The following is a 63,922-nucleotide window of genomic DNA, read 5'->3' as shown; positions in this document are numbered from 1 at the left end:
TGTTCGACGTGGAGGCTCATGGGGTGGTAGGTTAGAACAATAGGAACCTTATCCCTGTTAAGAGGGCAGGAAGATAGGGTGAGCGCTGATGTCCAGGACATGACGGAGATATGGGCGAGGGCAGCATCAATGGTGGAGGATGGGAAACCCTGTTCTTTGAAGAAAGAGGACTTCTCTGATGTCCTGGAAAGGAAAGCTTCATCCTGGGAACAGATGCGGCAGAGACAAAGGAACTGAGTGAAAGGAAAAGCATTTTTACAGGCGACGGGTTAGGAAGAGGTATAGTCAAGATAACCATAGGAATTGCTATGGTAGAAAAGATGTTAGACAGTTGTCAGAGATGGAGGCAGAGAGATCAAGAAAGGGACTGGAGTTGTCTGATGTGTTGCACAATGTGTGTTTTTTTTCTCCCTCTTTCTTTGCGCAGTGCTCTTTGCTTTTTTTTAAATTGAATTATTCGGGTTTTTTGCTTCATGGCTGGCTATAAGCAGGCAAATTTCAAGGTGTATAATTTATACATTCTTTGAAAAGAAATGCGCTTTAAATATGAAGTTGACCAAGTGAATTTAAGGGCAGTGTGGAAGCTGGAAACAAATTTGATGAAATTGATGAGCTCAGCATGGGTGCATGAAGCAGCAACAATGCAGTCATCATGGTAGCAAAGGAAGAGTTGGGAAGCTCTTGGAACATGGACAGGTATAGCTGGGCCCAGATGTACATAGCCAACGAAAAGGCAGACATAGCTGGGGCCAATGTGATCAATGAAAAGCAGGCATAGCCAAATGCATTAAGTAGCTGTAAGTAGCTTTTTTCCAAACTCAAGGGTAGGAGACAGAGTTTCTATTTCTTGTGATATTTATGCTGTCAATACTTTGCAAAGTCTCGGAGGTCTAATTGCACAGAGGAGTAAAATACTAAATTATGCACAAGCTCATGCAGTTTGTTCAGATTCTAATTGGGGAGAGGGACTGCTTAATGAATGCTGAAACTCTGAACCACAGTGTTGGCATGTTCTGAAATTAATGAATTACTGATCATATTTTAATGAAAATTGTATTGCTTCTATAGCAATGTCTGAAACTGAAGATGTGGCTGAAACACTGAATTACATCAATTTAGCCGGAGTGCAAGATGTGAAGAATATAACAAACCTAATTACTAAAAAAAAATCACTTTAAAGTACAGTTCATGTCATCCAGCATGCACCTAAACACATAAAATGTTTGAATGCTACATGTCCAAACTGTGCACAGGACAGAATCCTGGAGAAAGTTGCTGCTTAGTGATTGATTTCTGTCAGTTTTTCTTTTAAAAAGGGATACTGTTTGAATTAGTGCAAGATAAAATCCTGATTCTTTAACATCTTGAGAAGACTGTAGAACATTTTATCTGTATCAGTGATGGGATCAATGTCTCTCCTTCTTCTCTACTTTGCTTTCCTGTATGTTCTATATAAACTCTTTGTTTTCTTTTGTTCTAGTTGTGTTCTTCCTTGTATAATTTTGTGCTTTATCTTGTGAATGTTGTGCATCTGATGCTATGTGTCTTTAATGCTGCTGCAAGTAAGTTTTTTTTGCGCCTGTGCACATGACAGTAAGCTCATAGAACATAGAAATCTACAGCACATTACAGGCCCTTAGGCCCACAATGTTGTGCTGACCACGTAACCTACTCTAGAAACTGCCTAGAATTTCCCTAGCGCACAGCCCTCTATTTTTCTAAACTCCATGTACCTATCTAAGAGGCTCCTAAAATACCCTATTGTATCTGTTTCCACCACCGCAGCCGGCACTGCATTCCACGCACCCACCACTCTCTGTGTGAAAAACTTAACCCTGTCATCCCCTTAGTACCAATTTCCAAGCACCTTAAAACTATGCCCCCTTGTGTTAGCCATTTCAGCCCTGGGAAAAAGCCTCTGGCTATCCACATGATCAATGCCCCTCATCGTTTATACACCTCTATCAGGTCACCTCTCATCCTCCGTCGCTCCAGGAAGAAAAGGCCAAGAACACTCAACCTATTCCCATAAGGTATACCCTCTAATCTAGACAACATCCTTGTAGATCTCCTCTGCACTCTCTCTATAGTATCAACATCCTTCCTGTAATGAGATGACCAGAACTGAACGCAGTACTCCAAGTGGGGTCTGATCAAGGTCTTATATAGCTGTAACATTACATCTTGGCTCTTGAACTCAATCCCATGGATGATGAAGGCCAAAACACCATACGTCTTCTTAACAATACTGTCAACCTGCACAGCAGCTTTGAGTGTCCTTTCAATATGGATCTCAAGATCTCTCAGATCCCCTACACTACCAAGAGTCTTATCATTAATATTAAATACTGTATGCAAATTTGACCTACCAAAATGAACCACTTCACACTCATCTGGGTTGAAGTCCATCTGCCACTTCTCAGTTCTGCATCCTATTGATGTGCCATTGTAATCTCTGACAACCTTCCAGACTATCTACCTTTGTGTCATCAAAAAACTTAAGTTTGGCACAGCCAAGAAGGGCCAAAAAGCCTGTTTCTGTGCGGTAATGTTCTATGGTTCTATGGTACTAACCCACCCTTCTACCTCATCCAAGGCATATATAAAAATCACAAAGAAGAGGGGTCCCAGAATGGATCCCTGTGGAACACAACTGGTTACCAACCTGTGTAGAATATGCACCATCTACAACCATCTTTTGCCTTCTGTGGACAAGCCATGTCTGGATCCACAAAGCAAGGTCTCCTTGGATACCATGCCTCTTTACTATATGAAGGAGCCTTGCAGGGGGTACCTTATCAAATGCCTTACTGAAATCCATCAACACTATATCCACTGCTCTACCTTCATCAATGTGTTTTGTTACATCCTCAAAGATAATTCAATCAAAGATAATTCGCAACCTGCCCTTGATCTCAACTTGATTTCACTTCTATCTGTTCTGCAAAATGATTTAGAAAAGAATAAATAAATGCCCAAGATAATGATTATTTCTTTCTGAGATTAGATATTACATTCAGCACAACTTCACACATCTCATGGTACGCATTGCTGTGGAACAGCCATTCAGTATTTGACACTCTTTTCAACACTGCACAATTGTAACTTCTATCAGTGCAGCATTTTGTAGCATCAGTTAGTCTTAGAGAAGTTGGAGGATTCCAGAGGAAATTACCAAGAGAGGCAGGGATTTTGACACAAGAATGGAAATCTTTGATTTGAAGCAGTGGCAAACCAAAAAAAACATGAAATACCAAGTATGGTCCATTTGTTTCCTTACAATATTCAGTTGCCTTCCCCAACACATGAGATACTGAGTTTATTTTTATTGGTGTTTCAAGTTGATAATATGGAATCCTTGTTTTATACGAAACTACATGGCAAGCAAGGGCATCAGGAAATGGCTTGGACTGTTAATTTCACAAGAAAAGATTTACAACAGTACCCAGTTGACTTACATAGAGTCACACAGCATGGAAACGACACTTCAATCCAACTAGTCCATGCAGCCAAGTTTGCCGTCTGGGATAGTCCAGTTTTAGTGTGCTTGGTCCATATGTCAAACCTGCACAAGCAGGCACCACCTAGCTAACAGGAGTCACCTGCCACTTGTTTTCAACTCATCACCTGCAGCCTATTTAAACCCAGATCTCATTAACAATCCCTGTTCACTTATTGAACTAACCTCAACCAGCTGCTCCTAGCATTCAGTTACCTTGTCATGTTGAGTGTCAATTCTCTCTTGTTTTGTGGCCCCTCATGGCTTGTTATTTTGCAGTTTATTATTAAAGTTATTGCTCTCTGCTAAATTGTTTCCACTGCTTTGCGTTTGGGTTAAGCCTCCTCTACATTTCCTGACAGTAGAAATGAATTCTCAATTGACTCAGCAGAGTATACTCACTTAAAAGAAGTCATCTGTTGACATTAATTGAATTGAATTGACATCACTTACATCCTTCATATGCTGTACATGAGGAGTAAAAATCTTTACGTTACATTTCTGTCTAAATGTGCAATGTGCAATTTATAGTAATTTGTAATAAATAGCATGTACAACAGGACAGTCAATATAACATCGAAATACAATTGTATCCGCATGAATTAATGAGTCTGATGGCCTGGTGGAAGAAGCTGTCCCAGAGCCTGTTATGCTGTGGTACCATTTCCTGGATGGTAACAACTGGAAGAGTTTGTGGTTGTGTTGACTCAAGCCCCCAATGATCCTTCGGGCCCTTTTTACATACCTGTCTTTGTAAATGTCCTGAATAGTGGTAAATTCACATCTACAGTGTGCTGGGCTGTTTGCACCACTCTCTGCAGAGTCTTGCGATTGAGGGAAGTACATCTCCCATAACAGGCAGTGGTGCAGCCAGTCAGGATGCTCTCAATTGTGCCCCTGTCAAAAGTTCTTAGGATTTGGGGGTCCATACCAAACTTCTTCGACCGTCTGAGGTGAAAGAGGTGCTATTGTGCTTTTTTCACTACACAGCTGGTGTGAACAGACCATGTGAGATCCTTGGTGATGTGGATGCTGAGGAACTTAAAGCTGTTCACCCCCTCAACCCCAGATCCATTGATGTCTATAGGGGTTAGCCTATCTACATTCCTCCTGTAGTCCACAATTAGCTCCTTTGTTTTTGCGACATTGAGGGAGAGGTTATTCTCTTGACACCACTATGTCAGGGTCATGACTTCTCCTCTGTAGGCCACCTCATTATTATTTGAGATAGGCTAATCAGTGTAGTGTCATCAGCAAATTTAATTATCGGATTGGAGCTGTGGGTAGGGACACAGTCAAGGGTATACAGAGAGTAAAGGAGGGGGCTTAGGACAGCTGTGAGGGGAACCTGTGTTGAGGGTCAGGGGGGCGGAAGTGAGGGAGCCCACTCTTACCACCTGCTGGTGATATGACAGGAAGTCCAGGATCCAGCTACACAAGGCAGGGTGAAGGCTGAGGTCTCTGAGCTTCTTGTCGAGCCTGATGGGAATTATGGTGTTGAATGCTGAACTGTAGTCTAAGAACAGCATTCTCACATAGGCATCCTTCTTCTCCAGATGTGTAAGAATGGTGTGTAGAGCTGTGGCTATTGCATCATCTGTCGATTGGTTGTGTTGGTAGGCAAATTGTCGGGGGTCCAGTGTGGGTGATACAATGCTGCAGGTGTAATCCTTGACCAGCCTCTCAAAGCATTTGCTCATTATTGAGGTGAGTGCGACAGGTTGCCAGTCGTTCAGAGTTGTTACCTTGGTCTATTTAGGTACAGGAACAATGGTAGATGTTTTGAAGCAGAAGGGTACTCTACACTGGGAGAGGGAGAGATTAAAAATGTCTGCAAACACACCTGCCAGTTTCCCATGCCCACTCTTGAGTACCCGCCTTGGGATGCTTTGCAACTGAGCACATGATCTAGAAGCAGTGGAAAACCATCTGCTCACCACTCTCTTCCAACTCTCCATTTTGATGCAAACCTGATGCTGCAACTTCCTGTCCTAGTGGGCCTTACACTTCGAGCTCCAGCTACCTCTGTATTCTACGGACTGAGCCCAGGATGCCTTTATCATTACTCACTTGACTGGGTGAGCTCTGAGCTGGGCCACTGCCAAATGGGACAATAAAACCACCGAGTGCAATAAATAGGAGAAACACCAGGTTTTTGACCATCCAGAAAGTTGAAGGAGGGCAGCGGATTCGATACTTTGCCTGCGTCAAGCTTTGTTCTCAGTGCTGGATTACACCGTGGAATCCAAGACCCTCACGGTGGAGTGTGGCTGGAATGCAGAAGTGCTGCAGGTCCAATACTATCACAGATTCCTGGAGCACTTGAAAGATGAGCAGACTATCCAAGAGGTGCGCACTGACCTTGAAAGCTTCATTCCTTTGGCCCTCCAAATTGATAAAGAGTTTTCTGGAACAACCCTCCAGATCATTAGCTAGAATCCCAATTCCGTTCCCAGTACCATTTCAGGCTGCAGGACCCTCATCATTAATGCCCCCCAGAACCTAGTTAGTTAGGGAGAGCTTCTTAACCCCCTCTCCTCTACCAAGAGTGAGAACATCAGTGGAAAAAAAAACGTGTGTGTGCTTACTCTGGAGCCCCTGATCACCCATGCATCAAATGTCCACTAGGTCTAGCACCACCTGGTAGATATGAGGGTCCTTCTCTCTGGTAAGCATGCCTCCCCCCGGCCCCTCGTTCCAGCTCCATACCCTGTCGTTCTCTCTCCACACTCTGATGGCTCTACGCACAGGAGGCTCTGGTGGATTCTGGCGTTCTGGACTGGTCTCTGTGTGTGCTGCTTGTGCTTCCTACTGAGCCTATCTCAACCCTTTTGCATTGTGGCCATTGACAGATGTCCCTTGGGGTCTGGAAAGGTCAGGGTGTACATGAGCAACAGAGAACACTGCAAGTCCATCCATTCCTTATTGACTCACCCAACTTTCCTCTCATCCTGGCTCTCCACTCATAACTCTCACTTCACCTGGTCATCTGGGTCTCTGCTGAGTTGGGGACCCACCTGATTCAACCTCAGTTCTCTTCACCCCAGAAATATGTGGCAACAGAGGAAATCCTCAACTTCAACTAACTTCTCACAGGAACACCACGACTTAGTACCCTGACCTCTCATAGACCCCACAATTGCATGATCAACCTCCTCCCAGGCACCACCCCTCCCTGAGGTCATCTGTTCTCCCTCTCTCCTCCTGAGACCCAAACCATGAATGACTATATCACTGAAGGGCTGAGCATGGCTTCATTCAACCATCCCAGTCCTCAGTTAGTGCAGGATTCTTTTTTTAGTGGAAAAGAAAGATTGAGATCTACATCCCTGTATTGACCATGGACTCAACAAAATCACCATTAAGAAGTGTTACCATCTGCCCTTGATGGATAGCACATTCAAAAACACTCTGCAGGGCCCAGATCTTCACCATCCTTGATCTATGGAGTGCATATAACCTGACCCACATCTGCCAGGGAGAAGAGTAGAAGATGGTGTTCCTAACACCCATTGGCCACTATGAATACTTGGTAATGCCCTTCAGATGTTCCACCAGTCCAGACATTCCTCCAAGACATGCTGCACAGATATATGGTTATAAATCTTGATGACAACCTTATCTTCTCCAAGGACCCTCAAGTCTTTGTCTGTCACATCTGTATCTCCTTGCAAACCGACTGTACTCCAAGTTAGAGAAATGCCAGTCCTTTCTGGGTTACACCCTTTCAACCTCAGACATGGCCATGTTTCCAGAGAAAGTGTGTGCCATCTTTGCATTGTGTTGACCACGCTCCCGCAAGCAGCTACAGTCGAGCTTCTCCAATTTCTACCACCATTTAATCAAAACTACAGCCAGATTGTTGCTCCTCTCACCTACCTCACAGATACCTTGGTTTATTGCAGCAGGTCACGTTTTTGAGGACCCCAAGAGAAATTTCATCACCACTCCCATTCTCCATCATCTGAACCCTTCTGGACCTTCCATGGCAGAGGTGGACCACCTCTGCCACCTCTGGATCTGGTTTTCCAATGAATAGTCTGCCTCCATGGCTTCCCTCAAGATATTATGTCGGACAAGGGCCACAAGTCATCACCTGCATCTGACAAGCCTTCTGCTCCCTCCTGTGCACATCAGTGAATTTGTCCTCTGTCTATCATTCGCAGACAAATGGTCAGTCAGAAAGAGCCAATCAGCAAGTACAGGCATTTCTCCATTGCTTTGCTGCCTCTAAACCTTCCACATGGAGGAAGTATCTGCTCTGGATCAAGCTATTCCACAGTCTGCACTCTTTTTCTGCCATAGGTATGTCGTTATTTGAAGTGTTATATGGCTACCAACCTCGGTTGTTCCCTGCAGAGCAGCCGATAATGGAGGTCCCGTCTGCTTGGGCCCTAGATTGCTGCAGGCAGAATAATAGAAGATGGCACAGAGAGCTATCCTAGCTGCCAACTGTGCCCACTGCCACCAGGCCAACCTCCATTGGTGCCCAGCCAGACTTCCGGACATGGGGACTGTGTTGGGCTGTCCACCCAAGATCTGCCTCTGCACACTGACTCCTGCAACTCTTACTCTGGTTCATTGCTCCCTTGAAGATTACCTATTGCATCAAACCAGTCACTTACTGTCTTCAGCTGCCAGCATTCCTCATGGCTTGTTATTTTTCAGTTTATCTTTGAAGTTATCACTCATTGTTAGATCATCTCCACTGCTCTGCGTTTGGGTTAAGCCTCCTCTAAACTTCCTGACACAATATCCCTCTAAATCTTTCCTATTGAGGTATCTTTGAAATGTTATTAATAGAAATGCTTCTGCTGGAACTCATTCTTAATGCTGACCAGTAGCCCACACCCTCATCTTGACATCCTTGACCATATCTCCATAATATTAGTCCCACCAGACCGATATGCTGCTGAAGATAGAGAAACCAGCCAAGATGAGTGTCACTATTTGACTGAATGAGATGATCTTTATGCTTCAGGACTATCTCAAATGGACCAACTGACTGATGTTCAAGGTGGCCGCTACAAATGAAATAGACACAGACCTAGAGGAATATGCCCCATCTGTCATCAGTTAGTGCGTAGATGATGTTGGTACCTCAAGAGCAGTCATCTTATGGGCTAACCAGAAGCCCTGTCTGGACACAGAGCTGTGCTCCATACTAAAAGCCTGGAACATTGACTTCAAGTCTGGTGACAGAACAGATCTCAGAGCAGCCAAGAGAAACCTAATCTTAGAGATCAAGAGGGCGAAGACTGCAATGCGTAAAACACAGGAACACCTGTCTGATGACGATCTCCGGCGTATGTGGCTGGGTATCAAGGGCATTGCTATGTAAGGGAAAACAGTGTTGAGTGTACCAGTGACACCTCCTTCCTGATGCTCCAAACAACTTTTATGCACACTTCGAAGCATGCAACACAACACCAGCCACAATAGCTACTGGTGTCTCCACGGACATCTTCAATACTTCATTCATCCAGGCTGCTGTCACTACATACTTCAAATTGCCCTCTGTCATCCCTGTACCAAAGAACTCTACACCTTCACAACTACATGATTATTGCCCATGGGCACTGACAACAATCATCATGAAGTGCTTTAAATGGCTGATAGAAGCACTTAGCAGAAACTCTATTTTTGCCACATTGGACACTTACAGACAGAAACACTCTATGACAGATGCCTTAGCACTTGTCATTCACCTAGCCCTGACACATCTAGAAAACAAGGACATTTATGTCAGAATGCTCTTTCTGGATTTCAGTTCAGCATTCAACACTAATGTCCCACAGACCTTATTGAACAAATACCTGCTGCTTGGTCTAAATGCACCACTGTGCAACAGTGTGTTGGACTTTCTGATGAACAGACCTCAGATAGGATTCACCCACACCTCCCTCTCCCATCATCCCCAACATGGGTGCATCCCAGAGTTGTGTGCCGAGTCTATTGCTGTATACTCTGCTCACACATGGCCGCCCAGCCAAACAACCAAGCAATCACATCGTCAAATTTGCTGATGGCACTACAGCGGTGGAGCTCATCACCAGCAATGATGAGATGGCCGACAGAGAGGAGGTGGAAGAGCTTGAGGTCTGGTCCCAGGCAAATAAAGTCTTCTTCAATGCCAACAACACAAAGGAGATGGTTATTGACTTCAGCAGAACTCACACCCCTCTTTACATCAGTGGCACAGCAGTAGAAACTGCATGCAGTTTCAAACTCCTGAGAATTCACGTCACACACAACTTTGCATGGTCCCAGAACAAATCCTACACAGTTAAGAAAACTCACTGACACCTCTACTTTCTGAGGAGGCTGAACAGAGATTTGTAACTCTGCAGCACAAATTTCATTTCGAACATAGAACATTATAGCACAGTACAGGCCCTTCGACCCATGATATTGTGCTGACATTTTAACTATTCTAGGATCAATCTAATCCTTGCCCCTGATATAGCCCTCCACGTTTCTAATATCTGTGTGCTTACCTAATTTCACTAATGTATCTGCCTCTACATGCATAATCAAGGACCCTCACCATCCAGGCTATGCTCTCTTCCCACTGCTGCCATCAGGAAGGAGGTACAGGAGCCTCAGGACTCACACCACCAGGTTCAGGAACAGTTTTATGCCTCCACCGTCAGGTTCTGGAACCAGAGGGAGTAACTTCACTCACCCATTCACTGAACTGATTCCACACAGTATGGGCTCACTTTCAATGATTCTAGAGTTCATGTTCTTGTTACTTATTTGTTATTTTTTGCATTTGCATAATTTGTTGTCTTTTGCTCATTGGTTGCTTGTCTGTCTTCATTGTGTGCAGTTTTTAATTTATTATATTGTGTCTTTGTACTTACCATGAATGCCCACAAAAAATAAATTTCAGGGTTGTATATGGTGACAAATACCATTTTCTCTAAGCTGTGAGGGTGTGTGTTTATGTAACTAAAATGCTCCTGCATACACGCCTTTGTTGCCACATAGCTGGAATTTTCTTTGAGAGAATATTAATATAATTTGGAAATCATGCTAAGGTAATTGTGAAATGTCCTGAAATTAATTATATGTTAATGAACATAATCCATAAATTTTCTGATTAGTAAATGTACGACAACCTTTACTTTGAAACATTTTACAGCTTCAATGTATTTACATAGTAGGTTATAAACCTGTTACAAAATGTAACAATAAAAACAGAATTAAAGTCATTGTTAATAAACTGCTGGCCGGCTGAATGCCAACGCCATCTAGTCAAAACACTTTGTTTTTGCCATTGTGCTTGTCGGTTATCTTGTTTGATTTTATTTACTTGTGTTGTGAGCTGTGATTTGTGTTTGTTTAATCTGCATATTACAAACAAAACATTTAAAGTACCTTGCAGATTTCAGGCTGTGTAAAAATTTCCTGCTCAGAGCAAAGGCTAGTCTGAAAAATTAGAGGGAATTTTGGATGTTCTGTTGTTTCTGTGTTTTCGAAGCTGCAGGAGCAACTGCATTTGTGTCTTTCTGCATTACAAAATAGCAGAGTGGTGGATGGCAGACTTGTGGTGGGAGATGCTGTGATATATTCCTGGAGATGGCATTTGAATTTGCACACTCGACCAATGGGTCAGATTGCTGAATTTGTATGGGAACTCCTTACTATATCGTGCAAGGGATGCCACTGGTATTGAACATTCTGACAGGAAAAAAGACTGGAGGAAATTATCTGGGTTCTCATGTTTTGCATTCTGTTTTGGGGAAACTTGAGGAGGTTGAGGAGGGAGCAGAATATTTCAGCCACCTCAACCCAGTGTATAGTAACAGCTTTAAGGGATTTGAGTCTTAGCAGCCCCTGTGGAATAAATGCTTTAAGGGCTGGTATTTCCTTACATACCATTTGTTTAATTAAAAGTGATTTCCCTACCCGAGAGGGTATTGGTGTAGGTGGTATGTTGAGTGCAGGTACATGGCACAAGGTGGACAGCAAGGGTGAGCAGGAACAGTACATTGAGATGGCTGTGTCTATGCCTGATGGTGTTGTGAAGGTGGGCACTTGTTGGATGCTGAATGGCACCTACTGGATATGCAGTTCCTAGGCCTACCTGTGGGTCCTGTAGGGTAGTGTGGTGCCATATGCATGCTATCCCAGTGCCCTGGATGACCACCTTGTCCATGCTGGTCGGTACATTTGGAAATTATATTAAAAAAAACCCTTCTATTATCCTTGTTCCTTCAGAGTATGAAAAGTAACTTGAGTCTGCAGAAACTTTCCCTGAGCTTTTCCATGAGGAATGTCTGCCAGCGCAGAGTGAAGACCTTTTACATCTCCCTTTCCAGTCTCCATGTGGCTTATTGACAGTCCCAACAGAGTTCACAGGGATGGATTAATAACTCACCTGAAGAGTGGAGTTTATAACAGGACGGCACCACTGACATTGTCTACCAGTGGACTGAACTCGAGATTTGCCATTTTGCAGCGCATGGAGTAGTCATATTCTTAGCAGCTCCCTTTTTTTAATATACCTTATATCCCTGACAGATCCCTTTTAGCTTTGACGATTTATTATTTCTACTGAAGGATTTACAATCTGACTACAATGGCTGACAGAAGTCGTACTGGTATTGAACTGAGAAGTGGCAAGGCTTTTCCTGAAACGGAACAAATGGAACAAACCAAGAAGGCGGAGGAACCTGTTACTTCAGCAGAAATATTTTCTTCAATACAAGACATGAAATCGGAATTTGGGTCTCTTAACACCAAAATTGATAAGCTGACTGGCTCAAACGGGAAGCTTGAAAAAGCTATCTCTACGGTTCACGATTCTCTGAAAAATCTGGACTTTCAACTTCATACACTTCAGCAGATTACAACCTGAATTGAGAATGAACATGATCAATTCAAGCAAACTATTAAAGATCAAGGAATGAAGATATCTTTGATGAAAAAGGAAATCAATGAAATTACCTCGGAACTATCTAAAACGAAGAAAAAAATGGTTGATTTAGATAGTAGAGGGCGTCGGAGGAATTTGCGTATTCTGGGACTGCCTGAAAATACTGAAGCTGGCGATCTGTTAAAATTTATCTCAGATATGTTGTACTCATTTTTAAGTGAGACCCTGGAAGCTAGCCCTTTAATTGACAGAGTCCATAGAATTCCTTTTTCTCAGCGTTCATCTGAATTACATCCTTGACCAATTGTACTTTCTCTGCATTATTATACAACCAAGGAAGCCATACTTTGAGAAGCCAGAAAAAAATGAAAGTTAATCTTTAAATCAACAGAAATTTGTATAGAAGAAGATTATCCTCCTGAAATCTTTGCCGAAAGAAGGAAATACCGAGAAGTCATGAGTGAAATGTATAAATTAGATTTATACCCCTCCCTTCACAACCCAGCAAGGCTGATAATCTATCCTGAAAAGTCTCAGTAATTGAGAATCTATTCTCTCCAAGAGGGATGGGAGTACTGTGGTGAACTACATATATCTGTCTGGACACGCTGACTGCTCCTGTGGCCTCTCCCACTGACTGTGGCTCCTCCCACAGACCCCGGTATAAAGGCGATTGAGGTCTGAGCCCTGCCCTCAGTCTCCAGGATGTAGCATGGTGGTCAACTACTGCTTGTTCTTTCTTCCAGTCAATAAAAGCCGATATCTCGCCTCACATCTCAGAGAGTTATTGATGGTGCATCAAGTACATTAAAAATCTTAAAGTTAAGCCTGCTGAATAAAATCTTAAAGTTAACCCGATTACTCAATAGGTAATTCTGAAGTATTTTGTTGTATGAGATATTTATGGATCTTCTGACAAGTTTATTCTATACTTTTTTTAGTCTCTGGAATGGGACATGGCTGACTAAACTTTTTTTTACCTATTAATATTTAGTATATACAGAACTGTTTTGTAGGGAACTTTTATAGTATTATACTCTAATGGTCCGTACAGGATTAATCTTTTATTTGTGCATTAACCTTTTTATTTCTTTTATTTGTTTCAATACTAACATAGTTTTAAGTTTGTTATATATATATATATATTCATTTATTCATTTTTTTCAAAGAAAGAGCTCTGTCTGTAATATTATTTGCTCAGATTTATTCTTTTTTGAATATGTGATTAAGATACTTTAGCTGATTTTAAGATGGCCATTGCCGATTATGTTTTTATTACTGTTAGACATAACATGGTAGTAGTTGAACTTTGTTTGTGCTTTTTATTATGGTTATTTTACATGGGATTTTTGCTTTAAGTTGATATGCATAGCTGCAAAATGGAGAATAGGGTCAAGGGTTATTAGTTTAGCATGTGGCCAGCCTATTGGTCATTGGATTTCTTATCTTTTGGGAGGGGGAGGGGACTATTAGAGTAGGTTTTTTTCTTAATTGGGCAGTTCTTTTAATGGATTTTTTTCTCGTAAATGCGTCACTCTTTCTGGTTGTATCCGTGCCTTTTGGTTTAATCTGTGCTTGCGTAACATTTCTTTTACATAATATTAAATTCAATTCTAAACATGGATGTTAATAAAATTAATATAATATCTTGGAATTGCAACAATGTCAATCACCCCATTAGCATAAAAAGATTTTTAAGAAATTAAAAATACTTATTGTATTTCTCATACTATCAGAACATAACCTTGACCAGTTTTTTCCATCAATTTTAACATTCAAATCAGATTCCCATTTTTGTCTTGATTTATGAATTCCTGATTTAATTGTCTGATTTTGAATCAAATTATACATACAAGATGTAAATTTTTTAATATTTCCTTTCTAAATTAATATTTCTATTTCACTAGGTTTTGGTATCAACATTGTTTGACCCAGCTTTTCTCGTAAATAGGCTTTTAATTGAAAATAACAGAAAAGAGTGTTATTTGATATTTTATATTTATGTTTTAATTGATCAAACGACATCAATATACCTCTTTCAAAACAGTCACCTATATATTTAATCCCTTTTTGGAATCAATTCTGTAAAAGTTTATTATCCATTGTAAAAGGAATAAGCCTATTTTGAATTAAAGTTATTTTTGCTAATAAAGATTTCTTTATCTCATTGTCCATATCTCATTCCATAAATCAATCAAGTGTCTTAATATAGGAGATTCTTTTTTTTCCTGTATCCATTTGGATTCCCCTTTATACATAAAATCTTCTGGTATGTTTTCTCCTATCTTATCTAATTCTATTCTAATCCATGCCGGTTTTTCTTCATCAAAAAAAGACGCAATAAATCTAAGTTGATTTGCTTTATAATAATTCTTAAAATTTGGAAGTTGCAACCCTCCTAAATCAAATTTACATGTCAATAAATGTTCGACTTAGATTAATACAATATAATTTTTTACATCAATTATATATTACACCACAGAAAATAAATAGATTAAATTCAAATATGTCTGACCAATGTTTTCGATGTAATCAAGAAATTGGTACTTTTTTACATTCTACTGGGTCTTGTTTTAAAATTCAACCATTTTGGATAAATTTAAGACTTTTATTGGAACAAGTTACTGGAGTACAACTCCCACATAGACCACTATTATTTTTATTAGGAGACATTGGAAGGGATAATACCGAAACTTAAATTGAATAAGTATCAGAAAAAATTTATAAAAATTGCATTAGCAGTAGCCAAAAAAGTTATCGCAGTTACTTGGAAATCTGATTTATATTTAACTATGGATCGTTGGAATAATGAAATACATAGTTGTATTCCACTTGAAAAAATTACGTATAATCTAAGAAATGAATATGATATATTTTAAAAAATTTAGTTCCATTACTTACAAAAGATAGGATTAAATACATAGGTCCTTTGAAGATAAAATTATAAAGTAATTGGGGAAAGTAAAAATAAATAACAAAATTATTTTGAACTCCATGGAACATGTGGGGATCCTCCAATATCCAGGCAATCTTTCTCTTCTTTCCTTTTTTTTTCTTTCTTTAGACAAAGGTTAAGGGGGGGGGAGGGTTAATATTACTTTTCTTACTATTTTATCATCACATTTATTCTTTGTAATTTCTAAAATTTAATAAATAAAAAATAAAAAAAATTAAAAACACAATGCAGATACTATATTTGCGCAAGAAAATCATATACGGAAACAGGATGAGGACAGATTTTTCCAATTTTGGAAAGGACCTTTGTACCACTCGCTGTCAGATAGTAAAATAAAAGGCGTTTCTCTATTTCTTAGTCCTAAAATCCCTTTTGTACACTTTAATACTATTACTGATTCGATTGAAAGATAATTAATTGTTACTGGTTTATTATGCGAGCAAAAAGTAGCTCTGGTGTTTGTGTATACACACCTAATGTAGATAATTCTGATATTTTTTTAAGAGACTTTTTTTCTGAGCTACCGAATTTGAATGAATATAAGTTGATCATGGGTGGTGACTTCAATTGTTTAAATCCGGCGATTGACAGGTCATCAACCAATCCATCGCTTCCTAATAAAGCGGCGGCCTGTATTAATCCTTTTTTATTAGAATATGGCCTAGTCGATATCTGGAGATATAAACACCCCAATGATAAAGATTTCTCTCTTTTCTCACATGTTCATCATAAGTATTCTCGAATTGATTACTTTTTGTTAGATACATGTTTGTTATATTCCGTTGTTGAGTGTGTGTTTGACATCATTGCGCTCTCAGATCACGCGCCTTTAAAGTTAACCCTGAAGCTTTCGGTTAGCTGTTTGAAAATGTCACAGTGGAGACTGAATCCCGTATTGTTACATGTTCCAGCTTTTGTTAGTTTTATTAAGGAACAAATTTTTATATTTTTTGAATTTAATACAACTGAAGGAATGTCAAACCTGGTTATAAGAGACACATTGAAATATTTTCTTAGGGGACTGATAATCTCATATTCAGCAGCTTTGAGAAAGAAAACTAAAGTGGAATTGTCAGTGCTAATTAATAAAATTAAAGAGATAGATAAAGCATATTCAGTTAAACCTTCTGAGGATCTGTATAAGTAAAGGGTCGAACTTCAATCACAGTATGATTTTCTTCTGACCTTTCCCATTGAACAGCAAATTTTTAAATCCAGAAGTTTATTTTATATACATGGGGAAAAATCTGCTAAGCTTTTGGCGGGTCAGTTAAAAGCTGGGATGGTCAGAAGACAGATTTTAAAAATTCGTAGACCAGATAGAATTGAAACTTTAGATCCTTATGAAATTAATAAGATATTTATGGATTTCTATTCTAATCTTTATAAATCTGAATTCATTGATAAGACTATTACTATGAATAGATTTTTGCAATGGTTAAATATACCTCAAATTTTGACTCAAGATGTTGATATATTAGATGCACTATTAAACAAGAGGAGATAGCCAAGGCTATATCCTCTATGCATTTAGGGAAAGCTCTGGGACCCGCTGGTTATATGGTAGAATTTTACAAGACTTTTCATGAAATGCTTATACCACATCTTCATCAAACATTTACAATTCTATATCCTCTGGGAACCTCTCAAAAACTTTTTATGAGGCATTAATTTCATTGATTCTTAAAAAAGGAAAAGACTCACTGGAGTGTGTATCCTATAGACCTATTTCTTTATTGAATGTAGATTTTAAAATTTTCTCCAAGATTCTAGCTAATAGACTTGAGAATATTTTGCCTAATGTTATCTCAAATGATCAAACAGGATTTATTAAAAATAGGTACTCACATTTTAATGTTTGAAGATTGTTAAATATCATTTATTCCCCCTCAGTCAAAGAGTCTGAATGTATTGTATCTCTGGATGCAGAGAAAGCCTTTGATAGGGTGGAGTGGCCTTATTTATTTCAGGTTTTGAAGAGGTTTAATTTTGGCTCGGGATTTATTTCCCGGATTAAATTGATTTACCATACCTTGGTGGCTGCGGTTATAACTAATAGTCAAAAGTCTCCTTATTTTAGATTATATAGAGGAACCCGCCAGGGATGTCCTCTTAGTCCTTTATTATTTAATTTGGTTGTAGAACCACTTGTTATCACCCTTAGGGATTCTAATTCTGTGCAGGGTATTAACAGAGGGGATAAATTACATAAGATTTTGTTATATACAGATGATTTATTAGTTTACATTTCAAACCCATTACATACACAACCAAGAGATTATGAGAGGAATACATTTGCAAGACAAAGGGAAAATATGAAATCATTGGGGACTAAATAGTGAAGAATTGTACAAATGTCAGTTGAAGGATGGGATGGCAATAGGACAATTAAAAGATAGAAGAATGCCAAAGATTTTCAGGAAATATTGAATGATTAATTTTGCTTCAATACTTAGAAGTAAGATAAAACAAGGTAACATGGTAAATGGTAGGGCATTGAGGAATGCCGTAGAACAGAGTGATCTAGGAATAATGGTACATAGTTCCCTGAATCTTGTGTGGATAGGGTGGTGAAGAAAGCTTTTGGTATGCTGGCCTTTATAAATTAGAGCATTCAGTATAGGAGTTGGGATGTAATGTTAAAATTGTACAAGGCATTGGTGAGGCCAAATTTGGAGTATTGTGTACAGTTCTGGTCACCGAATTATAGGAAAGATATCAACAAAATAGAGAGAGTACAGAGGAGATTTACTAGAATGTTACCTGGGTTTCAGCACCCAAGTTACAGAGAAAGGTTGAACAAGTTAAGTCTTTAATCTTTGGAGCGTAGAAGGTTGAGGGGGGAAATTGATAGAGGTACTTAAAATTATGGGGGGATAGATAGAGTTGACGTAGATAGGCTTTTTCCATTGAGAGTAGGGGAGATTCAAACAAGAGGACATGAGTTGAGAGTTAAGGGGCAAAAGTTTAGGGGTAACACAAGGGGGAACTTCTTTACTCAGAGAGTGGTAGCTGTGTGGAATGAGCTTCCAGTAGAAGTGGTAGAGGTAGGTTCGATTTTGTCATTTAAAAAAAATTGGATGGGTATATGGACAGGAAAGGAATGGAGGGTTATGGACTGAGTGCAGGTAGAAGGGCCGAGATGGCCTGTTTCCATGCTGTAATTGTTATATGGTTATATAGTTATAAAAAAGAGCACTCCACTAAATCGCTCTTAGCAGCAACAGAAATGCCCCAGTATCTTGGTGTGAGCGGACAGGTGTTGGTGAAGGGCAATGAATATTGTAGACAATAAGGAAAGGAGCAGATGGTGCTGCATAGGTTGACTCTGTGGTTAAGAAAGCATATGGTGCATTGGTCTTCATCAATCGTGGGATTGAGTTAAGGAGCTGAGAGGTAATGTTGCAGCTATATAGTACCTGGTCAGACCCCACTTGGAGTACTGTGCTCAATTTTGGTTGCCTCACTATAGGGAAGGATGTGAAAACCATAGAAAGGTTGAAGAGGAGATTTAGAAGGATGTTGCCTGGATTGGGGTACATGCCTTATGAGAATAGGTTGAGTGAACTGGGCCTTTTCTGCTTGGAACGATGGAGGGTGAGAAGTGACCTGATAGCGGTGTACAAGATAATGAGAGGTATTGATCATGTGGATAGTCAGAGGCTGTTTCCCAGGGTTGAAATGGCTAGCACAAGAGGGCACACTTTTAAGGTGCTTGGAAGTAGGTACAGAGGAGATGCCAGGGGTAAGATTTTTTACACAGAGAGTGGTGAGCATGTGGAATGGGCTGCTGGCAACCATGGTGGAGGCGGAAACGATAGGGTCTTTTAAGAGACTCCTGGATAGGTGCATGGAGCTCAGAAAAATAGAGGGCTATGGGTAAGCCTAGGTAATTTCTAAGGTAAGGACATATTCGGCACAGCTTTGTGGGCCGAAGGGCCTGTATTGTGCTTTAGGTTTTCTATGTTTCAATTACAATGAGTGACAAGTGCTGCAGCAGGGCGGCATTGATACAAGTCATGACGGTACAGCTGTGTGAAGCACAACACTGATTGGCTGCACTGCTGCAACGTTATAATGGGAGCCAAAGGTAGCAACTAAATTTCAGGGAAAAAATGAGGAACGACTGTTTCATTCACTTATTGTTTAATTATTTTTTTAAATTGCTTTACTTAGATTACATAAGCACACAGGCAAGCAAGACAAGGAGGAAGCAGAGACACTGATTCCATTGTTGATGTGGACAGGATATTATATATTTTTGAAATGTTACAAAATCATGGTGTTATCTTTCACTCGTTCAATCTGTGTATCTTTAAAGTGAAGACTGACTGGAGTCAATTGTTATTGGAGCGAACCAGCACTGTTTTCCAGGGTTCTGCCCTGTGTCCCGAACGGACACGTGGAACTGAGAAGTTTGATGTTTTCAGTCACTGATCAGAACTGTAATTTCAAATATCAATCTTTAATTTTTAATCATTGGGGCTGGAATAATTTTCACAACTTGCACTTGAGGTTGAAGTAATTCAGTGTCTCACTGAGCCATGAGCAGAGATTTCTAACTGAGAAGCAGGAATTTCACTTGTTAAAGCAGCATTGTATTTCAGAGTTTCAGCATTCTTTAAACGGTCCTTCTCTTCGAGGTGAATGGGATCGATTAAACTGCAATAGAGACAAAACAGATGAGTTAACCCTCCTATAGCATTTTGGTCTTGTATTACACCAGGTCTGTGTAACGAGTCCCACAGTTCTGTATTACACCTGATCAAAACAATGAACTGGTCAGTAAGAACCAACACGCCAACAATTCCTTTCATCACACAGATGCTGCTCAATCCCCTGCATTTCCACAGCAAACTGTTTGTCTCTTGTTTCTGCCTAAGTTGCCGAATTGTCTCTTGTATCTGTTGTGGGCTGATATCCCATGCTGGTAACACATGCACCTTGTTGTGGAATACAACGTCATTTATTACACCGAAACCATGCAGCAAAATCCCTCGTAATAGCTCTGTATTGCAATGAAATCATTTATTATTCCTTGTAACATTAGTGAGAAATCTGTGTATTAACAAGGGAACAGAAACTGAATGAGACTTTCTAAATGCTGCTTCCTGACTGCATGGGCATTGATTTGAAGACCTTCACAGAACAACAAGGATGTCCACCGATGTTAAACAGTGAGTTGGTATCTGCCCTAGGGGCTCTCTGGAGTTGAGCATCACAGGAACATTGGATGGACACCACAACGGAACATGTTTGAAAGTTGCAATGAGAAGGGATGTGTAAGCCGAGTGGCCATAGACGCATCAGCGTAATAGTACGCTGCAGAGCAACAATGCTATTGTAGTGATCAATCTAGTCAATTGCCCACAGCTGCTCTTGGAGTTATTCCTCTTTGATCCAAGGTGGATGACCTCAGACTTTGCCTTCCATCTGAATGAGCTTTGCCCACGAACGACCTCTATCAGTATTCTGTTCCTAGCTATTCCACCCTCCAATAACCGTTTCCTTTTCCCCATAACTTGCTGCGTTCCTCACACATTTACCCTTCAGTAAATATTTGAATGACATGTTCAGCTCTGGGTTGGGGGAGCTGCGAAAGTCCAGTACTTACCAGAAGTTCAGCAGATCACTCAGCCAGAACAGCAAGTTTGTTTAATTTATCTTTGATCATGTTTTCTGAAATAAGAGATAATATTATCTATTTGACAAATTCAATTTAAACTTTTTTTTTAAGTTGCAGTTTCTTTAATCGATGTACCGGACACTTGCATTTCTGGAGATACCTCCAGTTTGTCTGGTATACGTTATACACCGCAATAGTATATGAGCAAATACTACAACTTCCTCTCGTAATCTCGAATCAAAAAATGACCCACAGATAATCTGAGTTGTCACAAGGTTCTGACATTGCTACCGTCAGTCACGGACTGCGAGCTTTATGCCTGTGTGTAAAGGGGAAAGAGAATTGTTGTTGAACAAGACTTCAGTTCCTTTAACAGTAACGCGCAAAAGGCACTGAAAACTTTCAGAAGTGAAAATATCCCAGTTCCCATAAATGTCTCCTCTCCACGTTTCTGTGAAGCTTCCACTGGGCTCATTGCTCAGACAACATGCACACAGAACCCTATCACCCACCAGCTAATGAATGCCACTCCCTAAACTCCAGGTACCCTCCATTAGATTGGATCCATTCCCCAGTATCAAGTGCATTCCAGAAATGTCCAATTCTGCCATGATGCTGATCTCCATTGCCCCAAATGTCCATCCTTAATCTTCACATCACTGTTGATTTCCATGCATTCAAATTTCTTTTTTTAACATTTCCATAAAATGTATTTCAGACATTGTACATATATATCATATATGTCACAAATCTCCACATAGTATTTATCTGAGGTATATACTTATAGAAAAGAGTGGAAAGAAAAAAACAAGCAAAAGGAAAAAAACTATGTACAAGTAGAGAGTGATCTTTTTTTAACAACATTTTCATTAATTTGTGAGAATAAAATCAGGGCTATGAGGCATTATTTAGTTAAACCATTTTTCCCAGTATGAATCAAATTTTTCCAGTTTATGATTAACAGGTGCTGTTATCTTCTCCATTTTGTAAATGTCCATTGTAATTTCCATCCATGCATTTAAAGTTGGGCTCTCCTGTGATAACCATTTCCTAGTAACAGTCTTTTTACCAGCCACCAACAGTATATTCATTAAATATTTATCTCTTTTCAAACATTCTTGAGGTGTATATCCAAAATATATGGTTTTACTCTCCAAGGGTATTTCACATTTAAAGATGTCTTGTAGGGCATTGTGTATCCCGCTCCAATAGTCTTTGATAACAGGGCAGTCCCAAAAAATATGATGATGATTTGCATTTTGATTTCCACAATTTCACCAGCAAACAGGGAGGTTACTACCATAATGGGATTTCTGAGAGGGTGTAATAAAATATTTATCAAGTTTTTCCATCCAAGCTACCTCCATTTCTGTGAACTGGTACACTTCCATTGATACCTCCATATTATTGTCCATTCTTCCTCAGATATAATTATCCCTCCTTCCTTCTCACATTTAGTTTGAATGTATGAAGTCAATAGTGTTTGAAGATTTGACAACCCTTTATACATGCTTGAAATGATTCTACTACTGTTATCTGAATTATATGCTTTTCTAAATAGTTCTATCAAGCATGTACTTGCCTTGGTTACATTTTTAAGTGTCTTATTAACATATTGTCGCATCTGTAAATAGTGATAAAAATCTTGTTTTTCTGATAAGTGATTCTCTTTAAGCATTTCAAAATTGAACAGTGTTGCTTCTTTCATTATGTTGCAAAGAACTGTTATTCCTTTAGCTGTTCTGTCCTTAAATCTAGCATCCAATTTATTTGGTGTAAAATCCGAGTCATATGCACACCATTTAAGAACTGCAATATCTTCCTCTAGATTATATTCTTTTATAGTAGTTTTCCATATGTTAAGAGTCAATTTCACCCATAGGTTATCAATAGTATTTATGTACCTTTGCAGCTTGTTATCAGCCAAAATTGCTTGTATGGGGATGGGAAGTACCCGCTCCTCAATGTTTTTCCATTGAGCGTCATATGATGGGTTACACCAACATATCACAGCTCTCAACTGTGCTGCAAAATAATAATCTCTAAGAGAAGGTAGGCCCCATCCCCCTTTTCCTTTGCTAATTACAAAGTTTTGAGACAAATGCTAGGCCTTTTTCCCTGCCAAATATACCTTGATAACATCTTGTTCCATTCATTGAATTGATTATGATTAATCTCAATTGGTAGGGTCTGAAAGGGATATAAGAGTCTGGGAAGTATATTCATTTTAATAGACTCAATCCTTGAACTGAGACTGAAAAAAGGAATCAGGTTCCTTCTTGTCATATCTTCCTTAATTTTTTTATAAAACGGCTGATAATTGCATTCTGATAATTTTGCCAGATCTTTTGGCATAATGATGCCCAAATATTTGAAAGACTCTGTGTGCCATGCCCAGGGATATCTACTTTTAATTTCTCTTGGTGGGCTATAATAATATGAAAATAATTGGGTTTTATCTATGTTGATCTTGTATCCTGCTAATTGACCATATTGTTCAAGGATTGCATCAATTTAGGTAAAGAGTATGTTGGTTGCCCTAGATAGATCAACATGTCATCCGTATAACAAGCCAATTTATGCATGCTCTGTCCTTTTAATAGTAATTCCCCTGATATCTTCATTTTGTCTGATGTATTGAGCTAATGGTTTGAGATATAATGTGAAGAATAGTGGTGATCATGCACAGCCCTGTTGCGTGCCCCTTTCTAGGGTAAGACTATTTGATAAATATCCATTGATTTGATTTTAATCCCAGCAGTAGGGTTGTCATATAGTGTCTGTATAGTTTTAATAATTGTGTCTTGGAAACCAAATCTATGTAAAACTCTGTAAAGAAAATTCCAATTAACCGAATCAAATGCCTTTTCAGTGTCCATGATTATCACTATTGCTTTGATTTTATTTTTTGTATGTGATCCATAATGTGAAGTGTCCTTTGTATATTGTCTTGTGTTTGGCGTTGTCGTATAAAACCTGTCTGATTGTTGTGTATCAGTATGGGTAGAAACTCCTCTAATCATTTGGCCACGATGGAGATAAATAATCTATAATCTACATTAAGAACAGATATTGGTCTAAATAACCCGCATTTCATTTTATCCTTGCCTTCTTTCAGTATAGCTGAGATTATCGCTTCCTTCCAACTGGGTGGCATTTGTGCCTTTTTTAGAGCCCAGTTCAGTGTGGGGAGTAAAACAGGATTTAACTAATTTATATGTTCTTTGTAACACTCTGCAGTACACTCATCTGATCCTGGTGACTTGCTTAATTTAAGCCTACTAATTGCAGCTTTTAATTCAACTTCAGTTATGTCAGCAGTCATCATTATATTTTGTTCTTCGATTAAAGTGGGTAACTCTAGAGAATTCAAGAAGGTGTCAATGTGGGTTATGCTTCCCCTGGGAAATTTGGAATATAGAGTTTTGTAAAACACTTCAAAAGGTTCTTGAATTTCACTTAGCTTATTATTTTATCATTTTCATTTTTGGGTCCCTAATTCTATGAACTGTATTTTCTGCTTCATTCATTCAAATTTCAAAGGAAATACTTACTGATTCCTGTTCCGATTCTCTTGAAAAAATCTTTCACCTTTCCACGTCTCTGCAGCTTTTCATCTGTTGGCCAATGAAACGAGAAAGAATGTGAGGTGACCCACGTTAGTGTTCAGAGTTCTGTACTTGCTACACTGTCACTATGTGTCACTGAGCACTGGGGTTTGCAGAGTAACGGAGCAAAGTTAGAGCCACAGTGACATCAGAAAATAAATAATCCCACATTTCATTCTTTCTTTGGCAGAGCCTTTAAATAAAATACCACAATGTGCCCAAGAATACCAGTGTGTTCCACTCTTAACTAGCCCTCTTCCCCCAGTGCAGGGATCAGTTCAGGGGCATTTTGGGATGGAGAAGAAATGCTGACATTGCTCTCTGTGTCACCTGGCATCAATAAACAAAACTGATGCACATGAAGTTTCCGTATTCTGCCCACACCAAAGATCACATCTGGACCAGGAGGAGACTGCTCAGCCCCTCACCCATTCAGTGGGGTCCAGGCAGCCCGTGCATCTCATTCCCCACAGATCGAACTAACAAGATGCAACTGAGGTCACTCTCAGGATCAAACTAGTCCAGCTTCCTTCCTTCCTTCATCCTCACAGTCTCTCAAGTTATTTAAAGTTCAGCATCTTACTGCAGATTCCAACACTGCTCCCGGAATGCCACTGTGATGCTGTGGAGTCCCCGCAAATGTTCTGGGCAGAAGCAACACTCAGGCAGTGGGTTCCATCCGGTCTATCAGTGGATTCTCGCTATTACTTTTACATTTTATTCTCCTTTGCCTCTTGGTCCCAATACTTTCTAGAAACTCAAGTTTGAATTGACAGCAATTAACCTTTCAAGCTGAACATGCATGTGACGTGGTAGGAAAATGGAGTGTCTGGAGGAAGCCCAGGCCATCAGTGAAATGATACAAAACCCACACAGAGACCACTGGAGGTCAGGATCGAACTCGATTCATGAAGCCATGAGGCTTCAGCTTCACTAGCTGTGCTAAGCCACAGTTTCAGAGGGACCAACCTCTTCCTGAAGATATTGTCCCATTGCAGACTCTTACCCAGATTTCCATTCAGTGGTTCACGAACCTGGTACTGGGAACCAACCAGCTCCCGCAGTGCCTCTTCTGTAATAGACAGAGAGCAATGTGTTGTGTTCAGTTGAGCTGATCACTGTGATTGTTTCTACATTCAATACAGACAGCTGGGAATCTTGGCTGTTTCCTCATTAGATTACCCTGAACCTGCTGCACGGACTGAAGCCATTTGGACAACAGTTGAGAGTTCGACACATCTCCCTCCCCTGCCTCCCTCCCGCCTCATCTCCCCCCTCAGAACATTGTTCTACTCCTTTGTCTCTCCAGCATCAGGTTAAAAACATCAATGTTACCCGCTGTTGTAGATGCTGCTCCCAGAGTAGAGCCGGGGAAATGGTGGGAGGGGAACCTCACCTGTCACTGTCAGCACAGGGAGAGGCAGAAGGGGATGTGAATACTTACGCAGTTCTCACATGTCGAGCTCCCTCAGGGCAGAGTCGGACTCGTACTCCTCACGCTGGGCCTCCTCTGGAATATATACAACAGGCTGTAAGGTATCCTGACCACTCAGAGTTGACTATTTCTGAAATGGCTGCCTGTCCCTCTGTTAATGTTCCCCACTGAGCTGAATCCAGAATGGACAATGAACGCATGGTATAACAGCAAGGTGAGTAATGAACAGTTGGGAAGGTGGTGAAAAGACACAGAGTCTCTGCCAGGCTGGTGTCTTATTAGTGAACCAGCACCAATCTACACCACAACATTAGTGAACATCACCAGTTTCCTGTGGACCTGCATCTGTGACTCTGATGTCATTTCAGTATCCAGCACCTGTTGTCAGGCCTGCACAAGCTGGAACCACCTAGTCTCCACCCAGATAACAGGAGTCACCTAACACTCATTTCCAAGTCTCCTCTACAATTCCTGTCACCTTCACACTTTCACCAATGGACTGGGTCATCAGTTAAAGACTGACTTCTTGTTAATTCTATTTTCCACAAATTGTGTGTCCACTTCCTCCACCCCACCCTCTGAACTGTTGCACTTGGATCACCCACAGCCTTGGTCAAAGATGACTGTTCTGTTCTCTTGTTTCTAAAACTTGGGCAGTGCAGGAAGTTCAATGTTTTTCTCAGGTTTGACAAAAGACAGAACCAATCTTTGAAGCCTGTGGTCTCTGCCCCACTGTTGACCTGTAAACTCTCTCTCCATCTATCCATTGTTCACTTGTCCAGTAACTTTATCCCTTCCGCCAATTCCACCAGAAATGGAAACATTATTGTGGACAGCCTCTCCCTTTTCCCACCACACTGAAAGCAACAAATAATTTGTCTGATTGCTACCTTGTGCTGTCTGTATGTTATTCAGAATTTCAGATTGTTCAGTGACTCCATCCATCTCAATGATAAATGAAGTTGGGATTTGTTGGAAGGATGAGCTGCTGTTTCTCCCAAACACATTCAGCACCGCTGAACACACTGAGGTTGGAGCAGAGGTGTCGTCCTTCTTTACTGCCCCGGAGAATGGCAACATGGACACGGACTGTAACTTGGGAGGTGCAGCTACATTCTCTCATCACCTCTGCCAGCCACGCTCAATCCCTGAGGATTCAATACTGGGCTGGGGCTTGAGTGAGACTGGACTGCACAGGAAGAGAGAATCGGTGTTGGAGTCACTCACCTGCCCCAGCAGAATGGAGGGCAACCACAGACAACATGACCAAAAGCCCGAGAAGGGAGAATGCCTTCATTATTGCAGCTGTGATGTCGAGTGGTGAGCTGCCGTTCCTCCCGTCCTTTAAATACCCTCCTCTCATCACATCTCAGAGCTGTTCCTCCCCACCTCAGATTCCAGGAATATCTTTATCGTTTGTCACACTGATAACCACCAGGTTGTGGTTTTGGATTCCAGGTAATAATCAGTTGAGATAATGTCACACCTCAAATATCTCCCCACATAATGTAAAAGCTTTTATTGTTCTTCCATTTCTTATGTCTGTTCTTGTTATTCAAATGAAGAAAACGGCTGATCTGAGAGAGTTAGGGGAATATGAACAGACCCAAGAGTGCAGTGCTGCTGAGGGAAGGGGGGAAATTGTGATTAAAATAATCCCAGGTTCACCACGGCTTCAGACACACCTGAGGTGAAATCATAGAGGTTTGTCTCACATAAGACCACCTCCGGATCAGTTACAACACTTTTCCCTTTCCTGCGTCAGTGTTCCTCACTTTTCCCAGACTCAGTCTCAGGTTCCCACTTCACCTCAGGGTAACTCCATCCGTCCTCGTGCCCACCTCTGGAATGCTTTGAACTCAGTCAATATGGGTTTGCTGCCCTGACCTTGATCTTGATATCACTGAGAGCTCGTCTTACTTAAGGAAAACAGTTTCTCTGCTCAGAACCAACTTCTTCACCCCACATTGTGGATCGGTCTGTGTACTCACTGTTATATATCCCTTCTTGCCCCAGTCTGTGATCCAATGGGACCCACCTTCACCAGCTCTGCTTCCTCATCCACCCCCCCCCCCCCCCCCCCCGTCTACCCACATTCACACTGCACCACACCACAGAGAACATTGGGACTGGTGTGACCCAGGACCAAACTTCAAACCCCAGTGATCAGAACTGCATATACTGTAAATATTGAACTGTTTAGGCAGTATCTGAGGTGTGAGAGAGACGTAATTATTCTGGTCCACATCAACAGATCTTCAAAAACCAGATCCTTTTCAGCTCCAGGACCAAGTATTTCACCAAAACAAAATCAGGAACCCAAAATTAGTATTCATCATCTCAGATAAAAAAAATTCCATATTGAACCAAGCACTTTTATCTGCAGAGTGGTCTCCTCCACACAAGGAAATCCTGTTCTCCGAACTCCTGTCCCATATATTCTCTTGTATTTTTCTACAACACCGGAAGACTATTGGACCCACAGTGTAAATGCAGGCTGTCTCATTAATCTGATTACGCCCATTTCACAGCAACATAATCACTGTCTCTCAATGTCCAGCAATTCACCCCAAATTATCCTTCTTACCACTTACACCAGGGCTGATTTACAGGAACCAATTAACCTCCCAGCATTCACTTCTCTGGGATGTGGGAGAAAACCAGATCACCAGGAGTAAACCACAGAGTCACTGGGAGACAGTACAAATCCGCACAGACAGTATCAGGGTCAGGATCTAACCCGTCTCTCTGGAGTTGTGAGATTAAAGAACTAACGTCAGTCACTGAAACCATCACTGCTTCATGTTGTATTACATTCTCTTGTATGAGATTTCAGTCCCAGTATTGGTCTTCATCTCCCTGTAGGCTTCATCCACACTACCCCCACAGCCTCTGACAGATTTCATTTCCAATACATTCCTCAGCTGGCAACTTGGACCTCTGATCAGAATGAATCCTCTCCCACCCTTCTTCGTCCACCCCACTGGCTTTGGTGACTGACTCGGAAGATCCTGTCTCACCAACCCTGCTTCTCTATTTCCCTCCACCTTTCAAACCCTCTCATTTGTGAACATTTCCCATCCTCCCTCTGTTCACTCTTCCTACACTGTCCCTCGGTGCCTCTGTGATTCTCTATCCGATTCCCTGCAACATGTGACACCAGTGATGCTGTGTCAATGTCCACTGTCAGTGCTATTCACCGGTTCATGAACATCAACTCCCCACCATGAAGAGTCAAAACTTCCACAAAGTGCAGAGGAGCCATCTTCTGGAAACAAGCACCAGTGAGCAGTTTCACTGTGTGAAGACCAAATTTTCCATGTGTGACTGAAAAATGGAGGGCCAATGAGAGCACTGGGCAGTTAAGAGTGAAAGACACCAAATGATGCTGCAGGGTGTTCATTTGCTGCCGGGCAGTTTACATTTGTACCTAATTGTAAACATACTAGAATGTTGATCATACAATTTACAAGGAGATGAAACAGGAAATAGTTGGCAGGCCAGGCAGCATCTGTAGCAACTGCAGAGTGGGTTAAAGTTTCATGTTGAAGACACGTCATCATAATTGGTTCCACAGATGCTAAGAACTAGTGTTCCTGGAATATTGTTATTTTTCACTGCAGTGAGGGTCTTCAACTCCCATTAATCGTGTGTTTGGAGGCTGGTTGTTTGACGATAGCTGAACACCAATTTTTCATGAGTAAAATGTCCCTATAATCTTTACCAGTTTATGTTTATAATGAATTATTCATTCTGCATTCACTTCACCTGAACTGAGGAAATAAAACTAAATTAATTTTTTGCATAAATTTGATTGTAAATCAGAGATATGTACAATCCATATTGAACTTATTCAGTATTACTGTGTGCACCAGGTGTTGTACATCAATGGACCTTGTGTATCTGTTTGGATAACCCATGTTCTGGTGTGCTTCTGCAGGGTGAAAAAGAACGTTGTTATAAGACTGTATATGAACGCTAATAGCGCAGGTTATGTTATAAGATCAGAAGGCCATAAGATATAGGAGCAGAATTGGGCCATTTGGCCCTATGAGTCTGCTCTGCCATTTCATCATGGCTGATCCATTTTCCTCTCAGCCCCATTCTTCTCCCTTCTCCCCATATCCCTTCATTCCCTGACTAATCAATAATCTATCAACTACTGCCTTAAATACACCCAATGACTCGGCCTCCACTTCCATCTGTGACAACAAATTTCACAGATTTACCACTCTCTGGCTAAAGAAATTTGTCCTCATCACTGTTCTAAATGGATGTCCCTCTATTCTGAGGTTGTGTTGTCTCCCGCCATAGGAAACATCTCCACATCAACACTATTGAAGCCTTTAGGTTTCAATGAGATCCCCCTTCTTTCTTCTGAATTCCATTGAGTAAATGATGATGAGCCATCAAATGCGCATGGCCAAGTGGTTAAGGCTTTGGACTAGCGAACTGAAGGTCGTTAGTTCGAGCCTCAGCCGAGGCAGCGTATGTGTCCTTGAGCAAGGCACTGAACCACACACTGCTCCTGCACGTTTATGGCCCAGTGGCGGCAGTTGGTGCAGTATGGACAAGACAAGACAAGACAAATGCTGCAATAATTTTCATTAACGTTCACCGAATGCTTTCCAATATCAGCACATCCTTTCTTCAATAAGGGCCTAAAAATATTCGCTGTACTTCAAATAAGGCCTCACCAGTGCTTTATCAAACCTCAACATGTTTGCTTTTATATTCCGGTCCTCTTAAAATGAACCTCACATTGTATTTGCCTTCCTCACTACCAATTCAAACTGTAAATTAACCTTCAGGGAATCCTGCTTGAGCACTCCCAAGTCCCTTTGCACCTCAGAATTTTTAATTTTCTCTCCATGTGGAAAATAGTCTGTGCTCTTAGTTCTTTTACCACAGTGCATGACAATACAATTCCCGATACTGTGTTTCATCTGCCACATGTTTGCCCATTTACCCAAGTCTTTCTGCAGCCTCTCTGCTTCCTCAAAACTATCTGCCCTTCCACCTATCTTGGGATTGTCCATAAACTTGGCCACAGAGCCATCAATTCCTTCAAATCATATAAATCATTGATATATAAAAGAAGCGGTCCCAACACAGACCCTGTGGAACACCACTAATCACTGGAAGCAAGCAGAAAAGGCTCCCTTTATTCCAATTCATTGGATCCTGATAATCAGCTATTCCTCTATCCATGCTAATAACCTTCATCTAATATGACGGGCTCTTAACTTGTTAAGCAGCCTCGTGTGCATCACCTTGCCAAAAGCCTTCTGAAATTGCAAATACACAAAATCCACCAATATTCTTTTGTCCATCCTGCTAGTTATTTCTTCAAAGAATTCCAATAGATTTTGTCAGGCAAGATTTTCTCTTCAGGAAGTAATGCTGACTTTGGCACATATCTCCAAGTACTCCAAAACCACATCCTTAACGATCAACTCCAAAATCTTCCCAATCACTGAGGTCAGACTGATCTCCATTGCCCCACATGTCCATCCTTAATCCACACATCACTGTTGATTTTCATTCATTCAAATTTCAAAGGAAATACTTACTGTTTTTGTTTGTTTGTTTTTCAGACTTCCTCGAGGAAATCAATTAACCATTTATGTTTCTGCAGCTGTTTGTCCATTGGCCAATGAAACGAGAGACAATGTGAGGTGACCCTCATTAGTGTTCAGAGTCCTGTATTTGCTACACAGTCACTATGTGTCACTGAGCACTGGGGTTTGCACAGCAATGAAGCAAATTTAGAGCCACACTGACATCAGAAAATAGATACTCGCACATTTCATTCTTCCTTTGACAGAATCTTTAAATAACACACCAGAGTAGGCCCTAGAATACCAGTGTGTTCCACTATTAACTAGCCCTCTTCCCCCAGTGCAGGGATCAGTTCAGGGGCATTTCAGAATGGTGAAGAAATGCTGACATTACTCTCTGTGTCACCTGGCGTCAATAAACAAAACTGATGCACATGAAGATTCCGTATTCTGCCCAGACCAAAGATCACAACAGGACCAGGAGGAGACCGCTCAGCCCCTCACCCAATTCAGTGAGGTCCAGGCAGCCCGTGCATCTCACCCCCTACAGACTGAACTAACAAGATGCAACTGATGCCACTCTCAGAATCAAACAAATCCAACTTCCTTCCTTACAACATTCAACATAGAACATAGAACAGTGTATGTTCTTTGGCCCACAATGTAGTGTGGATTTTTTAACTACACTAAAATCAATCTAACCTTTTCCTTCCCTCTCACATAGCCCTCCATTTTTCCTTCATCCATGTGCCTATCTGAGAATCTGTTAAATGTCCCATCAGTGTAATGATAGAAATTTCACACTGACAGCACTGGACATCAGGATCAAACATGGGTAATGAAACCATGAAGCTTCAGCTCCATTAGCTGTGCTAAGCCACAGTTTCAGAGTGACCAGCCTCTTCCTGAAGATATTGTCCCATTGCAGACACTTACCAATTTTCCATTCAGTGGTTAGCAAACCTCGTACTGGGAACCAAACAACTCCTGCAGTGCCTCTTCTGTAATAGACAGACAGTGATGTGTTGCCATTGAATTGAGCTGATTCCTTATGTTTCTACCCTGAATCTGCTGCACAGACTGGAACCATCTGGACCACAGTTGAGTATTTGACACATCTCCCTCCCCTGTCCCACCCTGCTTCATGTCCCCCATCAGAACACTGTTCTCCATTGTCTCTCCAGTGTCAGATTAAAAACATCAATGTAACCCATTGTTGGAGAAGCTGTTCCCAGAGCAGAGCCAGGGAAGTGGTGGGAGGGGAACCTCACACATCACTGTCAGCGCAGGGAGAGACAGAAGGGGATGTGAATACTTATCCAGTTCTCGCATGTCGAGCTCCCTCAGGGGCAGAGTCGGACTCGTACTCCTCACGCAGGGTCTCATCTGGAATAAATACAACAGGGTGTAAGGTATCCTGACCACTCAGAGTTGACTATTTCAGAAATGGCTGCCTGTCCCTCTGTTTAATGTTCCCCACTGCACTGAATCCAGAATGGACAATGTGTGCATGGTATAACAGCAAGGTGAGTAATGAATAGATGGACTGTGGTGTAAAGACACAGTGTCTCTGCCAGGCTGATGTGTTATTAATGAACCAGCACCAACTTACATGACAACATTAGTAAACATCACCAGTTTCCTGTGGACCTGTATCTGTGACTCTGATCTCATTTCAGTATCCAGCACCTGTTGTCAGGCCTGCACAAGCTGGAACCATCTAGTCTCCACCCAGATAACAGGAGTCACCTACCACTCATTTTCAACTCATCACCTGCAGCCTATTTAAAGCTTGCTCTCATCCACAATACTTGTTCTTTCATACGAATCAGCCAGCCTCAACCATTTGCTCCTCATCATCTATTACCTTGTTTCCATGTCAGTGTTGAGTGTCTGTTCTCTCTTGCTTTGTGGCCCCTCATAGATTGTAATTTTGCAGTTTATTATTAAATTGATCAATCCCCACGAAATAGTCTCTGTTGCTCCACATTTGGGTCAAGTCTCCTCTACAATTCCTGACACCCGCACACTTTCAGCAATGGACTGGGTCATCTGTTAAAGAATGACTTCTTGTTAATTCTATTTTCCACAAATTGTGTGTCCACTTCCTCCACCCCACCCTCTGAACTGTTGCACTTGGATCACCCACAGCCCTTTGTCAAAGATGACTGTTCTGTTCTCTTGCTTCTAAAACTTGGGCAGTGCAGGAAGTTCAATGTTTTTCTCAGGTTTTACAGAAGACAGAACCAATCTTTGAAGCCCATGGTCTCTGCCACACTGTTGACCTGTAAACTCCCTCTCCCTCCATCCATCCATCCATCCATCAGTAATTTGTCCAGTAACTTTATCCCTTCTGTTAATTCCACCAGAAATGGAAGCGTTGGCGTGGACAAACTCTCCTTTTTCCTCCCACACTGAAAGCAAGAAACAATTTGTCTGATATTGTGCTCTTCAGGTATTATTCAGAATTTTAGATTGTTCAGTGACTCCATCCATCTCAATGATAAATGAAGTTGGGATTTGTTGGAAGGATGAGCTGCTGTTTCTCCTAAACACATTCAGCACTGCTGAACACACTGAGGTTGGAGCAGAGGTGTCGTCCTTTACTGGCCTGGAGAATGGCAGCACGGACACAGATTATGACTTGGGAGGTGCAGCTACATTCTCTCATCACCTCTGCCTGCCATGCTCAATTCCTGAGGATTCAATACTGGGCTGGGGCTTGGCTGAGACTAAGCTGCAGAGGAAGAGAGAATCAGTGTTGGAGTCACTCACTTGCCCCAGCAGAATGGAGGGTGACCACAGACAACACGACCAAAAGCCTAAGAAGGGAGAATGCCTTCGTTATTGCAGCTATGATGTTGAGAGATGAACTGCCATTCCTCCTATCCTTTAAATACCCTCCTATCATCACATCTCAGAGTTGTTTCTCCCCACCTCAGCTTCCAGGTATATCTTTATTGTTTATCACTCTAGTAACCATCAGGTTTGTTCTTGGGGCTCCAGATAATAATCAATCGAGACAATGTCACATCTCAACTCCTTCCCCGTAAAGTCTAGAAGCTTTTATTGTACTCCCATTTCTTCTGTCTGTTCCTATTATTCAAATGAAGAAAGCAGCTGATCTGAGAGAGTCGGGAGAATATGAATCGACTCAAGAGTGTAGTGCTGCTGAGGGAAGAGGGGGAAATTTTGTGACTTTGGTGACTGACCCGGAAGAGCCTGTCTCACCAACCCTGCTTCTCTATTTTCCTCCACCTTTCAAACCCTCTCATTTGTGAACATTTCCCATCCTCCCTCTGCTCACTCCTCCTACTCTGCCCCTCGGTGCCTCTGTGATTCTCTATCCGATACCCTGCAACATGTGACACCAGTGATGCTGTGTCAATGCCCACTGTCAGTGCTATTCATAGGTTCATGAAAATAAACTCCCCACCACGAGGGGTCAAAACTTTTCAACAACGTGCAGAGGAACCATCTTCTGGAACCAAGCACCAGTGAGATGTTTCCCTTTGTGAATGCCAGATTTTCCATGTGTGATTGAATGATGGAGGGCCAATGAGAGCACTGGATGGTTCAGAGTGAAAGACCCCAAATGATTCTGCAGGGCATTCATTTGCTGCCGGGCACTTTACATTTGATCCTGGTTGTAAATATACTGGAATGCTGATTATAAGATTCACAAGGAGATGATGTAAGAAACACTGGGAAGGCCAGGCAGCATCTGTAGCAACAGCAGAGTGGGTTTAAGCTTCATGTTGAAGACACGTCATCATACTTGGTTCCACAGATGCTAAGGACAAGTGTTCCTGGGATGTTCTTACTTTTCACTGCAGTGAGGTGTCTCAACTCACTTTAATCATGTGTTGGGAGGCTGGTGCGTTTGATGATAGCAGATGCAAATTGTCCATCAGTGAAATGCCTCCACAAACTTTCAGATAATGTTTATAATGAGTTATTCATTCTGAGTTCACTTTAGCTGAAATTATGACATAAAACCAAGTTAATTTTTCATAAATTTGATAGGAAAGCAGAGATATGTACAATCTATATTGAACTTATTCAGCATTACTGTGTGCATCAAATGTTGTATATCAATGGACCAATGAGAACAGGGTTGTGTATCTGTATGGATAACCTGTGTTCTGGAGTACCTCTGTAGGGTGAAAAAGAATGTTGTTATAAGAACATATCATCATCAGCAGATGCCATGCCCAGCTTGAGCTTTGACTGCCATGGCCCACACACTCCTGTTTTGGGTCAAGTGGATCAATTCATTGGTATTCATTTCCAGTTTTCTGGCTGCTGTCTGCATCATCATTTGTCTTTGCCTTCCTCTTGCTTTCTTCCCTTCAATCTTTCCCATAATTACCATGCATTCTAACTCCTCTTTCCTAATCAATGTCCAATGAAGTCACATTGCCTTTTCATAATCTCATACGTCATTTCTCTTTTTGTGCTTGCTCTGTTCATGACTTCCTCATTAGACATTCGTTTTGTCCATGATATCCTTTACATCCTCCTCAAAAATCACATCTCTGCTGCTTCAATTTGTTTCCTCATGTTACTAGATATTGTCCAACATTCTGAGCCATATAGCATCGCTGGATAAACGTAATATTTCAGTGCTCTGAGGTGGATTGTCATGCCTAGTTTAGTGTTGGTCAGTATACTCTTCATTCTTGTAATGGTGTCTTTTGCCATCGTTATTCTTCTTTTGGTGTCCATGTCGCACCTGCCATCTGATGTCACCCAGCTTCCTCAGTAGCAAAAGGACAAGACCCCAAAGCCTTGACTTGGTCTTGCGAGAGCAGGAACACAGAGCCTTGGTCTTGAGAGGGTCAGGAACACAGAGCCTTGGTCTTGAGAGGGTCAGGAACACAGAGCCTTGGTCTTGAGAGGGGCAGGAACACTGAGCCTTGGTCTTGAGAGGGGCAGGAACACAGAGCCTTGGTCTTGAGAGGGGCAGGAACACAGAGCCTTGGTCTTGAGAGGGGCAGGAACACTGAGCCTTGGTCTTGAGAGGGGCAGGAACACAGAGCCTTGGTCTTGAGAGGGTCAGGAACACGGAGCCTTGGTCTTGAGAAGGGCAGGAACACAAGGACATGGAACACAGAGCCAGGACCCCACCTTAGGAACAGGACTTGGGGCCGGGGCTCTACACAGAGTCAGGACCCCACCTAGCGAGCAGGATGTAGGACTGGGACTCGTACACAGAGAGACGGTTCCCAACACAAGGTAGCAGCAAATGGCCAGTCCTACCTAGCAAAGGTGTGGACACAGAGACAGTTCTAAACAACGATAGACATTTCCTTATCTAGACACAGCAAAGCTTTGTTTTTGCTCTGGTGGTAGAACTTGACAGCGATACAGGCGAGGACACAGGCAAAGCTTCAGGAGGAAGGTGAAGGGAAGGGAAGGGAACAGTCCTGCCTCAGGGTAACGGCAAAGACAGCCTGGCTTACCCAACAGAGGCAAAGACAAGAAGAGGCAGATCCAACCACAGCATAACAGGAAAGCCAGCCTAACTCACCCTAGAGGTAAGGACAGGATACTGATGAGATGAACCACCAACCACACTTGAACTCAGGGCCACTTAAATTCCCAGCCCCAAACAAGCATCAGGTGCCTATGATTACGCCCAACTGAAACAAGTGACAGCCAGAAGTCCCGGAGTCTGGAGTCCATGGACTGGACCGTGAACCAGAATGCGGACTTCACGGACCAGACCATGATAAGTTCTTCCTCCCTACTTGCAATTAACACTGAGTCATCCACATATCTAAAATTATTGATGTTTTCACCTCCAACCTTGATTCCCAAGATGTCTCTTATTTTTTGTGATATTGTTTCACTGTAAACATTAAACAAATCAGGGGAGAAAACTTACCCTTGCCTAATGCCTCTCTTGATTTTCGCAAACCGACTCACTTCTCCATCTATTCGTACAACGGCAGTTTGTTCCCAGTACAGATTTCTGATTAGGCGGAGGTCTTTTGAATCCAGATCTAGAGTTTCCTGTAATATTTCGAATAACATTGTGCTTCACTTCATCAAATGCTTTTGTGTAGTTGATAAAACAAACAAACAAACAGATCTTTTTGCACTTGAATAGCTCATTCTGATAGTATCCTTAATATCAATATCGTGTTTCTTGTACCTTCGTCTTTCACAAAACTACATTGTTCTTTACTTATTTCAGCTTGTATCTTACATTTAGCTCTTGTCAGCAAAATTCTTAGAAGTATCTTAGTGAAATGGCTCATTAAACTTATGGTCCTATGTAATTCATATTCTGTTGATCCAGGTTTCCTAGGAAGAGTGATAAATACTGTTTTTTGCTTCTCTTCTGGTATTATTCCAGTCTCATAAATGTCATTGATTAAATCAGCAAGTTTTTCAATTCCATAATCTTCAAAGGCAATAATTTGCTCTATTACTAATTCATCAGGACCTGCTGCCTTTCCTTCCTTCATCTTGTTTATCACATTACGAACTTCAGATTTTAAAATAAAGTAAAACTTAAAAAACTAAAGAGGCAAAAACTTGAACAATCCCTTGACTACTTGCAATTAGTTAAGAAGAAAACTTAAGGTAAAAGTTTACAATTGAAGTAAGGAATAGATTTCAAAGTCTAGAAACAGAAACTGTTGAAGGTGATAGCAATCATATAGAAATGAAGTTTAACTCGCTAAAGGATGCCTTGGTAGAATCAGCAAAGTCAGTGATTCCTAAAAAAGAAAAAAAAGCAGAAAGAATAAATGGATGACAGATGAAATCAAAAGTCTAATGGAAGAAGGCAAATACTATAGAATATGTCCTTAGATAAAAAAGTTAAAAGCTTATGTCAAAAAAGCCAAAGAAGAATGGTTAAACCAGGAATCTGAGCAACTATAAAGAATCCCTAGAAAAACTAGAAATTAAGAAGAACATTGAAGGTCCAAGGATTTTAAAATCTGAAGTTCATAATTGAAAAAGACCATATATGAATAGCACAGTTAATGTTATAAGGCCAGAAGACCAGAAGATATAGGAGTACAATTGGGCCATTTGGGCCAATGAGTCTGCTCTGCCATTTCATCATGGCTGATCCATTTTCAGCTCAGCCCCAATCTTCTGCCTTCTCCCCTTCATGCCCTGACTAATCAATAATTTATCAACCACTTTCTTAAATACACCCAATGTCTTGGCCTCCACATCCACCTGTGGCAAAAAATTCCACAGATTCACATTTGCCATGTTCCAGTCCTCTGGACCAGAATCTACTGATTCTTGAAAGTCATTACTAATGCCTCCACAGTTTCTTCATGACACCTCTTTCAGAACCCTGGTGTGTAGACTATCTGGTCCATGGTCCAGGCGTTTTAGCCACTTTCAACCCTTCCTGTTCCCTGAGCACCCTCACCTTAGACCTGGTAGCAAATCACGTCTGCCTCCTGATGTCTTACATACTGGTGTCCTCTTTGATATTATTGGCTAGAATATCTTCATATTTCACATTTTTTGTCCTTATGGCCTTTATTACCTTACCAATCATTTACCTTTTCATTAATTTTTGCACTGTTCTATGTCCTTTTGTTTGCTTTTACGTTGGTTTTGACTTCCCTTGTCAATCACAGTTGTGAAATCACACCATTAGAATGCATCTTTGTCTTGGATTCATCTATCCTGCATCTTCTGAATTGCTCCCAGAAATTCCAGCCATTGCTGCTCCACCATCATTCCCGCTAGTGTCCCCTTCCAATCAACTTTGGCCAACTCCTCTCTCATGTCTCAGTACGTCCCTTTACTCCACTGTTACACTGATACATTTGACTTTAGCTTCTCCCTCTCAAACTGCAGGGTGAATTCTCTCATATTATAATCAACGCTTCCTAAGAGGTCCTTTACTTTAAGCTCCCAAACTAAATCTGATTCATCACATAGCAGCCAATCTAAATTGAGGATCCCCCAGTGGGTTCAATCACAAGCTGCTCTAAAAAGCCATCTTATAGGCGTTCTACAAATTCTCCCTCTTGGGATCCAGCAGCAAACGATTTTTCCAATCTACCTGCATACTGAAGTCCCCCATTACTATCGTAACATTGCCCATTTTGAGATGTTTTCTCTATCTCCAATTGTAATTTGTAGCAAACATCCTAGCTAGTGTTTGGAGGCCTGTATATAACACCCATCAGGGTCTTTTTACACTTGCAGTTACTTAATTCTACCCACAAAGATCCTACATCTTCTGATCCTGTCACCTTTTTTTAAGGATCTAATTTCATTTTTACTAACAGAGCCGCACCACCCCCTTACTACCTGCCTGCCCTTTTAAAATAATGAGTATCCTTGGATGTTGAGCTCCCAGCCATAATCTTTCAGCCACAATTCAGTGATGCCCACAATGCCATACCTGCCAATCTGTAACTGCACTACAATATCATTTATCTTATTTCGTATCAGTGCATTAGTGATGCCAAATTAAAAAGGGTAGCAAATACGGTACTGAAAGTGTTATATCTCAATGCATGAAGTATAAAAAATTAGGTGGATGATCTTGTTGCACTATTGCAGATGATCAGATATGGTTGTAGTTGGGAGCTGAATGTCCAAGGTTACACATTGTATCAGTGTGATAGGAAGGTAGGCAGAGGGGGTGGCATGACCCTACTGGTAAAGAATGGCATCAAATCAAATTATATAAAATTAGAAGATGTTGGATCTTTGTGGGTTAAGTTAAGAAACTGCAAGGGTGAAAGGACACTGATGGCAGTTATATTCAGGCCTCCCAACAGTAGCTGGGATGTAAACCACAGATTACAACAGGAAATAGAAAAGGTGTGTCAAAAGGGCAATGTTATGATAGTGATAGGAGATTTCAACATGCAGGTTGATTGGGAATATCAGGTTGGTAATGGATCACAAGAGAGTGAATTTGTTGAATGTTTATGAGATGGCTTTTTAGAGAAGTTTGTCATTGAGCTTACTAGGGGATCAGTTATACTCGAGTGTGTGTAATGAACTGGAGGTGATTGGGGAACTTAAGGTAAAAAAACCTTGGGAGGCAGTGATCACAATATGATTGAGTTCAACTTGAAATTTGAAAGTAAAATCTGACTTAGCAGTATTTTAGTGGAGTAAAGAAAATTATAGTGGTATGAGAGAGGTTTTGGCCAAAGTAAATTGGAAGGAGATGCTGGCAATGACAGCAGAGTAACAATGGTGTGAGATTCTGGGGAAAATGAGGAAGGTGAAGGTGAAGGTGAAGTTGTATTCCAAAAACAAAGAAATACTCAAATGCCGAAATAGTACAACTGTATCTGACAAGGGAGGTCAAAGATAATGAAAGCACAAATTAAAGAGCATACAGCAGAACAAAAATTAGTGTGAAGACAGAGAATTGGGAAGCTTTTTGAAACCTAGAGAGCAACTAAAAGAGCCATTAGGAAGGAAAAGATGAAATATGAAAGTAAGCTAGCAAACAATATCAAAGTTGATAGTAAAAGTTTTTTCAAGTAAGAAAAAAATAGAGAGATGAGAGTAGATATAGGACTGCTAGAAATTGAGGCCAGAGAAATACTAATGGGTTCAAGGAGATGGCAGATGAAGTAAATGAGTATTTTGCATCATTCATTACTGTGGAAGACACTGGACCAAATGTTGAAGTGTGTCAGGGAAGAGAGTGCAGTTACTATTCCAAAGGAGAAGGTGCTCAAAAAACTGAAAGACCTTAGAGTACGTAAGTCACCTGGGCCAGATGAACAGCACCCTTGGGTTCTGAAAGAGGTAGCAGTCAAAATTGCGGAGGCATTAGTAATGATCTTTTAAGAATCATTGGACTCTGGCATGGTTCAAGAGGATTGGAAAATTGCAAATGTCACTCCGGTCTTCAAGGAAGGAGGAAGGCAGCAGAAAGGAAATGATAAGGCCAGTTAACCTGGCCTCAGTGGCTGGAAAGACATTGAAGTCAATTGTTAAGGATGAGGTTATAGAGTACTTGGTGTCACAGGACAAGATAGGACAAAGACAGCATGGTTTCCTTGTGGGAAGATCTTGCCTAATGAACCTGTTGGAAGTCCTTGAGGAGATTGCAAGTAGGATAGATGAAGACATTGTAGCAGATGTTGTACATTTGGACTTTCAGAAGGCCTTTGACAAGGTTCCACATATGAGGCTGCTTACCAAGTTAAGAGCCCATGGAGTTATAAGAGAGTTATGGGCATGGTTAGAGCACTGGATGATTGGTAGGTGGAATAAAAGGATACTTTTCTGGTTGGTTGCCAGTGACTAGTAGTTTTCCCCAGGTGTTGGTGTTGGGACCACTTCTTTTTATGCTGTATATCAATGGTTTAGGTGATGGAATAGATGGTTTTCTTGCCAACTTTGCAGATGATATGAAGATTGGTGGAGGGACAAGTAGTGTTCAGGAAACAGGCAGGCTGCAGAAGGACTTACACGATTAGGAGAATGGGCAAGAAAGTGGGAAATGAAATACAATGTTAGAAAATGCATGGTCATGCACTTTGGTAGAGAAATTAATGTGCAGACTATTTTCTAAGTGGGAAGAAAATCCAAAAATCTGAGATGCAAAGGGACTTGGGAGTCCTTGTGCAGAACAAAGTAAAGGTTAACTTGCAGGTAGAGTTGATGGTGAGGAATGCAAATGCAATGTTAGCGTTCATTTCAAGAGGTCTAGAATACAAGAGCAGGGATGTGATGCTGAGGCATTGTAAGGCACTGTTGAGGCCTCACCTTGAGTATTGTGAACAGTTTGGGCTCCTCATCTAAGAAAAGATGTGCTGGCATTGGAAAGGTTCAGAGGAGGTTCACAAGGATGATTCTGGGAATGAAAGATTTATCATACAATCAATATTAGATTGCTCTATGTCTGTATGCTGGAATTTAAAAGGATGAGGAGGGATCTTACTGAAATCTTTTGAATATTGAAAGGACTAGATGCAGAAAGAATGTTTCCCATGGTGGGGGAGTCTAGGACAAGAGGGCTCAGCCTCAGGATCGAGGGGTGCCAATTTAAGACAGGGATGCGGAGAAGTTTCTTTAGGGTGGTGAACCTGTGGAGGTCAGGACTGTGTATATTTAAGGTAGAGCTTGATAGGTTTTTAATTGGGCATGGCATCAAAAATAACTGGGAGAAGGTTGGGGAGTGGGGCTGAGGAAGGCCAAAAAACAATCAGCCATGATTGAATGCTGGAGCAGACCCAATGGGCCAAATGGCCTAATTCTGCTCCTATGTCTTATGGTCTTATGGTATAATGCATACGTTCAAATATAGCACCTTCAGTCATGTATTCATCACCCTTTTTGATTTTTCCCCCTGTTAAACTGCAACTCTTCCCACTGACTGCAATTGTCTTCCTATCCTATTGACAGGTCTGTCCTTTATCCCTCCTGACAGTCATCCAGGTATCTGCCTCTTGTAATCTAGGGGTGACTACAACATCCCTGTAGCTCCTGTCTATCATCCCTTCAGTTACCTCAAAGGTAATTGAGCTGCAGCTCCAGTTCCTTAACACATCCTCGAGGAAGGGTAGTTTGGTACCCCTGGTGCATATGTGGTTATCTGGGAGGTTGGATGTCTCCCAGAATTCCCACATCTCACACAAAGAACATATTGCAGCCCCTGGAGACATTCTCATTACTGTAACTGTGAACTAACAGAGAAACCATGAAGAGAGAAAAACAACAAACTTATCAGATACATACTTTACCCAAGCCTGAGAGCCAATGCTTCCCCACTCTAACACTGGACCACTGCAACAATGGCCACTCCCCTTGTCCCCTGTCTTACTTTTATTTGCTAATGACTCACTATTTGATCTAGGCAACATGGCAATTCATTGTAGACAGTCACAAGAGATAGCAGATGCTGGAATCTGGAGCAACAAACAACTCCCAGAGGTAGAGGGGCATCTGTGAGTGAAATGTAATTGCTGGTGTTTCAGTTTTAACTGATCTATTCATTCTATAGATCAAGTGTTAATACAGGACTGTGGGACTTGTTATACTGACCTGGTGTAATACAGAACAAAAGATGCAACAGGAGGGAGAACGTATCTGTTATGTCTCCTGTGCAGTTGGATCGACCTGATTCACATTGGAGATAAAGACCGTTTAATGAAAACTGAAACTACAATGCCAGCTGTTCATCTACCTGTGCTGACAATAAGAAATTGCCAATGATGCTTTAAAAAGTGAAATTTGTGCTGCTGAGTTCAAAATCTCTGTTCATGACTCAATGTGATCCGAGTCACTGAATTATGTCAACTTTGTTAAAGTACAAGATGTGAAAACCAGCTCTAATGATTATGAATTGATGTTTTAAATTACAGTTCAGGTCAGTGGCCTAAAGAATCAAACATTTCAGTCCCACAGGTCCTTAGCAAAAATTAGTGTGAAGTTTGAGAAAGTCAGAGAGTATGTAGAAGATGCTTACATGGACAAGGACGTTGGACAACAAACTGGAGGAACCTGGACTAGGACTTGGTCATGGAGCCTGGACTTGAACTTGGACAGGGAACCTGGACTTGGACTTGGACTTGGACATGGAACCGGGGCTCGGCAGGACACGAGACGACAAGACCAAACAACAACAGACATTTTGTAACTTGACTCAGAGTAGCAGAAAGTGGCCGGCAATTCTCTGCTGCCCCCGAAAATGACAGAATTCACAAAGCATCCCCAGGCACTCTTCTTGGTAGCCCAGAACATGCACTGCCTCACTGGCTAAGGGGACGATCCAGCCCTGAGTAAATGTAATCGGGAGTTTTTATGAGGAGTCAACGGATCAAACCATGACAACTTACCAACCCTCAATGGGAGCCAACTGGCTTGCCCGGATTATCGATGACCCAGGTGGGTGGAGGGGGGTGGGTTTGGCAGGAGGGGACTCTGGTTAGCGAGAGTTTGTAAGACAGTGTCTGTGCCTGCTGGTTCTGTGTTTGGCTTGACCATTCTGTTACAATGAGGTGGGGAAGCAAGCCTAAGTGCAGGACTCAGACACAGAAGTAACATTAACAGAAGTGTATTTTATCAATAGTTGCCAGGAAGACCAGAGAGCAAGGATTAGACGCTTACATGGACGTGAATGTTGGACAACGAACGGAGGAACCATGACTTGGACTCAGACGTGGAACCTAGACTTGGACTTGGACTCGTACACCGAGCATGGACTTGGACTTGGACATTGATACAGAACCTAGACTTGGATTTGGACATGGAAATGGAGCTGGGGCTCGGATTTGGACACCAACACAGAGCCGGGACTCAAACTTAGATACGGGACAACAAAACCAAACAATGGCAGACAATTCATATCATGACTCGGAGTAGTGGCAAGTGGCCTGCAATCCTCAGCTGTACACGAAAATGACAGAATTCACAAAGCAACTCCAGGCACTGAAGCAGATTAAAGTCCACTATTCTTGCCAGCCCGTAACGTGCTTTGCCGCAGTGGCTCAGGGGACGGTCCAGTTCTGAGTAGATGCAAGCTGAAATTTTTATGCTGCTGGTTCAGATGAAAATTAGGTGCCTAAATCAAGGAGCCAGGTAAAACACGGGGAAAAGGAAATTAACAGAAATGGGGAGTCAATGGACTGGTCCGTGACACATAAGGAGGGAAAGGATGAAAAATGAAGGTAAAGTGGTCACTTATATCAAAGAGGATACCAGAAGTTTTTTCAGATATACTGTATAAAGAGTAAAAGAGAGGCAGAAGTAGATATCGGACTGTTGGAGAGATAGTAATGGAAGATGAGGAAAAGGTTGACAAACTAAGTTTCTCCACTCTTCAAGAAGCGAAGGGGGAAAAGCATAGAAACTGTAGAGTCGTTAGTCTGAGCTCAGTGGTTAGGAAGATGTTGGAGTCAATTGTTAAGGAGCAGGTTTCAGGGTACTTGCACACATGATAAATAGACCAGTCAGCATGGTCTTCTGAAAGGAAAATCTTGCTGGATCAATCTGTTGGAAATCTTTGAGGATGCTTCAAACAGGATAGATGAAAGAGAAGTGGTGGATATTGTGTACTTGGATTTTCAGAAGGCTTAATCCAAATTATTCTTAATAGTCACAAAGAGCAGGGTCAGGGAACAGATCCCTGTAGAACATCAGTAGTCACTGACCCCCAGGCAGAAATTGCTCCCTCTACAACCAAACTCTCCCTTAAGTGGGCAAATGATTTCTTATTCCACGGAGCCAAGTTTTCCTGGTTCCCATTCCCCCTGACTTTCTGAATGAGCCGACCATGGTGAAACATATCAAATGCCTTTGTAAAATCCATATACTGTGCACTACATCCACTGCTCTATCCACATTCTCAAAGAATTCAATCAGGTTAATGAGGCATGACCAGCCTCTCACAAAGCTGTGTTGACTATACCCAGAATATGCTTCTTCGAATGCCTGTAAATCCTGTCTCTGTGAGTCTTCTCCAATCATTTGCCAGCTACTGAATTTAGACTCACTGGTCTACAATTTGCAAAGTTATCCCTATTCTCTTTCTCAAACAGAGAGTGGCAGCAAATTTCTTAGACATCTGGTGCTCTCCAGTCATCTGGTATTGTTCCAGTGGCCAGAAAAGACACAAAAATCATCTCCAAAGTCACAGCAAACTCTTTCCTCACTTCCCATAGTGACCTGAGGCATATCATGTCTGCTCTGGGGACTTAACTATTTTCATGTTTTTCAAAAGCACATCCTCCTCAACCATACCATATCAGTCTGTTTCATGTTGCTTTCAAAAACATCAAGGTCTGTCTCACTAGTGTACACAGAATCAAAGTATTCATTAAGGATCTCCTGCATCCTCCAATTCCTCGTATTTTCTTACAGCATTGACGGACACCATTGTACCCGTGGAGAAACTGTGGGCTCCCTAAGCAATTACACCCATTCTGCTGTGAAATACTTTCTCTCACATGGACATCACTCTCCACCCACTAACACAATGGTAATTACAGGAACCTGTTAACCTCCCAGCCTGCCCATCTCTGGAATGTGGGAGGAAACCAGGCACTCTGGGGAAAACCACATTCACAGGGAGACAGTGCAAACCCCACACAGACTGTGCCATAGTTCAGGATTGAACCCGTCTCTCTGGAGCTCTGAGTCAGAAAACTAATGTTAGTCTCTGTGCTTGTCACTGTTACCAGTTGGATTACGTCCATTTATTTAAGATTTCATTCCTGGTGTTGGTCTTAAGCTCCCGGCTGTATTCACCCACTCTGCCTCCACGGCTTTGGACAGTTTTCATTTCCACCACATCCCCCAGCCCTGCAACTCTGGCCTGTGATTCACTGTGTCCACCATAGGCCCCTGTCTGTTCGTCCCAGTGTCTTAGATAACTGACTGTGAAACAGCCTGTCTTACCCATCCTGTTCTCCACTTACCTGCAGCCTTTAAAATCTTCTCATTTGTATCCCTCCAACCACCTTCAACTCACTCTGCTCTGACCCTTGGTGTGTGAACAATTCTCTCTGATACCCTGTAACACTGTGATATCTGTGGTTCTGTGTAAATGCCCACTGCAGTGCTATTCATTGCCTTGTGAAAATCAAAGCCCCACCACGAGGAGTCAAACCTCTCCCACAAAGCATAAAGGGAGCACCTTCTGGAACTGCGGTCTGGTGAGCTGTATCACTGTGTGAGGAAACACATTCTTCATGTTTGGTCCTGAACAATGGGGGAGCAGTGAGTGCACTGGGCGGCTCACATTGAAAGACATTGAACAATGATGCTGGGCATTCATTCCCTGCCTGGCATTTACATTATGCTCCTGCTTGTAAATGAATTGTAATGTTGATTGTTAAAACTGAAAAGAAACAAATCTGTAAACTCTCATCAGGTCAGACAGCATCTGTGGCAACAGCAAAAGGTGTTAAAGGTTCATATTGAAGACATGACATTAGTATTAGTTCCACTAAACTGCTGAATGTTCCGAGCATGGCGTTTCATGATAGCAGAATGCAAATTCCCATCAGTGAAATGTCTCCATAAACTTTATCAGGTAATATTTATAATGACTTTTTCATGCTGGAGTTCATTTCATCTGATCTGTGGGAATAAAACAAAGTTAATTTTGCATAAAGTTGATAAGAAAGCAGAGATAAATACAATCTGTATTGATACTCAGCCGTTCTACATTCACCAGGTGTGTATGTCACATGGCCAGTGTGGACACTGTCAGGTATCTGTGTGAATAACGTGTCCTGTAGTGCTGCTGTAAAGAACACAATGGTCCCTGTCTGAGGACCCTTTATGAATGTTCATGGCACTGTTAACCTTATAAGACCACAAGACCATAAGATGCAGGAGCAGGATTAATCCATTTGGCCTATTGAGTCTGCTTTGCCATTTCATCATGGCTGATCCAATTTTCCCCTCAGCCCCAATCTCCTGCCTTCTCCCTGTATCCATTCATGCAGTGACCAATCAAGAATTTATCAACCTCTGCTTTAAAAATACATGAAGACTTGGCTTCCACTGCAGCCTGTGATTCCACGGATTCACCACTCTCTGGATAAAGAAATTCCTCCTAACCTCTGTTCGAATAGGACAGCCCTATATCTGAGGTCGTGTCCACCATTCTATGGTCATTCTAGAATGGCCATTCTAGTCCTGTTGAAATGAATGCTAACATTGCATTTGCCTTCCTCACCACAAACTATACCTGCAAATAAATCTTTGGGGAATCCTGTACTTCGTAGAGATCTGTTTTCACTTTGGCATATGATTTTTTCTGATGATCTGTCAAAAAAAAAAAGCAAAATTAAATCCACTGTGATTCAATGTTGCAAAACAATGAAAAATGAGAAGTTCCAAGGAGGGAGGCTGAATACTTTTTATAGGCACTGTAGTTAATCTACCTTATTCCGTATACTATGCACATTCATATACAAGCGTTTCAGTCTTGTGTTCACCCTTTTCAATTTTGTCTGCCTTTTATGTTGCAACTCATCCTGTTGACTGCAGTCTTGCCCTATCAGCACCCTCTCCTCACTACACATTGCCTCTGTTTGTAAACCAGCTACCTCATCTTCAGCACTGTCCTACAATGCTTCCTGCATTTAAATACAGGCAGCTCAGGACACTAGTCACACCATGCTCAGCCTCTTGATTTCTAACTTTGTCTGAGGTCTTACCAACATTTGCCCCCACAACCTCTGCACTAACTGTTCTGGCACTTTGGTTTGACAAAAACAAAGGAGCTGGTTGTGGATTACAGGATGAATGGAGATGGGCTAACCTCAATTGACATCAATTGATCTGGGTTGAGAGGGTAAACAGATTCAAGTTCCTCAGCAGCCACATCACCGAGGACCTCAGATGGTCTGTACACATCAGTTGTGTGGTGAAAAAGACACAACAGCGCCTCTTTCACCTCAGACGGTTGAGTAAGCTTGGTATGGGCCCCCAAATCCTAAGAACTTTCTACAGGGGCACAATTGAGAACATCCTGACTGACTGTATCACTGCCTGGTATGGGAACTAAATCTCCCTTAATCACAGGACTCTGCAGAGAGTGGTGCAGACAGACCAGCACATCTGCAGTTGTGAACTTCCCATGATTCAGGATATTTACAAGGATAGGTGTGTAAAAAGGGCCCATAGGATCATTGGGGACCCAAACCATTCCAACCACAATCTTTTCCAGCTGCTATCATCAGCATAAAAGCCAGGACCAACAGGCTCTGGGACAGCTTCTTCCACCAGGCCATCAGACTGCTGAACTCATGCTAATTTGTGTGTATTCTATATTATATTGACTGTTCTATTTATTATAAATATTACAAATTACTATGATTGCACATTGCACAGTCAGATGGAGACATAACATAAAGAATTTTACTCCTCATGTATGTGAAGGATGTAATAAAGTCAATTCAAATTCAATTCAATACAATTCAATTCAACCCTGCAACTCTAGTTTAAACCCCACCCTAAAGCATTAACAAACTTTCTCACTAGGATATTAGTCCCCCTCCAGTTCAAGTGCAAACAGTCCCATCTGTACAGGTCCCACCTTCCCTGGAAAATAACCCAATGATTCAAAAATCTTATGCCCTCCGTCCTACACCAACTCCTTAGCCACGTGTTAAGCTGTCTAATCTTCCTAGTTTTGGCTTCAGTAGCATTTGGCATGGGCAACAGTCCTGAGATCCCAACCCAGGAGATCCTGCCCTTTAACTTATATCTGGATCTGGGTGAGCATTAGCTGGAGGAGCAGTGAGAGAGGTTGCATTGTATTCTGGCGTACTCAGTAATGGCCAGTGAGGATCAGTTACCCTTGTGCATCAAAAAATGATCAAGTGGAGGTTTTACAGTTGGCCCTTTCACTGGGACAACCTGGTTACAGCTTCTGTTGGAGCAGCCTGGGCGAGTGACCCTATGTGAACCATCCAGGACACTTACTGTTCTTTCATAGTTCAGGGCCAAAGACATAAACTGTGGCGTTCTTCACACAGTGCTGGTGCTCACTAGAGTGTGTTTCTGGAGGATAGCTCCACTGCACCCTGGGGAAGAGCTTTGACTCCTCACTGTGGTGATTTGATTTTCATGAAGCAATGAATAGCATCAACAGTGGGCATATACAGAGCACCACTGGTGGTCAACGTCTTGCAGGGTATCAGAGGGCTTTACTGAGGGAGCAAGAAGTGTCAACAGAGTCTATGGAGGAGAAACTGTTTCCATGACAGGATGAGCTGAGCACTCTGTAGATCATGATACATCCAGATAGAAAGCTTTCTGTCACAACCACGGATTCGACAGCACAGCAGATTTGGCAATTGCACCCATGAATATGCACATGTCAGCTAATTTCTTTGTGATCGTATGTAATTCCATTCATTCTGTTGTAATATTTGTTGAGACTTGGACAGAGTCCCGCTGTCTTTTTGCATTCGGCCCTGCCTGAGAAATTGGACTGTCGAGTCAACTGACTGAAGACTAGTGGTATTTCTTTAATATTTAGTTATTCCTTTCAGCCACAGTGCAGGCTTCGTTTTCCATTTGAGAGTTTTCATTAACGGCCATGTTTGGCCTGGTGTTTATTGTTTTCCTTTCACTTTAACAGTGTTTACATTAAAGTCTGTGAACTATTGACTCATTCTAGTGTCTCTCACCCTGTACTTGAACCATATCTGAACCAGATGACACTTTCTGTGATGCCTCAATAGGAAATGGTAAGGCTTGACAGAGACATGCTGAACTTCTTTAAATCCTTGAGGAATCGAGGCATCGGTGAGCTCTCTTGTCTGTGGCATCAATGGGGCTAGACTAGGGCACACTACGATTGATGTTCAGTCCTAGGAATTTGAAGTTTGCTACCTCAACATTGCTGATGTAGACAGGAGCTTGTGCACCTCTCTCCTTCCTGAAGTCTATGATCTGCTCTTTTTTTTGCCTGACGTGGATACAACTCGATGCTACTAAGCACAATACACCTTTCCTGAACTCCAATCACTGTTATTTGAGATAATACCACTGGGATGGCATCATCTGTAAACTTCTAGATGGAGATAAAACAGATCTGGGCTGCAGGGAGTAGAGGCCTGAGGTCTCAGCCTTGTGAGGCACCAGTGTGGCTGGCGTCTATCCTTTCTGACTGGTTTCAGTTGATCAGTAAGTCAAGGAATGGAACAACAATCGAAGCTTTAACATGATGTGGTTTTGGAGCTGAGGTCTGACGTTATCTCCATTGGTTGTTATCTGGAACCTGATTAGCAACCTGGTGATTACAGTTGTGACAATGGACAAAGATATTCCAGGAAATAGGTGTGTGTGTGTGGAAGGAGGAGGTGATAGTGGGGCACCTGCTATGAGATGTGATACCATCTGAGAGGGTATTTAAAGGGCGGGAGGAATGACAGTTCAACAGTCGACATCACAGTTGCAATCATGAAGACAGTCTCTCTTTTTGGGCTGGTGGTCGTGTTGTCTCTGGTTGCCCTCCATTCTGCTGGGGCAGGTGAGTGACTTCAATGCGAATTTTCTCTTCCTGTGCAGGCTGGTCTCAACCAAACCCCAGCACAGTACTGAGTCCTCAGAGATTGGGAATGGCAGGGCTGATTACAGAATGTAGCTGGATCTCCCGTTATGGTCAGAGTCTCTGCTGCCATTCTCCGACGGCCATGAAGGAGGACGACACCTCTGCTCCAACCTCAGTGTGTTCAGCAGTGCTGACCGTGTTTAGGTGAACCAGGAACTCAATTCTCCCAGTAAATCCCAACGTCATTAAACATTGAGATGGACAGAGTCTCTGAACAATCCAGAAGTCTCCATAACATCCGGAGAGCACAAGGTATTAATCAGACAAATTATTTATGCTCTCATTGTGATGGGAATGAGGAGAGTCTCCTCCGTCACGGTAATGTTTCCATTTCCGGTGAGGTTGACAGAAGGGGTGAAATTCCTTGGGAGGTGACTGACGGGTGGATGGAGAGGGAGGACACAGCCCGACAGTGGGGCAGAGGGCAGGGACCAGAAGGATTGGTCCTGTCTTTTCTGAAACCTGAGGGAGTTATTGAACTTGCACCACTCTCTGAGTTTTAGAGGCAAGAGATCAGAACAGTCACTTCTAACAAAGGACCTGGGTAATCTGGACTCCACCGTTCAGCGGGTGGGATGGAAGAAGTGGACACACAATTTGTGGAAGATAGATATAAGAAAAAACCCTCTTTAGCTGCTGATCCCGTGATCACTGACACTTTGCTGGTGCTGGATATTGAAATGTCATCAAAAACTTTGATTCTGTTCTACACGTTCGAGTTCAATTACTTGTCCATATTGTCATATGCACAAATACATGGACGCACAAGGGCAGCAAAAACTTACTAGCTGCAGAATTACAATCACGTACCTCAGATAAGCAAAGTTCACAAAAAAAATTTAAACTGGTTCATTTATTAGATGTCAGACCCCAGCAGGGACTTTGTGTCTTCTGGCTCCCTTCCTGGTATCTGCTATGCCTGTCCAGTAAGCCGGCTTTTACAGTCACCTCTTGTAATACGGTCCACTCATTAAACACCAGCGCAATGTCCATTCTCTTCCCAATGGGGATGTTACACAAAGTTCTGGGAAATACCTAACACGGAGAACTCAGGATATGTTATAGTTTGTTGTATTTATTCCAGAGGAGGCTATGCGTGATCTGGACTCTGCCCTGAGGGAGATCGACGTGCGAGAACTGGGTAAGTGTTCACATCTACCTCTGTCTCTCCCTGTGCTGACAGTGACGGGTGAGGTTCCCCCCCCCCCACCACTTCCCCGGCTCTACGCTGGGAGCAGCGTCTACAACAGCCGGTAACATTGACGTTTTTAACCTGACGCTGGAGAGATAAAGGAGCAGAACAATGTTCTGAGGGGGAGATGAAGCAGGGTGGGGCAGGGGAGGGAATTGTGTCGAACACACTCTTGTCCATACGGCTTCAGTCTGTGCAGCAGGTTCAGGGTAATCCAACGGGGAAACAGCAAAGATTCCCAGCTATCTGCTTCAAATGTAGAAACATAAGGGGTCAGCTCAACTAAACGGCAACACATCACTGTCTGTCTATTTCAGAGGAGGCACTGCGGGATCTGGAAGATTTGCAGCACGAGATTCGCGAACCACTGAATGGAAATCTGGGTAAGAGTCTGGAAAGGGACAATATCTTCAGGAAGAGGCTGGTCACTCTGAAAATTAGCACTGCTGGAGGATAAATCCTCATGGTTTCATGAACCGAGTTCGATCCTGCCCTCCAGTGGTCTCTGTGTGGGGTTTACATCATTTCAGTGACGGCTTCGGCTTCCGTTGGATGCACATACAGCTTGGAAGTTTAATTTGCTCTAAATTGTCACTAGTGTGCAGGTGATTGGTAGAATCCAGGGCAAACGATGTGATGTGGGGTGAAAAGATTACAGGAAATATTAGTGGGGGAGGGGAGATTGAGATAATTCGTTGTGCATATATATACTCGACGAGGCGAATTACGAATTAATTAGAAGATCAGTTCAGTCCATAAACCTTGCTCAGTTTGAAACATTTTATTTAGAGAGGTTGCATTGACCAGCAAACAGTCACCAGGGGGCACTGGACCTCGGGGAGACTGAACTGAGCTTGTGTTCCCTTCACTGGAAGTAGACACAGATTTTCCTTTAGTGCAGAAATCAGGAACAAAGGCACCATATTCTCAACTTAGAACCCCCTCAGAAGCAATATCCTGAAGCAAGGTTTGCCCCTGAGTACACGACATAACCCACCCTGAGAAGTCCTTGGATTGTAAACAAATTGGAACTCCCGTGACTTAGATCGGTTTCAGTTTGTTAGGTCAGTCTGAGCCGAGATGAAGAGAGAAGTCCAGTGGCGTGAGATGTGCGTGTTGCCTGGATCCCAGTGAATGGATGAGGGACTGAGCGGTCTCCTCCTGGACAAGTTGTGATATTTGGTCTGTGCCGAGTGAGGAAACTTCAGCTCGTCAATTTTGTTTGTTCGCGGGTGGTGACGTAATCAGAATGGCCATCCCTAAAGTGCCCTGAACTGTCCTCTGGGCCAAGGAGAAGAGGGCTACATTGTGGTGCTTTTGGGCATTGGACCAGATGATCGGTGGTTAGCAAATGTCATTCCTTTGTTCAAGAAAAGGAGTAGGGATAAACTGGAGACTTACTTCAGTGGTGGGCAAATTCTGAGAGATGGACTTAACTAGCATTTGGAGAAGCATAAACTGATTAGGGAGAGCCAGCAGAACTCTCTGAAGGGCAGGTCATGCCTCACAGGCTTGATGAAAATCCTTGCAAATGTGACAGACTACATGGGCGAAGGTAGAGCAGTGGATGTGGTGTATTTGGAGTTTAGTAATGTGTTCCCCATGATGGGCTCATTTAGAAAGTCAGGATGCATGGGATCCAGGGAAACTTCACTGTGTAGAGATAGAATTAGTTTGCCCACAGAAGGCAAAGGGTTGTTTTAGTTAGAATATTTCCTGCCTGACCAGTGGTGTTCCACAGGGAACTGTTCTAGGACGCCTGCTCTTGGTGACTTTTTAGAAAGCGACATGAATAAGGAAGTGTAAGGGCAGGTTTGTAAGTTTACAGATGATACAGAGCTCGGTGGAGTTCTGGATAGAAGTTTGTCATGGGTTACAAGGGGACATTGATTGGGTGCAGAGATGGACTGAGAAGTGGAAGGTGGAGGTGACTTGCAAAGTGATGTGAATTTGAAGGAAAAATACAAGTTTAATGGCAGGATTTCTCGCAGTGTGGAATAACAGAATGATTTCCGAGTCATGTCTGTAGTTTGCTCAAAGTTGCAGCACGTGTTGATAGGGCAGGGTAGATAAGTAGGTGTATAGTGTGTTGGACATCATTAATTGGAGAACTGAGTTCAAGGCCCACGGCGTAATGTTACTACCCTATGAAACCCTGGTTCGACCACATTTGGAATATTGTGTTCAGTTCAGGTCACCTCATTATAGGAAGGACGTGGACGCTTTCAAGAGGATGCAAGGGAGAGTCATCAGGATTCTGCTTGGATTAAAGAGCATGTCTTATGAGGGAAGGTTGAGCGAGATGGGGCTTTTCTCCATGGACTGACAGAAGATGTGAAGTCACTTCATAAAGTTGCACAGGATGATAAAAGGCATAGATGATAACAGCCAGGGACTTTTTCCCAGGGCAATAATGGCTAACACGAGGGGGCATAATTTTAAGTTCATTGGGGGAAAGTATTGAGGGGAAAATCAAAGGTAATTTTTTTTAGAGTGGTGGGTGCATGGAACACTCTATCACGGGTGGTGGAAGAGACAGATATATAGGGGACATTTAAGAAACTCTCAGTAAGGCACGTGGATGGTAGAAACATGGAGGTCAATGCAGGAGGGAAAGGTTAAATCAAACTTAGAGTTGATTAAAAGATCGGCACAACATTTGTGATGTGCTGTAATATACTGTGTTCTCCATTGTATAAGCTGATATTTTATGCAAAGACCTGTAACTGCAGAATGAAACCTGAGATTTTCATTGGAAATCTATATCCTGATAGCAGTGTAGGATTAAATTTGATAAATAGAATTGTTACTGTGGAAACCACAGTGCTCAGTTGCAAGAAAAGAAATATTGACACTAAGATGCACAACTGACATTGTTTTTCATTTCATCTGCAGATGAAAAAGTTCAGAAACGCTTCTTGGGATCATTAATTGGACTCGGTTGGAAATTAGGCAAAAAGATCCGTAAGTATCACCTTTACTTACAGAAACTCGAAAGTTGGGAGAGGATTGAGAGGGGAACATTGGGGGAATAAGGTCGACATCACAAGACAGGGTAGTTTTGTAATGCACCTGGATCCCGAGATATGGATCCATTCTGCGAGATGATAACAGGGGTTTCAGGAGGGGTGGGTTGGCTCATGTGTGGTGTAGGAAATGGGGTGTTGTCTGACCACAACAACATGATGAGGAGACATTTTCAAAATGATTATGGGATCTGAGGTATTTCCATTTCTAGAAGTTTCTAGTGCTTTTTTTTAGCATTCCTATAGAGGAACTGAGCAGAAGTCCAGTTCTCTGGAAGTTCTCTTTCTTCTTTACAAATAAAGCACTCAGATCATGACTCATGGTAGCAAAGTCAGAACTTTGTGATGATTCTTTTCATCATGGGCCACTCTTCAATCAAACATCATAAAAGGAAGATGAAGCATTGTGTTCAAACCTGCTTGTGTGCTACTGTGGTGCAAATGTATTCCAGGCTTCAACAGAAATACAGGTGGCAGATTCATCAAATGAGGGAACTACCACTTGGCACAAAAATCCAAATTGAATTTGCCAAATAGATGACTTTCTTTCCTATTTCAGACAGCTTAGTCACGGGAAATGGTCGCTAGTTTGCTGCTCTGGCTGAGTGACCCACTAACCCTCTGGTAAGTAGTGGACATTCACAGCTCCTCTCCCTCCTGAGCTGAACACTTCTGTGATTTCAATCCTCTGTTACCGAGGGATAAATGGGTGGAAAACACAGCAGGTGTTTGCTGTTCTCATTGAAGTGGCGTTAGATGACAGAAGTATTGCAAGTGTGTGTAAAGCTTATACAGTTTACAAAGAAGCAGAACTTGAACACATGTAACTTCAGGTCAGTTATTGTAGAAAGAGCCACAATGTACCTTGTGTCAGACAATATTATCAAATCAATCCTGAGCTCCAGTAGAGAGGCTACAAGTTGCAGGGAGATAGCGGTTGCAATGAGTCACTTATGATGTATTCCAGAGAGAATTTATGGGGCCACCACTGTTGTAACGGGTATTTATTTAAGCTACTGTCGCCTTTCTGTCAGCTGGAACCTGTCTGGCCAACCTCCTCTGACATCTCTAATTAACAAGGGAGTTTGTTACATGGCTAATGTGTAATACCTGACAAGGGATCCAAAAATAGGCTGCATGTCGTATACAGCACGAAAACTCAGCACAGTAGATGCAACAGGCAATAGGGCACTTCTTTCCATAGAACTTGTATAATACAGGACTGTGGGTTCGTTATGTAGACATGATGTAATGTAGAATAAAAAATACGACAGGAGAGTAACTCATCCTTTTGTCTCTGGGGCAGGTTGATTGACCTGAGTCAACTCAGAGAGAAGGATCGCTTAATGAATGCTGAAGCTCTGAACTACAATGCCTGCTGTTCATCTACATTTGCTGACAATAAGGGATTGCCTATCATGCTTTAACAAGTGAACTTTCTGCTGCTGAGTTTGAAATCTCTCCTCAGAACTCAGTGCAACTCAGAGACACCCAATGACATCAACATAGTCAAAGAGCAAGTTGTGAAAATTATACAAACCCAATGATTAAATACTGATACTTTAAATGACATCTCAGGCAACCCAACAAATAGCTGAAAACATCAAACGTTTCATTACCAGACGCAGGGCAGAACTGAATTCCTGACGGATAACGTTCTGATTCTGTAACATCTCAAAAATGTACAGCATTTAATCAATATCAGTGGTGGAATCAGTGTCTCTGCCTCTTGCTTTCTTAGCTTGCCCAAATGCTCAATATATCTTGTGCTGTTTTGCTGAAGAAACTTTGAAAAAATATTAAAAAATAAGAGCATGAAACTGTTGTTTTTAATTTTTGTAAACCGTTCCTTTCAGTAAAGTTTTGTGTACCATCTAGTTCAGTTTTCTGCAGCGCAGCCAGTGTTTATTGTGCGTAACGCAACTGCGCCACCGTAACTTGTACCAGTGTTGTGGCGTTGGTCAATCACAGTAACGAGTACTGTCCTCTCTTTCCTTATTGTCCTCAATAACCATCACCTTTCACCAGTACCTGTCCACTCACACCAAGATATTGAGATATTTCTACAGGTCTTGGGATGATTTAATGGAAGCTCTGAGTGAGAAGCAGTATGGACCATCACTGAAGAATGTGTTGGTTGGTAAATCTCTCAAAGAAACATTTTATGTCAGTAACATCAACATAGCAGCTTTTCACAGAATGAATGGTCTGGAGGTGCTCACATAATGTACCGATGGACACTGAGATATGGGCACTGTTATGTCAGTTGATAAAATGCTCAACTGAAGTTGGGTTGTCACAACAGAGAGTGGGATTTGGATCTGTGCTGCGGGGGAGGGGATAGTTTTGTAGAATTACAGAGTCTTCCAAAGAGTTCTGGTTTTGGAAGGTGGATCCCAAGAGAGGAAGGGATTTCAACACAAGAATGGAAATCTTTATTTGGAGATGGCCGGCCACAAAGATCCAGTGTAGAAAGGGTTGGTAGAACTGCAGGGAATTTGGATAATGGCAGAAGTTTTACATGTGTCCATATTTAGAGGCTGGAACACAGTGAAGTGAGAATAGAGGCATTGGGAACATCGAACCTAGAGGTAACAGACGTGTTAACTGAGCTTTCTGTCACAGATGTATTAAAGGAATGATAGAGATGATGGGTCATATGAATCTGTCTGCAGGTTGTCTTTCTAAGAGATTCAAAGCTCATTGCTATACTTGGAACTAATTTGCAGACCCTTAAGAGATGGGCGAGACCTCAAATGAATTGTGTACATCTGTATTTACTTGGGACATGGACACATAATTGATAGATATGAAGCAATGTAGCAGTGAGGCCATGGACCCTGTATAGATTATACAGCAGATGGTGTTTGGTGTCCTGAGGCAAATAAGGGTGGATAAGTCACCACGGCCTGACAATGCATTCCCTTGGACCTGTCGGAGGCTGGTGCAGTAATTGAAGATACTGTAGATATTTACAACATCTTTAGCCATGGGTGAGGTGCCAGAGGATTGGAGATAGCTAATGTTGTTCCATTGTTTTAGAAAGGCTCGAAGAATAAATCAGGCAATTATTGGCCTGTGAGCTTGACATCAGTGACAAAGTTATTGGAAGTTATTCTAAAGGACCAAGTAGGTATTTGGATGGACAGGGACTGATTAGGGATAGTCATCATGGCTTTGTGTGTGGGAAATCATGTTTGGCCAATCTTGGAGTTCTTTGAGGATTTTACCAGGAAAGCAGATGAAAGCAAGGCAGTGGATGTTGTCTATCTATACTTTAGTAAGGCCTATGACAAGGTCCTGTCTGGGAGCTTGGTCAAGAAGGTTCAATCACCTGGCAGTCAAGGTAAGTTAGTAAATTGGATTAGTCATTGGCTGTGTGGGACAATCCAGAGAGTGGTTGTAGATGGTTGCCTCTCTGACTAGATGCCTGTGACTGGAGGTGTTCTGCAGGGGTTGGTGCGGGGTCCTTTGTTATTTGTCATCTATATCAATGGTCTGGATGATAATGTAGCTAACTGCATTGGCAATTTTGCAGATTACACCAAGATTGGAGATGTTGTGAACACTGAGAAAGACTATCAAAGTTTGTAGCAGAGTTTGGACCAGCTGTTGAAATAGGCAGAAAATGGCAAATGAAATTTAATGCAGACAAGTGTCAGGTGTTGCATTTTGGGAGAACCAACCAGGTGTTCTGTCGGGCACTGAGGTGTGTGAAAATGCAGAGTTCTCCGGGAATACAGATCTATAATACCTTGAAACCAGGTTTAGAGGTAGGTAGGGTCGGAAAGGAAGCTTTTGGGACACAGGCCTTCATAATTCAATGTATTGTGATCAGGACATAGGATGTTCAATTTGTATGAGATGTTGTTGAGGACTAATCTGGAGTATTGTGTGGAGTTTTGGTCCCCAAGCTAAAGAAAGATATAAATAAGATTGAAGGAGTACCGAGAAAATTTACAAGGATGTTGCCCAGGCATGAAGCTATTGGGTAGGGTTAAACAAGTTAGGATGTTATTCTCTGGAACGTAGGAGGTTCGATAAAGGTATACAAAATTATGAGGATATAGATAAGGTAAATTAAGCATGGTGTTCCCACTGACGTTGGGTGTGACCAGAACTAGAGGTCATGGGTTAAGGGTGAAAAGTGAAATGTTTGGGGGAACTTCTCTGCTCATAGGATGGCGAGAGTGTGGAATGACCTGCCATCTCAAGTGATGGATCTGGGGTTGATTTCAATATTTAAGAGAATTTTGGATAAGTACGTGGATGGGAGAGGTATGGAGGGCTATGGACTGGGTGCACATCAATGCAATCAGGTAGATTTATTGTCAGCACGGACTAGATGGGTCAAAGGACCTGTCTTTGTGCTGTGGTTTCTCACACCTTTATGAATCTATGAATGTCTAAGATTGGTGAATATTTCGAAGTGTGTCGTATATATTGGCCAACCTAATAACGAGAGGCATTAACAGAATTGGCAAGATCATGTGATACCTGTGAGACTCATCTGTTACCTTCTCAAATGAGCTTAATTTAATTTTCTGTTTGTGGTTGTATAAAAACATGAGAAGTGTTGTAAGCTGTGTTATACCCTCTTCATTATTCGTTGTCAGTTGTTGTTTAACTTCCATTGTCCTGGTGACTCTGGGTGATGTGGACGATGAAAAAAATCATTCAATGTTCATCAGTTGACTTAATTCCTGGCAAACAGTCACAGTCAAATGTTCCCTTGGTTGAGTCAATTTGACATGGCAATGCACATCTATGGATGTCGTCCTTGATCAGTGTTTTTGCTGTATGTGTGAAGAGGCTTTTGTTGCTGAAGTCACTTCTCTCATCTTGAAAACCCATCTACTGTTACCAGTACATCATGACATCTTTAATGCTTTGGTAAGATGATGTAGTCCACTTGTAGATGCAAAAATAGACCCAGCTGGGCAGGAACACTTACTTCTGGTAGATTTGCTCCCACCCCAGGATTTGTCGGCAGTGATGGACAAAGAACCAGATGGATTGATGGGGAGTGGAATTCGGATAAAGACTGAGAATGATTAATACACACAAAATGCCGGAGGAACTCTGCAGGTCAGACAGCACCTATGGAAATGAATAGCCAGTCAGTGTTTCGGGCCAAGACCCTTGAGCCTATATTCAGAGGCTGGAAGATTGTGGAGTGATGAAGGAGGCATTGGAATAGCTAAGGCCAACAGAGGGAATGTTTGGGCTCAGTTGTGACAGCAGAAGTCATGGCTACAAATGGTGGGGTGAATAAATTAATTAGCAAGGGGTTTGCTGTGTCTGTGACCGTGGGTCAGCTCCCCTGTTACCACATAGCTGCTCATCTGCCATTCACTAATCCTGTACACATTCTCCTGACCCCCTTCTACACACCTTCACAGGATACACAATATCAAGAAACTGTGAACTTGGATTTATTGTTTTTCCTTCTGTTTCAAATTCTTGATAAAGGTGGTGAACAGCTGGGATGTCAGCCCCAAACCATACAGCACCGTCCTAGTCAACACCTCTCAACCCAGCACTGATAATCTTTTCCTTCTCCATTAACAGTAGGCTAATTAATTTTCAGTCTAAATCAGTGGATTACCCCCAGTAATAACACTCTAACATTGTGTAATAATCTGGATTTGCACCTTATTAAAAGCCTTCCTGAAGTCCAAGTGAACCTCATCACGTGGTTCACCCTCCTTACTCTGCTTGTTACAGCTTCACTTTCCAATCATTTGTTAAACATGTTTTGCCTGGTTTTCAAAACTCCATGTTGACTCTGCCCAGTCTGGTTTATTTCTCCAAGTGGAGGCACAAGAGATTGCAGATGCTGGAATCTGGAGCAACTAACAGTCTGCTAGAGAAACTCAATGGCTCCAGCAGTATTGATACAACGTTTTGACATGATATGTCGACAATTCCTCCCCCCTCCCCACACAAATCCTGTTCGATCTACTCTCTGTCATTCCTCCAGCAGGCTGTTTATTATTCTAAGTGCCTTCCTGAATAATAGACCCTCCTCCCTCCCCAGCAATTCCCCAGCTATGGATGTCAGACTCCATGGTCTGCAGTTCCGTGCTTTCTTTCTGTCCTGGCCCCGTTATGTTTGCTACCCCACCATGAATGGGAACCTCCCCAGTCTGTGGAATTCTGGAAGGTGAGAACCTGTGCACCCATTCCTAAAATCCAAAGGGCACAGGTCACAAGGTTCATCAGTTTCTGGAGTTTATCAGCTCTCCAATATACAATCTCAATGTTTCAAGCTCCAGTGGGACTTTTCCACTTCGACTGCTACACAAAAAATATTTATTTAACCTCCTGGCCCTTTTGTTATTCTACTGCATAACTTCCCCTGTCTCAGCCTGTGAGGAACCCACATGATCCCCTGCTAATCACCTGTAGGAACCTTTCTCTTGCTCAACCACTTACCTATTCCACTTACCTGAATGTTCCAGCAACTTGGCCATCCCTTTCTGAAGTCTGGAACTTTCCAGTCCTGGGGATTACAGTGTTATGAAGCTTTTCCTTTGACCTAAACCTGTCTGTGGATTCTCAGTACCTGTTGTCAGTCCACCTGAAAGCTGAAGGTTTCAAAGGAGTGCCAGTTCTGTAAGACGTCAGTCAACCATGTAGGACACAGATCCTTCTAAGATAGTAACCACATGACCAAGACCCAAGACTGCAGGTGTACCTCCAAAGAAGAAAGCACAGTAATCAGGGAAGGGATTTTGACAGTGCTCGGAGTTGAGAAGTCAAGGCCAACGTCATATCAAGGCAATCCTCATCTTGAGAGATTTAACAGGACATTGTTAGACATAGTAGGAACTCTTGGAGTCAGTTCATTGGAAATTATGTGCATGGCTACAACCAAACTCAGAATGAAGCCACTGGTTACTCGCCATATTATTTAATGTTCGGACACAAAACCAAATTACGTGGATCTTTGTTTTGGAACTTCACAGTCAGATCCCAAACTTGCCAGTTCTTTTGGTTGAAACCAGAAGATGGAAATGGTTCAGTAAAAATTCTCTGACAGAACCATCTTTTGCCTCTAGGCAGGGAGAACATATTGACCCAGAGTCTGATCTAGAACCTACACCTGCTAAAAGATCTCAGCAAAGGAGAAGAAAAAAAGGAAAGAAACAAGCTGAAGACAACTCAGACAATAGTATGGTTTTGGTGGAATGGCATGAAGAACAAATTATAAAAGAGAAACCAGATGAATCTATTCAACACTGTACAGACTCTGAAGATAAGGAAATTGAAATGAGGCATGACTTACCTTATGTAAACCTCCCAAGAGGAGTGAATTAAGAGATGTCAGAACCACACAGACTACACTTGGGTATAGTGGGAATGCACTGGACCACCAAAGGTGCTGTTAGATAGTGAAAGGGAAACAGACTCCAATATAACTGAAAGTGAAGCCAAGTCAATTCAGAGAGCAGGGACAACTGAGTTGCACTAAGGAATGATTGGCATTCAGGATAAAGCATGAAAAGTCACTAGAAAAGATTCAGACTGATGAAATAGTGACTGAGAATCAACTATTAAAGGAAGATGAAAGTGAAGTTGAGGTAAGAAGGTCTCAGAGTTAGGAAACTGCCAGATAGGCCGGCATGTGTCACATTTGGAAATCAGAGCATTGAGGGAATGTCAATAGTGAAATAGGTTACTTCCTTTTACAAATGGATTGGATGTCTTGTAATCACTTCATTCATTTGATTGCTGTGAGCTGTATGCCTGAATACTATCAGAACATAAGGGTGAACATAATTGTTATTGCTATTGGGTATAAGTGTTGTGTTATTATTAATGTTTACTATGTTTCGAAGGTTTACAAAGCCATGAGGATGTGCCTATTTCAGTGGGGGGGGGATGTAATATCCTGGCTAAAACCATGCATTATTTTATCAATACAGTTACGTTGTTCGGCATCTTATTTTTGCAAATCTCCTCTAAATACATGTCTATTAAAAATAAGTGTTCCTTTAATAACAGACAAAAAACACAGTGGAGGAACATAGTGGAACGCTCGCAGAATCAAATTTGGAATAACCATTACAGATGTCCGGAAAGCCT

General features: G+C 41.9%; 1 long non-coding RNA gene across 1 annotated transcript; it reads left to right on the top strand.

Moving 5' to 3' along the window:
* The first annotated feature begins 19,676 nt into the window (after positions 1 to 19,676).
* LOC132407616 (uncharacterized) lies at positions 19,677 to 37,430 on the top strand. Its single transcript, XR_009516537.1, has 3 exons — positions 19,677 to 23,017; positions 26,924 to 27,466; positions 31,606 to 37,430. It is a non-coding gene; the product is annotated as an uncharacterized LOC132407616 (long non-coding RNA).
* Positions 37,431 to 63,922: the final 26,492 nt, after the last annotated feature.

The sequence above is a fragment of the Hypanus sabinus genome, chromosome 18 (genome assembly GCF_030144855.1).
Source record: "Hypanus sabinus isolate sHypSab1 chromosome 18, sHypSab1.hap1, whole genome shotgun sequence".
NCBI lineage: Eukaryota > Metazoa > Chordata > Chondrichthyes > Myliobatiformes > Dasyatidae > Hypanus > Hypanus sabinus.
Note: the sequence above shows the minus strand (reverse complement) of the source record. Positions and strands in the feature narration are given on the sequence as shown.